At 44.8% G+C, this 72,089-nt stretch overlaps 1 long non-coding RNA gene across 2 annotated transcripts; it reads left to right on the top strand.

The window, feature by feature from the left end:
- The first annotated feature begins 18,022 nt into the window (after positions 1-18,022).
- Positions 18,023-67,935, top strand: LOC310708964. Of its 2 annotated transcripts, XR_014527265.1 has the most exons (3): positions 25,119-25,215; positions 25,413-25,498; positions 67,796-67,935. It is a non-coding gene; the product is annotated as an uncharacterized lncRNA (long non-coding RNA). The 2 variants fall into 2 exon arrangements; XR_014527266.1 differs by lacking the exons at positions 25,119-25,215; positions 67,796-67,935 and adding an exon at positions 18,023-18,133 and having other exon boundaries at positions 25,413-25,576.
- The last annotated feature ends 4,154 nt before the right edge of the window (positions 67,936-72,089 follow it).

The following is a 72,089-nucleotide window of genomic DNA, read 5'->3' as shown; positions in this document are numbered from 1 at the left end:
TGCAGTCCAAAAGCTTCCTCTGCGCTGCTTTTCTCAGCAGGTAAAATGATAAGGCACTTAGCAGACAACTAGGATGGTACCTGGTATTCTTTCTTTCTCCATCTCTATCTTCTTTTTAAGCCTTTAAAAAGATGCATGGCATTTGGTGTGTGTGTGTGTGTGTGTGTGTGTGTGTGTGTGTGTGTGTGTGTAGGGCAAGGAAGAAAGATCTGAATCTTTAATAGAGTTCAAGTAAACTGAAGCCAGTTAGGCTGCAGATTTGGAAACTGGGCAGCTGCCCAACAGCTGCAAGATAGCAGGCATGGGGGCTTTGTAATGGAGAAGGAGTGGGTGGGAGGGGTTGCATGACCCTTCCCCACCTACCCATTTCCCCCTCTTGTTGTTGTTTAGTCATTTAGTTGTGTCCGACTCTTCGTGACCCCCTGGACCAGAGCACGCCAGGCCCTCCTATCTTCCACTGCCTCCCGCAGTTTGGTCAGACTCATGCTGGTAGCTTCGAGAACACTGTCCCACCATCTCATCCTCTGTTGTCCCCTTCTTCTTGTGCCCTCAATCTTTCCCAACATCAGGGTCTTTTCCAGGGAGTCTTCTCTTCTCATGAGGTGGCCAAAGTATTGGAGCCTCAGCTTCAGGATCTGTGAGCACTCAGGGCTGATTTCCTTCAGAATGGAGAGGTTTGATCTTCTTGCAGTCCATGGGACTCTCAAGAGCCTCCTCCAGCACCAGAATTCAAAAGCATCAATTCTACAGCGATCAGCCTTCTTTATGGTCCAGGTCTCACTTCCATACATCACTACTGGGAAAACCATAGCTTTAACTATACGGACCTTTGTTGGCAAGGTGATGTCTCTGCTTTTTAAGATGCTGTCTGGGTTTGTCATTGCTTTTCTCCCAAGAAGCAGGCGTCTTTTAATTTCGTGGCTGCTGTCACCATCTGCAGTGATCATGATGCCCAAGAAAGTAAAATCTCTCACTGCTTCCATTTCTTCCCCTTCTATTTGCCAGGAGGTGATGGGACCAGTGGCCATGATCTTCATTTTTTTGATGTTGAGCTTCAAACCATATTTTGCACTCTTCTCTTTCACCCTCATTAAGAGGTTCCTCCTCACTTTCTGCCATCAATGTTGTGTCATCTGCATATCTGAGGTTGTTGATATTTCTTCCAGCAATCTTAATTCTGGCATGGGATTCATCCAGCCCAGCCTTTCGCATGATGAATTCTGCATATAAGTTATATAAACAGGGAGACAATATACAGCCTTGCCGTACTCCTTTCCCAATTTGGAACCAATCAGTTGTTCCATATCCAGTTCTAACTGTAGCTTCTTGTCCCACATAGAGATTTCTCAGGAGACAGATGAGGTGATCAGGCACTCCCATTTCTTTAAGGACTTGCCATAGTTTGCTGTGGTCGACACAGTCAAGGCTTTTGCATAGTCAGTGAAGCAGAAGTAGATGTCTTTCTGGAACTCTCTAGCTTTCTCCATATGATCCTTCATAATCCCCGGCTAAGGGGATAGTAGCTGGAGTGTAAGGGGCTGCAAGCAGAAATTACAGGGAGAGGGATTAAGGACCCCTCCCTCCTGGTACTTCTCCATTGCCAATTGTTTACTTTCCCTGATATTTCTCAGTCTGTTCAGCAACACCTCCCGAGTTTTTCTTGCCTTCCTGGAAAAGCAATAGAACAGGAAGGTTGTCAAGCACTCGAAAGTCTTGTGGGTTTGTATAAGGCTTGTGGGTTGTTCTCGGATTCAGAGATCTTGCAGGCCTTTTACGTATCTCATAAGTTTCTACAAGGCTAGGGGTTGGGTGTCCACACATCATGGTGCTTTCACCAACTTTTTACCAAAAGCAAAATTCCAAGATGAATTTGGAGTTCCTGGTGCCTCGTTGGGTAAATGTTGAGGAATGCAAAGAGGAGTTTGCACAAGATTAGCAAAATCTCCCGAGTTGGAGGAATGAATTTCCTCTGGAAATCAATTACCACTTGAAGGTAGACAGGTGGTCAGCATCATAAAGTTTAGGCACCTACTGAAGGTATATCTGTACATGAAGGCTTTCTCTGAGATTAAACTCTGCCATTTATGAAATATTATCTGTAGAAAATATTACAATTCTACATAGAATTGGTATTAATTATTTTAATTGTGTGTGTTTTTAGGATTTACATTTTATTTTATGGTTTGTATTGTACATCACTCTGATGGGCACACGCCATGAAGCGGTTTATAAATGTGTAGACTAATGTGAACTATCAGTGTTGCCGATTTGTGGTTCCATAGGGACAGAAGAAGATGGCTTATTCTGAGTCGGATCATCTAGGGCCATATTGCCTGCACTGACTGGCAGAGGATATCCAGGGTTCCAGACTGTGGTCCCTCCCAAAAGTGGCATAGCTAGCTGCTATGGCACCCGGGGCAGCGGAGCAAGCCACTCTCAGGGGCATCACATGGGGGCACCGTGGCAATCCCCACACGAGGACGTCGCAACGATCCACCCAGGGGGGCCGTGAGCTGCCATGGAGTCTGCCTGGCAGATGCAAGCCCCACACTGCCATTTTGGGCAGCGTGGGGCCCCGAGCCACCGCGTTACTCTCCCAGGAGGGACGCGTGGCTTGGGCGTGCTGCAGGCCAGGCCCCGCAGTAAGTGCTGCCCCCCGCAGTGTGCTATTTTGTCACCCCCCTCAAAGATGACACCCAGGACACACCCCACACACCCTTTCCTAAGCCCCTGCCTCCCAACCTCGCCTGGAGAAACTAGGAGTTGAACCAAAGTCCTCCTGCCAGGTTCCCACCACTGACAGTCCCAGCTCTCTGACAAGCTGGGCTTATTGCATCTTTCCTAAAAATATATATTCCTTATTTTCCCTATTTACACAAAGCATGTGGCTGTTTGTTAATTAAACTTGATATTTGCTTAAAAGTTAGTTGTCACTTGTGCCTCCTTGCCGATACATCCTTTCACTGGATTATTTCCTGGAAGAGAACATGAAAGTGGTTCTTCTGCAGCCTCGAGGGATTCAATATTTGGTTTGGATGAACCTTCATTGAACATATTTATGTATTGCAAAGCCAGGGCAGTCACTTATTAAAAATCCAATCATACCCAATACCAAAAATGATGTGATTTTAATATCCTGACCATTGCGGCAAGGTGTAAATTGCTTGGTACCATGAAATGATATTCCCGGAGGCAAACTGTCAGCTACTGGGAAGGGGCGAGGGAGATCATTCGGCAGAGCAGACATTGTCTGAGCAGGAAGAAGTCTGACAAGCTCAATCTTTCTGCCAGGAAACTAAGAATGGGTGGATCTGGCAGTATTGGTTTCTCTTGGTTTCTCATTTTTTCACTTGTAAACTCAGTCCGCTCTATTTCCACATCAATTTGCAAGCTTCACAAATAAAATAGTCAACATGAAAATGTGTGCGTTTATCCTAATATCTTTTCCAAATAGTTTTCCCTAATGTAATGTATTTCTGTATATACTTTTCAGAAACATCCACATTTTCCCAGTTTGCTTTTTTGCTTTCTTGCACACATATTTTGACTGGAGATCTGCATTGCAAAATTCGGAGAAGGGTGGATTTTGGAGGATAGCTGGGTTTTGGTTCATGTGTTAGTTCAGGAACAGCAAAACAGGTAGGCTTGCACTAAATTCAAACTGGACGAACACCTCCTGCTTCTCTACCAGACGCCAAAAATCAAGGTACAGTTGAGTCAAATATGGCTACTGATGGGAAAGGAACAGGAGCCAGATACTTTGACCTTGAGCCACAGCAATAAAGAACTAGGAGTAGATCTGAAATGCTTTCTGTACCCATTTCATTTGGATGACAGGTTCAGCCTTGGACATCCCAGTTACAGCTGGAGGATAAATTCAGTCCACATTTAAAGGTGAACTGACCTAATTCCCATTTTCCAACGCAATATGCGAACCGGAAAAAAAAAATCAGCCCTCCTTTGAAATTTGTAATTCTCTGAAATTTCAAGTGCAGTTCTCCACGTAACATGCATTTCCTAGGGTAAACTGTGCATGTTGAAAAATAATAGACAGAAACACATTATACTGGGGATAATTGCTTTGCAAAAAAATGTCTGCGGTAGCCATACAAAAATGTATGTATTAGGAGAAATTAAAAAGCTGGTGAATTCTCCTGAGGACATTGAAACACACACACACACACACACACACACACACACACACACACACTGATCTGGATAAGTGGAGAACTGAACTTCTGATTAGGGAAAAAATGTGAAACTGAGATAAAACTGAAATTGACCTGTGCACCAATCCTATCACCAGATGATTTCTGCAGACCACATCACCTCCTTTCCTTTGGACCACACCAGTGAGGCTGGGTGGTGGGGGTCTTGATATCTGGGCGGCTCAGGACCTCCATATTACCTCCAGGCTTGTGGAAGGTCAGCCCCAGGAGGTCACCAGTGTTGCTAACACGGTGGTTTGGCTTCACCCCCGGAGGCACAATCCATTGTCTCTCAAGACTGATGGATGCCAACAAGCGCCACTCACAGAAGCCAGCACCGGGACTCCTGCTAATGCAGTTGATTTCCCCCCTGATTCCCCCCCCCCGCACACCCCATCTCACCTTCTCCAAATCCACTCTGGTTGGGAATACCCTCGGAACAGCACAAGGGAGGAAAGAGGGTGGAATTGTTCCATTGGGCAAACAGAAATGTTTCCACTGATGGAACAATCTCCTGAGCGCTACCATCCCAAAACTCGGGGGGGGGGACATATTTGAGCGAGAAGAACCTGTAAAAATAAGCTCTTTGTAAGTGGAATCAGAGAAAGAGTAAACAAAGTTTTGCTCGGTGTCTGCATTACAAAGACCATTTCATATCATCAGAGCAAGATTTTTAACACTGGAGGCTGAGAAACTAAGAGCATACTGAGCAGCCTAGCTCTCCAGACTCGCTTTCATCTCACATCATCATTATCTCCGCACTTCGTCTGTAAACAGCAAGACCTGTATTCTCATGATTGGAAGTGCATCCTAAACAGGTTTGAAAGAATGTTAAGGCTTCTTTTCCTCCCCCCTCCAAAAGGCATGAAACATATCCTAGAGCCAGGGGTTGTTTTCAGTCACCCTAGAGTCTGGCAAAGGTGCTTGCAAGGTTGGAGAATTGAGGATGAAAGAACGTCGAAGGATGAACTTTTACTGCTGTGTTGAAAAGCCGGCGCACTCGTGAAGAGTCTGTTGTGAGGCTACCGGATGCAAAAAAAAAAAACCCCAAAAAAATCCACCTCGGGCTTGTCATGCATGAAATGTGGGAACAAATTTGCCATTTACAGGCAATTACAGACAAAAGAATTCTCATGCTCAGTTATGCACAGTCAGCACTAGGGTATCCTGGTAGGACTGCTGTCAGCACAGAAGCAATTAGAGAGCAGGCTGATGGGCCGAGGTTAGGGAGAGTCAAGCGCCTTTCCTGAATGTTCCCCCCCCCCAACTGCCTACTGAGCTAGATAGCTGAGTTGGTTAGAGCATGGTGCTGATAACACCAAGGTTGCAGGTTCGATCCTTGTATGGGACAGAGATATTCCAGCATTGCAGGGATTGGACTAGATCAGGGGTCAGCAACCTAAGGCCCATGGGCCAGAAGCAGCCCGCAGATGCCATTTGACTAGAGCCACCTGCTCTAGCGCTGTGCTAAACTGGCACAGCGCTGCACAGGGACTCGCTTCCATGGTGCCGAAAATCTCATCCGCACATGCACAGACGCTGAAAATCTCGTCTGTGCAGATGCAGACACCGAAAATCATAGGTGCGCGCGCGCACACACACACACACACACACACAATCCAGCCCACAGAGGGATCTCTGCAGGACCGATCTGGCCCAAGCAAAATAAACCTTGCTGACCCCTGGACTATATCATCCTAGGGGTCCCTTCCAACTCTACAATTCTATGAACATGGCTGCTGCTGTTATTTTTTCTTGTTTCACCATCGTTATCGTCTTCCAAAGCAACTACTCTATTCCAAACTTGAAAATGGAAAGCGTAATTCTGGTGGTCAACAAAAGAGGTTCAAAGACTCTCTCAAGGCAAATCTAAAAAAATGTAGTATAAATGCCAACAATTGGAAAGCACTGGCTTGCAAGCGCTCCAATTGGAGGACAGTCTTTACCAAAGGTGTCATGGGCTTTGAAGACACTCAGACTCAGGACGCAAGGGAGAAACATGCTAACGCTTGGCAAACCCTAACCATGATCAGCTCCAGCCCAAAAACCTCTGTCCCCACTGTGGAAAGACGTGTGGATCCAGAATTGGCCTCCACAGTCACTTATGGACTCCCTGTTAAGACCGTGTTTATGGAAGACAATCTTATTCGGCCACAAGTGATCGCCAAAGAAGAAGAAGAAGGAGAAGAAGGAGATTGGGAGAAACAGTGAGTAAGAAGCAACATGATATAAATTTAAAACATACCCTCCAAGATTTCTCTAATAAAAATAGGGATGTTCTATGATGATGATGATGATGATGATGATTATGATTACTACTACTACTACTACCCTGCCCATCTGACGGGGTTGCCCCAGCCACTCTGAGTGGCTTCCAACATATATAAAAACATAATAAAACATAAAACATTAAAAAACCTCCCTATACAGGGTTGCCTTCAGATGTCTTCTAAAGGTTCCATAGCACCTTATCTCCTTGGTTCAGGGGCCGCATAACTCCGTACCCTCCAACATTTCTCCGATGAAAATAGGGACATCCTAAGGAAAAGCGGAACATTCCAGGACCTAGTCAGAAACCAGGACTGTCTCTGGAAAATAGGGGCACTTGGAGGGTCTGTTGTAAAATTCCGGATGGCAAAGTAGCTCAAGTTTTTCTCCCTCTCTCCTAACTCATGAATGGCTGAACATTGAAAGATTCAGGACATAATTGAGGAAGAATTTCTTTGTGCAGTGGATAGTTGACTATGGAACTCACTGCCACAGGATGACCACAAACCTGAATAGCTTTAAAAGAGGATTAGAAAAATTCATGGGTGGTGAGGATCTCATTGGCTACTAAGCATGATGTCTATGATATGCCTCCACGGTCAGAGGCAGTGATGCTTCTGAAAAAACAGTTGCTGGAAACTGATGAGGGGAAAGTATTCAGGATGAGCCATTGGCTCTTCTTATGATGTTCAGCTCTCTGATTCTCTTCCCATTTCTCACCTCGATTACCGTACTGTAATCTGCCATCAGCTGCCTCTTACCTCCCTGCTCTTCAATCAAATCAGAAAACCGCAGCCAAATTAATTTTCCCCTCTCATCCTTTTGATCAGGCTTCTCTCTCTTTTTTTGAAGTCTTTTCATTGGCTCCTACTTGTTATTCGCACCTCTTTGAAGGCCCTCGTCTTTAAATTTTAATGTGCCATTCTTCCCCCCAACTTTCTCTTCGTTTCCTCTCATTATTTCACCCTGCTTAAGCCAATGATCACTGGTTTGGGTGCAGCGCTTGGCATGCCAGGAAGTCTGGAAGAACTGAGTCTATAAGCTGGAGATTACCAGAACCATTACGCAATGGTGGATGGCGGCCATTTGCAAGGAGGACAGGAGTAAGTAGAGCCACAACCAATTAGCAGGCAGAACCAGTGTGGTGTAGTGTTCAGAGTGTTGGACTAGGACCTGGGAGACCAGGGTTCGAATCCCCATGAAGCTCACAGCCAATCCCTGCCTCTCAGCCTAACCCACCTGTTGTTGTACAGATTAAGTGAGGAAGGGGAGAATCGTGTGTGCCACCTTGAGCTCCTTTGAGGAAGATGTGCAATAAATAAATGCAATAAGGAAATAAATAACAAACCAATTCTAATGTACTTCTCCACCCTGGTGTGTTCTACAAGGGGCAACACCAAAGGGAGGAAAAAGACAGTGCAGTACCACCCCCTGGATGTAAGTAAGAAGGTTGGCAGATTGATGTCACATAGAGGAGGGAGAAAGGTTGTTTTCTGCTGCTCCAGAGAAGTGGACACGGAGCAATGGATCCAAACTACAAGAAAGAAGATTCCACCTAAACATTAGGAAGAACTTCCTGACAGTAAGAGCTGTTTGACAGTGGAATTTGCTGCCAAGGAGTGTGGTGGAGTCTCCCTCTTTTGAGGTCTTTAAGCAGAGGCTTGACAACCATATGTCAGGAGTGCTCTGATGGTGTTTCCTGCTTGGCAGGGGGTTGGACTCAATGGCCCTTGTGGTCTCTTCCAACTCTATGATTCTATGAGGGCTGGTTGAGGGCAGACTGAGGTTGGTGGGGCACACTGCTGGTCTACTGTGAGCTGCTGTGATTTGCCATTCTTTGGGTTTCAAGCTCCTTTCCCCTGGCTCTTCAGAAGCTAGATTTCTGGAGGAAGAGAGGGAACAATCTGCATCATGTCTCCATGGGTGTGTGAACATGGAGCACATAATCTACGGTTTCATACTCACTGTCCAGGGACATGTTGGCTCCTGTGTGGTGTAGTGGTTAAGAGCGGTAGACTTGTACAGTGGTACCTCGGGTTACATACACTTCAGGTTACATATGCCTTCAGGTTACAGACTCCGCTCACCGAGAAATAGCACCTCGGGTTAAGAACTTTGCTTCAGAATGAGAACAGAAATCGTGCTTCGGCAGTGCGGCAGCAGCAGGAGGCCCCATTAGCTAAAGTGGTGCTTCAGGTTAAGAACAGTTTCATGTTAAGAACGGACCTCTGGAACGAATTAAGTACTTAACCCGAGGTACCACTGTAATCTGGTGAACTGGGTTTGCGTCTCCACTCCGCCACATGCAGCTGCTGGGTGACCTTGGGCTAGTCACACTTCTCTGAAGTCTCTCAGCCTCACTCACCTCACAGAGTGTTTGTTGTGGGGGAGGAAGGCAAAGGAGATTGTTAGCCGCTTTGAGACTCCTTAGGGTAGTGATAAAGTGGGATATCAAATCTAAACTCTTCTTCTTCTATTACCGTATTTTTCGCACCATAGGGCACACCCAGTTTTTAGGGGGGGAAATCAAGGGGGAAAAATATTTTTCCGCCCCCAGCCCCAAAGAGCAGTGTACAGGCTGTGCACAACCTCTTCCTGCCGGAGGGGTTGCACGCGGCTATGGCACAAGCCAAGGCAGCGAGCGGATGGATCCCGCTCACTGTTTTGGCTTCCTCTTTAGCCCCGTGCAGCCTCTCCCTGCCGGAGGGGTTGTGCGCAGCTATGGCATAAGCCTGCATTCGCTCCATAGGACGCACACACATTTCCCCTCAATTTTTGGAGGGGAAAAACTGCGTCCAATAGAGTGAAAAATACGGTACTTGTAGGACAATGGTCAAGCTCTTTGTCCTGTGTAAATCTAAATGCAGATTGTTGTAAGATAAATTAAGGCTTTCTACAGCATTCATGTGAAGAAGAACCCTGAGCAATGCCTAATTATGGAGGAAGACCCTAGGCAATGGCCTTCAAAGTGTTGCAAAAGTGTCCTTGTTTCCCCCTCCCCATATGTTAAAGGGGGAGTAGGAACTCTTTCAAGGCAAGCCTGACTTGTCATTGGAAAATGTGGCCTTCAAGGAAGCAGATTTATCCTCGAGCGCAGGACATTTCACCTCTTCGCGAACTGAAGAGCATAAAAAACAAGGAGGACCACCTGTAAGGTACAGCCTCTGGCTCTGCCTATTTCTACAGAAGCAAAAGAGGAGAACGAAACGCCGGGGATCTTTTACATCTTGGCTTTCGCTCCATCAACTGAGCAGGAGCTGCAGCCAGACTGTAAAGACTTATATCTGAAATTAGCACTTAGCCGATTTCTTTCCCCCTCTCCCTTCCCCATCTCCCAGGCCGCAAGTAATATAATCAATATGGCAGCCTGCCGCTTGTTTCCCACTAAGACTACTTGCTTGACAGTTGTTGATTATGGCGGAGCAACAGCCAGGACTCGGAATGAGGTTGTACGCTTAAATCACTGCAGTTTGGCCCAGTAAACCTCACTGCAGAGTCAGCAGTCAGGAATTTCTGGCATGGGGTGGAAGGACTGTAAACAGCAAAGAATAAGAATAAGAATAAAGAAAATGAATGGGCATCTGCGCATGTGCAAAGTGCATTTCAGCCACCTATATCAGGAGTTAGGAGCATAGCTTGTATGCCAGGCATTGTGGCTTCCAGGCAGATATCTCCATTCAGAAACCAGCCACTTGGAAATATTCCAGACTTGAATTTCTGAATGCACCCTTTAAAAGTTGTTGTTGTTGTTCATTTCTCATAAGCCTTGTTTTGAGTATTTCACTGTTGGTAGCTCACATTTTAGCTCTGTTGGTTACAGCATGGAGATGATATCGCCAAGGTTGCAGGTTCAATCCTTGTCTGGGACAGCTACATATTCCTGCATCGCAGGGGGTTGGACTAAATGATCCTTAGGATCTTTACAAACTCTACAATTATATTTCCAGTTACAGATAGGTAGCCGTGTTGGCTTCAGTGTATCTGAAGAAGTGTGCATGCACACGAAAGCTCATACCAAGAACTAACTTAGTTGGTCTTTAAGGTGCTACTGGAAGGATTTTTTTTATTTCTACAATTATATGATTCTTTGATTCTTTGACTTAGACAGGGGGCCATAAAATCTGCTGACTTAATTTTCAAACAACTATGGTTGGAATAGATGTCACTTGGGGTCTCTTTCGACTCGACAGTTCTATGATTCTTTGAAGAGGAATCAGTGGTGACGTAGGACCCAATCCAAAAACAAATGAGAGAATTGGGGGGTCAGGAATAAGAAGCTGAACACACCCACTATTTACCAATTTGTCAGTCAGATACTTCACACCCCTGGAAGCTTATTTGCCTTCTGTTTAGATTCTGAATGGGTCTGCAAAATGACAGAAATAGCAGAAATAGCATTGCGTGCCTGGCACAGGAGGGAGAGGAGGAATGCTTTGAGAAAACAACAATTATTGTTCTCAGACCATTGTTTCCAGGACTGACTCTCCTGAAGGCACCTGTGAGTGGTCTCTGGCTTTCTGCAGGGCTTTGATGGATTGCTTCTGAGTATTTCCAATTATCTCTAATTAGGCTTACAAAGCATCCCGCGTGTGTATACCTTGCTAATTCAAACTTCCAGCTTGTCATCTTCATTTAATTTCCCCCCATGTCCTTTTCCTCAAGGCCCAAATTGCTTTGTGTCAGTCAAAGCAGCCGCCCTCTGCCAGCCGGCAAGAACAATCTCATGGAAGACCAGGGAAAACCAACCGCTGGAGCCAGATGGAAGGAATGTATTGCATCCTCTCAGGATTCATTCAAGCCCCTGAACCCCCAGCCCTCTGCTCTGCTACTTCCTCTGTGGTCTGCTTTTCATGAAGCAGCTGCAATTATTTAGAGCAGAGGTTGTCAAAATGCGGTCTGTGAGCTCCATTCAGTTGGTCTGCAGAAAGGCTGCCAAACAACCACAGATAAATATCCATATTTAAGTTTGCATGCAGTGTTTGCCCTGTTCAAAGCAAACCCGTTAAAATGCAAGGATATGACTAACTTGAACCCATTCATTTCAACATATTTACTGTAGCGGTGCAGCAACAAAACGGCCAGCACATTTCCAAAGCTAAGCAGCACCCGGTATGGTTTCAAACTGGACGAGGGACCATGTGTTGAGATCCCTGCATTGCAGGGGGTTGGACTAGATGGTCCTTGGTACCCACCAAAGCATAACTTTGCTTCTTTGTTCTGAAACCTGATAGAATGGTGATGGCTAGGAAGATTCATGCATTAGGAGCTCTGAATGCAGAAATAGGTGCTGGCAAATGTTTTGATGCATTGTTCTAGAGTAGGGACTCATTGAAATGATGGTGAGTTGAAATTATTATCCAACTCTAGAATGCCATGATTCTACTATGTGTGGGCCTAACAGTGGCTGCCTGTTAGAACTGCTGCTCCGTGATTGCAGTCATGGGATTTTTGTCTATCACATGACGGTGTATGTTTTGACTCCACAGAGTGGGAAGTGACTGAGACAGGATGTTTGTGTTACTGTGTTCCGTGAAGTGGGACTATTGTCCTTTGTTCTTTCTCTTTGCTGTCTGATGCTAGAGAGAGAGGGAGCCATGTTGCAGTGCTCCGTGTGTGTTTATATGTAAATAAAGTAGATTAGCCAAAATGCTGAGTTGCTGAGGTCTGTCATGCAAACTGCGAGGACTGCAGATCCCTAAGTGTGCCGAAGTCTGTTGGTGTCGGTCGCTGTTATGTTCAGGTTGAAGAAAGCTTGTGAAACTCCCGAACGATTGACCAGGAGAGAGGGAACATGCCAGTCGGGCATGTGTCTCTGCCAGGGTCCTACTCGAGTGTAGGACGAGCTCCTGCCACTGCCACCCTTGGCTCTGAACAAAATAGGCTTTAAAAGAGGACTAGAAAAATTCATGGAGGAGAGGACTTATCAATGGCGGCTAGCAATGACGTTTTTGTTCTGCCTCCACAGTCAGAAGCAGTGATGCCTCTGAATACCAGTCACTAGTAACCCCATGAGGACAGAGGGTTCTTGTGCTTGGGTCCTGCTTCCAGGTCTGTGCTGCTCCAACAGTAGCATTATGTTTTGTGTACATCATGTGAGTGTCCAAGAGAGCATGAGACAGGAAGTCTGAGTACAGTGGTACCTCAGGTTAAGTACTTAATTCGTTCCGGAGGTCCGTTCTTAACCTGAAACTGTTCTTAACCTGAAGCACCACTTTACCTAATGGGGCCTCCCGCTGCCACTGCACGATTTCTGTTCTCATCCTGAAGCAAAGTTCTTAACCCGAGGTACTATTTCTGGGTTAGCGGAGTCTGTAACCTGAAGCGTATGTAACCCAAGGTACCACTGTACTGTTGGAGTACTGTTGGAAGTTAGTTCCACTTCTGAAAGTGTTGCTGTTCTGTACTGGTGCTCAGAGAGCACAGACATACTGATGGATTCTCTGTGTATATAGACTGTAAATAAAGTAGTTTTAGAACTACGGTTGACTCTTTCTTCTGCTATGATATGCCAGAGGACGAGCGTGCTCCTCTCAGGAGGGAGGGCTCGCTTATTACCAGTCTCTCTGGACTGAGGGAGATTTACAGCCAGGGAGGACCACCCAAGGGACGCCCCGGAGTCTTGGGAAGTTGGCAGCCTTCCCGGGTGTGTTTCCAACATGTGGCAGCTGTTGCATGTATAGCTGTGGCTAGCAGCTCAAACCAGGTTTCAGACACTGAGGTCTTGAGTGAGGTACAAGGCTTGTCCACAGGAGAGACAAAGCCACACCTGAAGGTTGCAAGAATCAGCACTGTTTCCTCAGACCAAGGTAGAGCAAAAGCTCTAGTGCCATGGAAAAAAGGTAGCCAGGGGTTTGAACTGGTCAAAAATGGAAGTGGTACAATAGGGGTATACTATGTGTATGACAACTGTTTATGTCACTTGATACTGCACTAGCAGAGGCCTTCTCCCTGGGGAACTCTTCCTAGGCCATAAACCTTCCCCCCCAAGCCATATCCCTTGTCCACCCAGTTCCCCAGCATCCTCAGGTGCTTTTTGCCTGGGGTGGGGTGGAGAACACCTTCTTGAACTGCCTGTGATACTGCCTCTTACTCAACAAGGTAGAGGTTGAAAAGTTGCACGTTGAACTGATAGTGCAGAGCAACCACCGATTTAAGTGTGACTGGAATAGAGCCACAGCTGTTGCTCCACCCACTTTTGCCTGTGGCTCCACCCACCAGGCCCTGGAAGGTTGTGGATGTGGCAGTAGCAGTCCAGTAGACGTTACCTGACTCCCCAATGCAGCAATTCGAGTACTGAGTTAGTCTAATTTGAAGGAGTACTGTGAAGATCAAAGGGAAGGAGAACGTCTACGCTGCCTTTAGCTCCTTGGAGAAACTAAGATAAAAAAGATAAAAGATAAAAAATTATGTCAAATCGTTGCACAATGAACTTTCTTTTTAAAAAAAAAATTATTAAGTTTTTCTATTTTGCATTTTAGAATATTCATTTAAACAACCTTAAAATATTGATGACTTCCCTTCTTCTCTTTGCATTGTTCATTTTGCATATCATAAATCCCTGCATATTTTACATAAACTAAACCATTCAGTATTCCATATTACATCCGTCAAAACTTATTTACACTGTTGAATTTATCTTAATGCTGCCAACATTTTCAAGTGTACACAATTCCCCCCCATATATTCATTAAACATTTTCCATTCTTCTCTAAAAGTATGTTTTTCTTGTTCTCTTATTCTATATGTTAAGGCTGCAAGCTGCGCATATTCTGCCAGCTTAAGTTGCCATTCTTCTTTAGCTGGGACCTCACTCGTTTTCCATTTTGGGGCTAACAAAACACAGGCCGCAGTAGTAACATACATAAATAACCTTTTTTGATACCTGGGAATTTCCCTCTGAATTATCCCCAACAAAAATGACTCTGGCATTTTGGGGAAAGTACTTTTAAACGTATTTTTCAATTCATTATAAATTATTTCCCAATACTCTTTTGCCCTTTTACAACATTGCACAATGAACTTTTTTTCCTCCCCATTCCTTTTTCCTTTTATGTCATGTTTATTCCAATGTGAGCCGGCAGACAGTGGCTTTTAATCTGTGTACAGCACTTAGAAAATGTGGGATGCTTTAATGACCAGGTGCAGGAACCAAATGGGAGGAAGTCCCTGTCCAGTCACTTTCTCAGCTGTCCTCTCTGATCCAGCCAGGTTGGATAGCTGCGGATGGGGACAGTTCTGGGAAATGAATTGTCAAACAATACTGGGTAGGTCCCAGCCAGGCCAATGGAGGCAACCTTGCTGTCTCACCTGTCCCTCTGATGCAGACAAACAGGATTTGACAGGTGGAGGCTCTCCTGGGAAGGGAAGAGCAGAAAGGAAGTTGTCGGTCCCAGTTTGGCTTTCCTGGCAAAACTGTGACTTTCCATCTAACAAGAGGCATCAACAGTAGCTGACAGTGTTCCTTTGGAACAAAAGTATGCAATCAGTTAAAAGTCTTAGAGTTGACTAAAAATATTGTAATCAGCAGCATACATATTCATGCACTTCGTTGTTGTTACCGGAAAAAGGGGAGAAAGAGCTATTTATGCCTATTTTGGAAGTTTGGTTGCTTAAAAAAAAAGAAAGAATAGCCTGGAGATATCATAAAAAGGACTGAATCCATCAAAACCAAATCAGCATTTGTTTTCTGGACGATAAAGCATGACAGCTAGCCTAAGAAGCAGATTAAAGTCAGCAAATGTCTTAGGCTGCAATCTCACACACATTCACCTGAGAGTACACTCCATGGGATTACTCCTGAGTAGACACAGATAGGTTTGCACTGTTAATGTAATAAGAAATAGGATGCTCTCATTTCCTGAAAGTTATTTGTGAGGTTATTGTAACCACATTGAAGCCCATATTTTAAGCAATGCAAAATATATTTTTATTTCCTTCTTTCCCAGGGTCTGACTACACACAGCACCAGCGCAGTGCCAAAATCTATTCTACAGTTTCTAAAAAATAAATAAGAAATCTTCCTCTGTGAGAGAAAATTTTGGAACATTTGTAGGAGTATTCAGCTGTGAGTCTCCACTTACGCTCAACCTGTATATTTGTAGATAAATGCAAATATTGCAAAATGCCACAAGCTTCTATTGGCTTCTTTCAAAGGAAACTGAATTCAGGTAAGCACTGGAATCCCTGGAATTACTTGAATAATTGGGGGAGGACTATGGCTCAGTGTCAGAGAATCTACCTTTTATGCAAAATGTCTCTGGTTCAATCTCTGGCATGTCCTATCTGAAACTCCAGGGAGCCATTTGTTAAGCATAGTGATTTAATTCACTGGAAAATAAATGCTTGTATGCATTAAAAAGGTAAAGGTACTCCTGACCATTAGGTCCAGTCGTGGCCAACTCTGGGGTTGCGGCGCTCATCTCGCTTTATTGACCAAGGGAGCCAGCGTACAGCTTCCGGGTCATGTGGCCAACATGACTAAGCCGCTTCTGGCAAACCAGAGCAGCGCACGGAAACGCTGTTTACCTTCCCGCCAGAGCGGTACCTATTTATCTACTTGCACTTTGACGTGCTTTCGAACTGCTCTTCTTCCTGGACTTCAGCTCCCATTCCCCCACCCCACCCCAGCCAGAAAGGCCAGAGGAAGATGAGACCTGGAGCCCCACAACACCTGAACAGGTTATCCACCCCAGTGCAATGGTGTCAACATAGGCATCTGAGCCAGACTTTGATCTTACGCGCTTTCACGAAAAGAAACCAACCTGAGAAATAGCATTTCTCTTTCCTGCTCTGTGCCTCTCACTTTTGGGAGTGAAGCATCAATCATGCATTTGAAACGTATCACAAAACCCAGTCCTTCTTCCCTGAGAAGATTAAACAAATGTGCATTGTTGAATGTGAATTATTAGCATCTGCAGCACAAGGGGACAGGGCTGGCCCAAGACATTTTGGCACCTGAAGGGGACCGCAAAATGTCCCCATCCTGCCAGGGAACAAGGGGTACTGAGTGGAGATCTGCACTGGTGACAGGGAAAGGGGGGGAATCAAACCAATCTTACCCAACAGTTGAGGTGTGAATCAAAGGCCATTGCAGGGGAGAGGCCCACCCTGAATCATGCTGGGTGGGTGCAAAGCCCAGGAGACCCTGGAGGACAGCCCCTGCCATTGCCACCCTAGAGGTGGGAGGAGTTTAGCAGTGCTTCCTATTCGCCAAGAGGCTGCTATAAAGGTGGCGTTGGAGGGGTTGTTCTGACATTGCTGCAGCCATGCACCCAGGGCTGGATTGAGGTTTAATGAGGCCCTAAGCTACTGAAGGTAATGGGGCCCTTTATATGTCCAGCTGTCCTATGTCAACAACAAATTGTCACTGTTTTTTTGTGCTGAATATATGCTATCTGGTAATTTATGGACCTAATAGGTATCTAAAGCCATTTGCACATGTTGCCGTGCAACCAGTCCAAGCAGAATGTAGGCACCCTATATATAGAAATGAGCAAACCAGTGATATTTTAGAAGACATCTGAAGGCAGCCCTGTTTAGGGAAGCTTTTAATGTTTGATGCATTACTGTATTTTAATATTTTGTTGGAAGCTGCCCAGAGTGGCTGGGGAAGCCCAGCCAGATGGGCGGGGTATAAATAATAAATTGTTGTTGTTGTTGTTGTTGTTGTTGTTGTTGTTGTTGTTGTTAGGAGCAGGCTAGCAGGCGGGGCCCATTACTTACATCATAGGAGCCTACACAACACAAAACACTGTTGCTGTATGTAGGGTTTATTTTATTTGTTTTTTATCTTCTATTTTGGAAATGTACATCCAGTTTTTTCCCCTTTAATTTTTTTGGGGGGCCCCAAGAGAGTGGGGCCCTAAGTTATAGCTTGCTTAGCTTATACGTAAATCCAGCACTGCATGCATCCTTGGGTGATGCATGTCTTGGGGGCTAGATCTGCTGCCCCAGTGGATCCTGCCACCAGAGGTGATCTCCTCACCTTGCCTCATGGGTGGGACAGCCTTGCAAGGGGATCTTTACACCCCTCAGGTAACCAGCAACAGGTCAGTCCTTCTTCAATTTGTTCTGCACAGTGAAGCTGAAAACACAATCCATGTCAGAGGAAGCGATCAGAAGACAACCTGCGTGTTCATTTGTATACGGAACGAGATCTGTTCTTTCAGCTCCATCCTTGGGATCTGTGCCTAATTGGCAGGCTTCTCTGATAGCTCTGGACTCTGTTTATCAGAAGGGCTGGCAGGCTATCAGAAAGTTAGTCTTCTCTGACTCCAAGTCATTCTCCATCAAGCACCTGAATCGCAGGTGTGAAGTGGAGATAAATTGGATCTTCGCTTTCTCTCCCTCTCTTTTCTGTTCTGTTTTGTGCCCCAACAACAAAAAAAGTCTTACATGAATTGTGCTGATAAAGCTACAACAGTGCAATAAACACCAGCATAGATTTGGGACGATGCTTAATAAGTCCAGAGGACATTACAAAGGAGCAGCAGGCCTGGTTATTGATAGCTCTTCTGTGATCTTTTTCGTTGATTATGCAGCACTGAAGAACATGTAAATGGCAATGTGGCAGTCAGCCAATGGTCCATCTCCTTCAGCATTCTGTCCACTGCAATGGACCAATCAGATGCCCTGAGAAACTTCACCAACAAGGCAAGGTAGGAAATGCCTCTGAACAAATTGCCTGTCTGGCTCTAATTGCTAATAATGTAGGAAAATAGGAAGAAGCTGCTCCATGCAGACTATTGGTCCATTGAGCTTAGTACTGTCCATGCCAGAGGTAACCAATATGGCACCTCCAGATGCTCTTGGACTCTAGCTCCCATCATTCCCATCCAGCATGGTCAATGGTCAGGGATGATAAGAGTTGTAGTCCAGGAACAGATGGAGGGCACTATGTTTATCTACTTGCACTTTGACGTGCTTTCGAACTGCTAGGTTGGCAGGAGCCGGGACCGAGCAACGGGAGCTCACCCTGTCACAGGGATTCGAACTGCCGACCTTCTGATTGTAGTCCAGGAACAGATGGAGGGCACTATGTTTCCTAAGGTTCTTAAGGTTTTCAAACTGGCAGCATCCCCAATCCAACCTAGATAACCCTAGGCATAGTTACTCGACAATATCTTCTGCTGCTTTCAGCATAAAACATTTCCAAGTAAATGTGCTTAAGATTGCAGCATCTTATCCTCCCAGTTCCGTTCTCTCCTTCTTGTGCAAACCAGCATGAAGTTAACCTTGAAGTGTAGCTTCTGAGAAGGAACAGCAGACTGCCTGAACTCAGATGGCTGAGGTCGAGACCAGACAGTGTCTGATGAGCAGTGATGGCTGGTTCCAGTGGGGCTCATTGTCTTCAGTGTGAAGTTAGCTTCAAGATAGATAGATTGTGTGTGTGTGTGTGTGTGTGTGTGTGTGTTTTGAAGCAATGATTCTTCAACATCAACTTCGTTGGACTGGTCATGTTGTGCAGATGCCTGATGATCGCCTTCCAAACCAACTACTCTATTCCGAACTTAAAAATGGAAAGCGCTATGCTGGTGGTCAACAAAAGAGGTTTAAAGACTGTCTCAAGGCAAACCTAAAAAAATGTAGTATAAACACTGACAAACACTTGGGAAGAACACGTGGGAAACACTTGCCTGTGAGTGCTCCAGTTGGATGACGGCCTTTACCAAAGGTGTCATGGGCTTTGGAGACACACGAACTCAGGACTCAAGGGAGAAAGGTGCTAAGAGGAAGGCATGCTTGGCAAATCCACACTGTGATCTACTCCCACCTGGAAACCAATGTCCCCACTGTGGAAGGACATGTGGATACAGAATTGGCCTCCACAGTCACTTACGGACTCATTGTTAAAACCGTGTTTATGGAAGACAATATTACTCAGATACGAGTGATCACCAAAGAAGAGAAGAAAGAAAAAGAAGAAGTGTGTATACGCGCATAAGAGTAGAGAAAAAGGGTGACCTTTTGCTAGTGAATGCGCCTGCTTGCTGTTGGGACCAAGTCTGGCAACAGAGAGGATAAATAAACCCAATCCAGGATGGGAAAGATTTGTGATCATTGGCAGAGATGTCGCCGAGCTTCATAATTTCTTGGTTGGGAACAAGAACTTGGGCAATTTGTCAAATATGGGGTGAGCGTTACAGCCCTTGAGTCCTATTCTGGCTCAAATCAACAACTACAGCTGCAGCAGCAACTGCGACATAGGTCAGAACAACCCAAGAACTGGAACCTCAGGACGGTTTCTATCACCATCTTTAACATCAGATGTAACCATCACAAATCCAGGGCACAGGTTGCCTCGCCCTGCTCAGTTCTGGTTAAAGGTAAAGGTACCCCTGACCCTTAGGTCCAGTTGTGGACGACTCTGGGGTTGTGTGCTCATCTCGCTCTATAGGCCGAAGGAGCCGGCGTTTGTCCACAGACAGGTTCCAGGTCATGTGGCCAGCATGACTAAGCCGCTCCTGGCGAACCAGAGCAGTGCATGGAAATGCCGTTTACCTTCCCGCTGGAGCGGTACCTATTTATCTACTTGCACTTTGACGTGCTTCCGAACTGCTAGGTTGGCAGGAGCAGGGACAGATCAACAGGAGCTCACCCTGTTGAGGGAATTTGAACCACTGACCTTCTGATCGGCAAGCCCAAGAGGCTCAGTGGTTTAGACCACAGCGCCACCCTTGTCCCTTCAGTGATGGGCAAATCTGTCAATATTGATTTCTCTTGGTTTCTAATTTTTCCAATCTTAAATTCAGTTATCTACATTTCCACATCAGTTTGCTTAAAAAAAAAGATTTAAAGTTCTTGTGAAAATTCATCCTAAAATATCTCCTAATATGTGTGTTTTTGTAGCCAACCTTGTCTAACACACACATTTTTGTAAAGCATATTTTCCCTAACGTAGCACTTTTTGTGTGTGTGTGTTATTTTCAGCAGCATACACCTTTTAATGCACACTTTACCCTAGTATGCACATTTTTTGCACACATTAACTTGCTGGAAAGCTGCATGACTTCATTGGGGGGAGTGTGAATCTTGAAGGATGGCTGTGTTTTGGCTCATGCATTTTTTCAGAAAGTGAGGATTTGGCAGGTTCGGCTCTGGAGAGACTAGGGATGTTTACATGAGATCTCACAGGAGCTTGGATTGTCCCACAAAGTCACATGAGAGCATCACAGAGATGGCATGCTGCGTGGGCCTTGCCTCCCAAGCAAGGCAGAAAGCTCAAAAGTTCTTTTCCTTCCAGGTAACCCAAGCAGACCTAGTGCAAAAATAGCTTTCAAGTTGTCCTCTTTGCTTGGCACTTGACTTGCACAATTTAAGCCATTGCATATGGTTGAGATTGTGCAAGTCAAATGCATGTAAGATGAGAGTTCAGTGAAGTGCATAATGTTGTTGTGCAAAAATGTGAATATCAAGAGAAACACAGACTAAACTGCTGATGAATTTTCGTGACTTTTTTAAAAAAGTTGCAAACTGAATTTAATATTAGGAAAATGAGGAACAAATTGAAATTCACATATTTGTGCATCCCTAAATTGCAATTTATGGAATTGTATGTATTCCATATGTATGTATGGAAGTGAGAGCTGGACCATAAAGACTGCTGGTTGCCGAAGAATTGATGCTTTTGGGGTTTTTTTTAAGGTTTTTTTATTCAAAATTATAACAAGACATATTATCCAAAAACATATCATCCTTGTTCCCCCCCCCTTTTCCTCCCTCCCCATTCCCACACAAAACCCCACCCCCACCCCACCCCGACTTCCCTCAGTTCCAGTCTTTGGTTTCTCTAAGAAGGCTGTTTTCTGCATGTTATAGAATTGATGCTTTTGAATTATGGTGCTTGAGGAGACTCTTGAGAGTCCCATGGACTGCAAGAAGATCAAACCTCTCCATTCTGAAGGAAATCAGCCCCGAATGCTCACTGGAAGGACAGATCCTGAAGCTGAGGCTCCAATACTTTGGCCACCTCATGAGAAGAGAAGACTCCCTGGAAAAGACCCTGATGTTGGGAAAGATGGAGGGCGCAAGGAGAAGGGGACGCCAGAGGACGAGATGGTTGGACAGTGTTCTCGAAGCTACCAGCATGAGTTTGACCAAAGTGCAGCAGGCAGTGGAAGATAGAGGTGCCTGGAATGCTCTGGTCCATGGGGTCACGAAGAGTCAGACACGACTAAACGACTAAACAACAACAACAACAAATTGCAATTCAATTGCTGCAGTACATCCACAGCAAAGGCACCCCTGTGTTTCATCTCTAGAACTTTGACTAGCCAGAGGATTCTTTTCTAGAAGGCTTCTTTAAGGTAAAGGGACCCCTGACCATTAGGTCCAGTCGTGGACGACTCTGGGGTTGCGGCGCTCATCTCACTTTATAGGCCGAGGGAACTGGCGTACAGCTTCCGGGTCATATGGCCAGCATGACTAAGCCACTTCTGGCGAACCAGAGCAGCGCACGGAAACGCTGTTTACCTTCCCGCAGGAGTGGTACCTATTTATCTACTTGCACTTTGACATGCTTTCGAACTGCTAGGTTGGCAGGAGCAGGGACCAAGCAATGGGAGCTCACCCCGTCGCGGGGATTCGAACCACGACCTTCTGATTGGCAAGTCCTAGGCGCTGTGGTTTAACCTACAGCGCCACCCACGTCCCAGAAGGCTTCTTTACACTGACTCAAAACATTGTTCCAGAGCACTCTCTGATCTGGTACCAATTCTTTCCAGGGACTCAGGCAGAGATCCTTTCTCGCTCTTTCCCCCCAAAGGCATGCTGTATGTAAGTAAGTAAGTAAATAAGCAAGCAAGCAAGAAAGAAAGAAAGAAAGAAAGAAAGCACATGTTGCTCAGTTATCAGCCCTGATTGTAGAGGGATGTTGAGACTGGAAGTCTCTCCTTTCTTTGGCCTCTTAGCAGAGGTAATAAAATGCAGAAGCTCCAGCCTTTTCTCCTTGCACTCTGCTCTCTGTCTGCTGCCTATAACTCAAGCCCACTGACCTTCAAGAGGAGAATTACAAGTCATACGGCATAATAAAGGAAGATGGGGGCTGCTGAAGAAGCGTTTTTATTGTGAGTGATTTATGGGCAGATGGGGAACAATTGGTCGGGGGGAGGATTAGTGTTATCTAGTTATTTAGTAATATTACAAAGCTGCTGTTTCTCCTCTGATTTATTGCATTTCGGAGATCTGGAGGCCCCAGGAGGCCTGTGGGGAAGACTCTTCTTCTTCCATAAATCTAAACAAAACAAAATGATCTGCACTAAGTTGAGAGCTGGCCGAGGAGCCATTCGTCCATCTGAAATGGAAAAGGAAGGCCAAGTTATTACATCTGCCCCACAGGTGCCTCCACCTTAAATGGATCACTGACAATGCAGGAGGTCAGGATCTGTCTATACGCCCAGTGATTTCACACACACAAGAGCATGCAAAAAATCAATAGGTAACTGGTGTGCACTTTGCACCATATTTCAGGTGGTGTACCTAGTTAGGTGTAGCAGTCAGGGCAGTAGGTGAGGAAGGTTGCCACAATGCACCTGAGCTCCTGACTGCAGAACTGCTGCTTTAACTGGGAAGAGGGAAGCAGCTGGGAAGTTGGCCCTGCATAGTGCATAGATGGAACCAATCCAGTGTGGGATGTAATCCATTGGTGCAGTCAAATGCAACATTCCTTATTTCCCTAGAGTGGCACAGGAAGGAGGACATCCAGTCAGAGAAACTTCCTGTTCCACTGGTCTGGAGCATCCTCTCTCTGCATGTGACCTGGGAGATGGGCATGGCCCTGGCTGACTCCACAAAAGAGCCGTCATGCAGCCATTTTGTCAGTCTTGCTATTGCCTTGTTGTTGCTCACTGGCTTGCTGATCTTTTGCTGCCATGCTGCTCTCCTGCAGCCATTTTGTTGTCTCATTGTAATTTTGCTGTCTGCTGGCTCTCGGCTAGCAGCACATGAGTTTAGTCTCCATATGAGATGAACCATATTTCTTTGTGTAACTACCAAGTAAAGCCTGCCTTTCAGGAATGATATTGTGAACTGAAATGTGAGTCAACTTTTTGTTACTTTGAAAGACTCTTGTGTCTTTATTCTTTTAAGAGGGATCAAAGGGGGACACCAGGAAATAAAATTAACTAAGAGATTCAAGAAGCTCCCAGCGTGAGTTTGACCAAACTGCAGGAGGCAGTGGAAGACAGGAGTGTCGGAATCAAGCCTTGGTCAGAGGTAACTGGCATGCTCTGGTCCAGGGGGTCACAAAGAGTCGGACACGACTAAACGACTAAACAACAACAAGAGATTCAAACAAATCTGCAAACTAGCTTCCAGCTATATTCAGGGGAATTTGCTCTGCTACATCACTTACTAGCATGAGTGAAGGAAGGATAATATTTATACAAAAATGTCAGAATCTGCGCTCGGCCAAGCTGATAAAGCTTATTTTCCGACAGCCGAGCCTCCGGAATCGCCTCCGACGATAATTAACTACCTGAGCCTTAGATGAGGCCTCAGGCACATTCCCGTTCAGCAGAGTTTCCAGCACAGGGAAGTGATGAGATTTATGGCTACATCGCTATGCTTTATTTCTTACTACGCAGACAGCAAAGAAATATACCTCCTCTCTCTATGAAAGCAGAGAGCAACTGGAACAAAGGAACAAACGAACAGGAAACCAGTAACGTCACATCCGTCTCCTCTCCCATGAGACTTCCAACAGCCTGGACTGTCTCTGGAATGTGTGGAATGTAAACAGAGTCTTGTGACTCCAAAGCACTGCTCAGTGGCAAACAGAAACTAACAAATATATCCTTTCCTACAATCCTTAACATTCCCACATGCAGTGCTCCTGCGGATGCACAAGACTGACCTCCTGGCTGCCTCGCCCCTCAACCTCTTGGCAAGCAGCAGTGATTCTGATGTTGGGAGGCCAGGTGAGTGTCACCAGCCCCTACTCACTGTCCGCTCCTGATTAGAACTTCACTTATCTGCTAGGTCTGGGTGATGTATCTCTCAAAATCGGTTCAAAGTCCACATCGCGGTAATGGTTTTATAATATTTTGCATGGTGATATATCACAAATAACAATGTGTGTGCATGTGTGCGTGCTACGTAAAAAAATTGTGATATGGGGGAAAATGTGAAGCCGGTCACCTCTTCTCTCATGATTCCTGACACTCCTGTTGCTCCGTACTATAAAATAACAGTTGTAACAATATGTTAAAGGTAAGTCAAAAGGTATCCGTTTTAGACCCTGAAGTAGTAACAGTTGCCAGGCGCTTGTGAGTGAGTGGGGACAGGGTGTGGAAGGTGCCCTGTGCCCACCCAGCGGCAGCAGTGGCAAGGGGTTAGCGTGCTCTGTCCCCACTGCCTCAATACAGCGTCATGCTTCTGTCACAAACAACTTCTCTATGTGAACCAGGAAGTGGCCTCTCCAGACAACGGAACGACTCTTCTTTTCTGATCTCTGTGGCTGCGATCTCCTGTGTGACATGGACGCCATTAGGCAGCGGAAGGCGCATGCGTACTCTATTTCCCTCCCTCCCAACCCCCCTTCCACACGGCCCTGGCCACTAGTAACCCACGCTACACCACTCCTGCAATTTCCAGCAACTGGTTCATATTTGAATTACCTGCAGACCTCCCCAAACAGCTGTCTTGGGCATACTGAAAACATTCTTAAAGTTGGTCAAATTCGAGCTGCGTTTGAGTCCTGAAGGTCGTGGAGTCCACCTTCAGGGCATCGGATGATGACAAGGTACGACTTCCCCTCTGTTCCTCATTTAAAATCCCTTACTTTTTACCTTCGCTGCTGTATCAACTGAAAAAATATCTGCCTGGAAACAGGGGGGTGGGGAGGGTGTAATTCTTCTCAAGGTCAATCAGGAAAATGGTTTCTGACACTCTGTTTAGAATGGCAGCTTTTTCCTCTTTGTCTTTCTGTTTAATCAACAGTAACTCGCTGTGGGGTGTGCAGATGATTCTCTCCCACCAATCGATGCCATTGGGAGCTGGTGTTTCACATTCCTGAGAGAATTCAGGTACCAAGGACTTCTTCCCCACTCGTCTATTAGTGCTGAGTTAAATATATCCTCTATAAAGAGTGCCAAAGCTTTTAAGTAAGTTTCTCCTGTGTGGGTGGGAGGGGAGAGGGAGAGAAAAATAGTGACTGTGTATGAATCATACAGTTTTGTATAAAATACATATATTTTTCTTATTACATATTTTTCCCCCTCCTTCCGCTTTAAAATTGCCCTGGGAATTCTTCCGAAATGTTTTCAGCTAAGATGCACTCAGCTTTCAGTCTACAAAGCAATAGGATGGTCTCTTTTGTAAAAGGTAATTAAATTAGCTTACGGATCTCCAGCATTTTACAAATCAGTTTCTTCACCCCAGCTTGTTTATCACAAGTTCAAATATTTACAGTGTGCTCCCTTGACCACTTGGGTGTTTGGTGTGTCCTCTTACAAGCCAGCTCATTTTAGAGCTGTGTCAAATGTTTTTCCAGGCCAAAAACTGGTGATTTCATTGAGATGGGGGTTTCTCCTGAAAAAAATAAAATACTTTAGACTCTCAGAATATCAGTGATTTTGATTCAGTTTGGCACAATTGCTTTTATTCTGGCTGTTTTTCCTTTGTGTCTTTTCCCCCTATTTGCTGTTGCTTTTGCATTCCTAGATTGGTCAAATGTGTGCTCCCACCCAATCAGAGACAGGATGATGTCACAGCATAGCATAGGCAATCTCTAAGTGATGACATCAATGAAGGCCAGTCAGGCCAATGTAAAGGAAGAAGTGAGCGTTTTAACAGAGAATGAAGAAAACTACTGAAAAGAAGATGTGGTTTTCCATCGATGCTATAATTGATTGGAAAAATCGCTAACGCTATTTGACACACAGGATGCCACAGGGGACTATGGGAGAAAAATACAAATACAGTGGTACCTCAGGTTAAGTACTTAATTCGTTCCGGAGGTCTGTTCTTAACCTGAAACTATTCTTAACCTGAGGTTCCACTTCAGCTAATGGGGTCTCCCTCTGCTGCCGTGCGATTTCTGTTCTCATCCTAAAGCAAAGTTCTTAACCCGAGGTACTATTTCTGGGTTAGCAGAGTCTGTAACCTGAAGCGTCTGTAACCCGAGGTACCACTGTATTTGTTTTGAAGGAACTTGTGATCACCCATGATCTGGCTCCGGTTTTTTTGCTAATGATTGTCAAACTCCCCTTAATTTGATTTGGAACTGGCTTTTGCAAGCTTTCTCAGGAACTTCTCATAGAAATCTTTTGGCATTTTTATTATATGATATTATTATTATAATATCAACCAAGATGATGATATTAATAATACCCCGTCCATCTGGCTGGGTTTCCCTAGGCACTCTGGATGGCTTGCAGAATGTACAGAATCAACTGTTTGATTGGCAGATCTGGTTCAGTAGGTGGCAGCAATCAATTTGTTTGATTGGTCTCCAAATGACCTTATTGAGCGTTCCTCCTCATATGCTTGCTGCTTCTGGTATGCCATTTGGGCTAATATACATCTTTTTGCAAAGTTTACTTTGCCCAATATTTATATTTGTATGCTTTTTAAAAAATTTAAAGGTGTTTTTAATTAAAGGTTCTTATTTTATTAACATGCCAAATAAAACAACGGCAACAACTTCAAAACATTGGTGCTGCAGATAGGTATTGTATCGGGCAAACAAACAATTATACAGGCATTAGAAAATTACAATATCTGATCTCCTTTTGTGACGCAGGCAGAGAATCTTGTTTACCTGAGTTAGAAACATAAGATATGAAGTCCCACTGTGTGGCATAAAAGTGTTCTGGGGTTCCCTTGGCTCTGGAAACGCAAAGTTTATGCGCTATCATTTCTACTGTTGCTGATGCATATTTTTATATCGTTTTTATACCAACACTGCAGAGAGCTGAAGATTCTGCGCTGCCTTCCCTTGTTAGGCTATGAAAATCCTGGCTGCTGTCAGCATCTGGCGCTCAGTCTACACTCGAGTAGGACCCTGGTAGAGACACATGCCCGACTGGCATGTTCTCTCCCTCCTGGTCAATCGTTCGGGAGCTTCAAAAGCTTTCTTCAGCCTGAACATCACAGCGACCGATGCCAACAGACATCGGCACACTTAGGGATCCGCAGAGTCTTCGCAACTTGCGTGACAGACCTCAGCAACTCAGCATTTTGGCTAATCTACTTTATTTACATATAAACACACACGGAGCACTGCAACATGGCTCCCTCTCTCTCTAGCATCAGACAGCAAAGAAGGACAATAGTCCCACTTCACGGAACACAGTAACACAAACATCCTGTCTCCGTCACTTCCCACTCTGTGGAGTCAAACATATACCGTCATGTGATAGACAACAATCCTATGACTGCAATCATGGAGCAGGAATTCTAGCAAGTAATTCATAGAATCAGAGAGTTGGAAGGAATTCAAGGGTCCTCTAGAGTCCAGGCCCCTGCAATGCAGGAATCTCAGCTAAATCATCCATGACAGATGGCCATCCAATCTCCGCTTAAAAACCTCCAAGGAAGGAGAACCCACAACCTCCCAAGGGAGATGCTTCCTCTGCCAAACACCTCTGACTGTCACAAAGTTTTTCTGAATGTTTAGTTGGAATCTCCTTTCTTGTAACTTGAAGCCACTGGTTCGAGTCCTACCCCCCCCCCCCCAGAGATGGAAAAAAACCCAAGTATGCTTCCTCTACCATGTGGCAGCTCTTAAGATATTTGAAGATCGCTATGATTATCTCCTCTCTGTCTCCTTTTTTCCAGGCTAAACGTACCCGGCATGGAATAGGTTCATGCTGTCATCCCGTATAATATACGCATTTCTTTTTTCTTTTTCTTCTTCTTATAATTTTTATTGCATTTTCAATTTTATCATAATCACAGTTTCCATAGTTCAATAAACCCAAACATTGTTCTAACAGAGCATCAACCTCCTCCTGCCCCTCTTTCTGACTTCCATACATAGTTACATTATTCTTAGCATTTCTATAACCACTTTTTTTACCTTCTCTCTTATTTTTGTATTTCCCCTCAGTAAATGTAAATTAGTTCCTTATATTCTCATTACAAAACATTTCAGCTCAAACCTACAAACGTTTTCAGATGTTTACAATGTTCTTTCATATATAATATAAATTTGTTTAGGTATGCCACAATGGATGCAAGGATACTTTTGGCTCCGAATGGCAGAGCAAGATGGTGGAATACATAGAGCTAGCAAAGCTGACGGGGAAGATCTGGAATCAATGCGACAAACTGTTTCTAATAAATACATTTCTATGCACTCTTTATGGGACGCGGGTGGCACTGTGGGTTAAACCACTGAGCCTAGGGCTTGCCGATCAGAAGGTCGGTGGTTCAAATCCACATGACTGGGTGAGCTCCCGTTGCTCGCTCCCTGCTCCTGCCCACCTAGCAGTTCGAAAGCATGTCAAAGTGCAAGTAGATAAATAGGTACCGCTCTGGCGGGAAGGTAAACGGCATTTCCGTGCAGTGCTCTGGTTTGCCAGAAGTGGCTTAGTCATGCTGGCCACATGACCCGGAAGCTGTACGCCGGCTCCCTCGGCCAATAAAGCGAGATGAAGGACGCAACCCCAGAGTCGGTTTCCATCATCGTGTCCTGTTGCGCTAGAAGCAGTTTAGTCATGCTAACCACATGACCTGGAAAGCTGTCTGTGGACAAACGCCGGCTCCCTCAGCCAATAAAGCGAGATGAGCGCCGCAACCCCAGAGTGAGCCATGACTGGACCTAATGGTCAGGGGTCTCTTTACCTTTACCTTTATGCACTCTTTACCTTAGTACATTATTCTACAACATTACTCAGACGGTGAACCGCACTGCGAAATTTGGGGAGGGTGGCTGTGCTTCACTTTGCATATTGTTTCAAAAAGGGCATATCATGAACTGAATGAAATTTCTTCCCCATCCATAATTAAGGTGCACAGCAGCAATGGAGAGGTACCCAGAACCAGAGAAGAGTCTTCCTTCTTCTTCTCCCCACCACTCACCCCAACCCCATTTTTTTTTTAAGTGGAAAGAAATAGAAATTTCTCCTCCAGAGGAGCCGTCCGTCCTAAAACGATTGATCTGGAGCAAAGCACCCTGATGCAATGAACAGTTTCCTGACGGGGATTTCCATTTCAGTCACTTTCCCGCGTCATTTGAGATGTGTTTTTAAAAACCTTTGCTGATTTGTTTCACTCCGAGCCATTGCTACAGGAGCTGTCGCCTCCGTGGAATACTAATGAGGCTGGTGCCTTTTCATCTAGGTATCTAGCGAGATTTCTTCTCCTGCCCCTGCGCTCTTCCGCCCCTTTAAGGCTGTCATGTTGTGCTTGGCTCAGCGCTTCCATAGCTGCTCAGTCACAGCCTGGTCTTCTCAGCTAAGGATTCCCTGTAGACTGGACTTTGCACGGCCATGCTAGCTGGGACTGATCAGAGTCGCAGTCCAAAATGTCTGGGGGTGGGAACTGAGCTGGCAAAAGCTGCTGCTGCTGCTGCTGCAGACTTTTGCATTAAGCATCCATACTGAAAAGGGAAATGCAACCCTTTATAGACTCATAAAACTGTAGGGCTGGAAGGGAACCCCAAGGGTCACCTAGCCCAACCCTCTGAAATCCAGGTATCATGGCTAGAGAATCCCTGACAGATGTCCATCCAAACACTGTTTAAAAACCTTCTGAGGAAGGAGAGGCCACCTTGCAAAATGGTCGGTTCTACTGTCAAACAGCTTTTGCCATCATGATTGTGTGTGTGTGTGTGTGTGTCTCAGTGAGACAAATGGGGGGGGGTTATTAGGTTGTTCTTGTTTTTATTTTGATTATGCATTTTGTGTTTTTATAGTGTGATTTTATCGTGTGAACCGCCCTGAGACTTGCAAGCATAGAGCAGTATACAAATTTTTAATATAGTGGTACCTCGGGTTAAGAACTTAATTAGTTCTGGAGGTCCGTTCTTAACCTGAAACTGTTCTTCACCTGAGATACCACTTTAGCTAATGGAGCCCCCCGCTGCCGCACCACCACCACCAGGCAATTTCTGTTCTCATCCTGAAGCAAAGTTCTTAACCCGAGGTACTATTTCTGGGTTAGCGAGTCTGTAACCTGAAGCGTCTGTAACCTGAAGCGTGAGGTACCACTGTACAGTGGTACCTTGGTTTACGAACTTAATCCATTCCAGAAGTCCGTTCTTAAACCAAAACCATTCTTAAACCGAGGCGCGCTTTCCCTAATGAGGCCTCCCGCTGCCAGCGCCCTTCCACAATTTGGATTCTCTTCTTAGACCGAGGTAAAGTCTGCACACCAGGACACTATTTCCAGTTTTGCGGAGTTTGTAAACCGAATCATTCTTAAACCGGACTGTTCTTCAATGGAGGTACCACTGAAATAATAATGATAATAATCAGTTATATGATAGGAGTAAGCATACTGTTTACAAATGAGGAGATTCATTGTAACTTGTTTTGACATTTACTGCTCTGACGCAATGTATTATATATGCAATCCGCTTTTCAGCTAGTCTGCCCAAGTCAATGTTTCCATTTGCTGTCCTGCAATGCATTCATTTAGTAAAATATGCTTCAGTCGAGACTCATTTATTCCAATCTATGAAAGGTGTTGATCTCCCTGATTACCAATGAGAAGCAATGCATATTTTTCCCATTATCAGTGAGCAAGTTACTCAACAGTATTCTTGAAATATTCCCTATTTTGCCATTGTATGGAACATAATAACCCACCATCTAACTTTGTCATGTTCATTAATTTCAGTGGGTCTCTACTGAGTAAAACTTAGCTGAATGCCATCCTCAGTTTCCACAAAACCTCACTAAATATACATGTCCAGAACATGTGACAAAGCTTGGCAGCTGGCAAATGGCATCCCAAATAACTGTCATCAGCTGCAGAAGGTTGTATGCAAGCATTTTAATCTCAGGCGAGTCAAGTATCAACGAAAGCTTTTTAAAAGCTGTTATTTAGAGAGCCCTTTATTTCCTGGTATGGCTCCTGCGTTTTCAACAGCTCTGTGACTGGCAGGTGTTCAACAGGGAAAGCTCATTCTGGCACGGAGATGCTATGATGGTGGAAAGGTTCAGTTTTTGAGTTGCTTGTCACACAGCTGGTGTTTCTACCCTCTGAGGACTGCCGGCTAGATTGGAAGCAGATGAGAGGTGCACAGTGTTTCCAAAGCTGGCACAAGGAGGTAGAAATTAAGGGAAGCTGGTGAGGCTGGACAGAGTCCATCAACCAATAGCTGGAGCTTCTCTGGTCTAGAACAAAGTCCTTCTCTGTGGACTTCTAGGAAGCTATGGCAGATCTCTACCACCTGGGGAGGGATGTGGATGGTGCTGTGGTCTAAACCACTGAGCCTCTTGGGCTTGCCGATCAGAAGGTTGGCGGTTCAAATCCCCATGACAGTGTGATCTCCTGTTTCTCTGTCCCAGCTCCTGCCAACCTAGCAGTTCAAAAGCACACCAGTGCAAGCAGATAAATAGGTACCATTGTGGCGGGAAGGTAAACGACGTTTCCATGCACTGTGGCTTCCATCACGGTGTCCTGTTGTGCCAGAAGCAGTTTAGTCATGCTGATCACATGACCTGGAAAGCTGTCTGTGGACAAAAACCGGCTCCCTCGGCCTGAAAAGTGAGATGAGCACCACAACCCCATAGTCGCTTTTGACTGGACTTAACTGTCCAGGGGTCCTTTACCTTTTTACCTTACCACCTTGAGAATCAGACAGCTCCTTTTCTTTAATGAATTATGAAGGATTGTGTTTGAACTGCATATGTTTGTTTGTTTGTTGAATTTATATCCCACCCTTTCTCCCCAAGGAACCCAGGGCAACAAACTTCTGTTTCCCATTGATCTTGATGGCATGGCATGACATACATCCTTAATCCTTCCATTGAAATCAATCATAGTTAAAACAGATGTACTTTGACTGCATTGACACCATGGTATACAGACCTAGGCATTTAGCTGTCAGCTGTTTAGAAGTAACCTCTGATTTTCGTTATACTAATTGTATATTTCGTTATATCGAAAGGCCCTCTGGCCGGTTTCAAGCTGTGTTTATTCGGCATGAATATGTCCTCTTCCCGCACATAAAATAAATCCCAAAATTGTCATCCCCTGGCATAAGACCACAGACTTTATTTTCCAGCCCCCACCCCATCCTGCTGTTCCACCCGTCAATTAATTTTCTGCCCTCGTTGATACTTAATTTCAAGAGTGAACACACAAGGCTGGCACTGGCATTTCTGAATACCCACCACATACCAGATACCCATAGAGCAACATGGAGTTATATTAAAAAGATATTTCTATGCACGACAAGATAATCCAGTGGAAATGAAGCAAATGAATGGAGCAGAAATGATGATTGTACAAGTCTTGAAATGTTAAAATGGTACATCAGCCCTTAACCAGACTTGAGAGGAGGTGTCTATCTGTCTCATCACAGTGGTTTATGCTTGCATTTTCCCTCTTTGCTGTGACTGGCTTGGTCTCTGGAAATATAGAGATATAGAGATGATAGATAAATAGATGATAGATAGATAGATTGATAGATGATTGATAGATGATTGATAGATGATAGATGATAGATGATAGATGATAGATGATAGATAGATAGATAGATAGATAGATAGATAGATAGATAGATAGATAGATGTTGTTGCTTGTTGTTGTTTAGTCCTTTAGTCGTGTCTGACTCTCCGGAACCCCATGGACCAGAGCACACCAGGCACTTCCACTGCCTCCCGCAGTTGGGTCAAACTCATGTTGGTAGCTTCGAGAACACTGTCCAACCATCTTGTCCTCTGTCGTCCCCTTCTCCTTGTGCCCTCAATCTTTCCCAACATCAGGGTCTTTCCCAGGGAGTCATCTCTTCTCATGAGGTGGCTAAAGTCTTAGAGCCTCAGCTTCTGGATCTGTCCTTCCAGTGAGCACTCAGGGCTGATTTCCTTAAGAATGGATAGGTTTGATCTTCTTGCAGTCCATGGGACTCTCAAGAGTCTCCTCCAGCACCATAATTCAAAAGCATCAATTCTTCAGCGATCAGCCTTCTGACAGATAGAGATAGATAGATAGATAGATAGATAGATAGATAGATAGATAGATATGGTCAAAGACTCATTCAACCTTTCCCCCATTTGCTTTTGAAGTGCATTTTGTTATCTCTTGCACCTTCTGGCATCTTCCCACTGAAGAGTTGGGGAACTTGTAGCCATCCAACTTGCACCCATCATCCTTGACCATTGGCCATGTTGGCTGAGGCTGATGGGATGTGGAGTCCAACAGCAGTTTCAGGGTGGGGGTGACACAGATCATGTATTCATTTCATAAAATTTATATACTGGCAAAAAACCAGCAACCTCAAAGTGGTTTACAGAAAGCATAAAGCAATAAAGTTAAGCAGAATTTACAGCAGAACTTTCAAACATAGAAAAACAGAAAGCCTAAAACAGATCAAAATTACCTCAAGCATATGGGTAGGGTAGGCTAAACAAGAAGGCTTTTAGCAAGAGCCAAACAGGGCAGAGTGAGGACACCTTCTTATATCACTAGGGGTGTAAGAAAGCATCTGCATTCTTCATAGTGCTGTTTCCATTCTTCCGCAGTTCGGTTTCTCCCAAATACTACCTCATTCATTTCACTGTCTGCTACGGCAGCATTTTTCATAATTTCTGTCATGTTTCATTGTTGCTGAAGCAGCTCCACCCCACAGAAATCCTTGCCATCCGTTCTGGTTCATCTGTGCACCTGAATTCTCCGCAAGGAACCCACGCACGCAGCTCAATCCTGCAGGAAGCAGGATTTAACCCCCACTGATCCTGCAGATGGGAGAAGGTTAAATCCAGCTTGGTTGGCTGCACATGTGAGTTCCTCTGCTCAACCCTGCAGAAAGCATTCATTGTAAAGGAAATGTTGGAACCATTTTAAAAACATCATTAACCATGTGTCATTTGTGGGGTTCAAAAGAAAAAAGCAATAACATTTTGAGTCTGGATGTTATTCATATGACTGCTTTCTATTTGTGACCATCAGTGAACATGCAGACTGCAGCAATTTCCACTTCTGGGTCTGTTTGCAGCAGAATTCTTTGAGAACCCTTTTAATTCACTGCTGCCCTGCTAGCATGACTGAAAGGTTAGGCCCATCAGTTGTCCCCAGCCCCACTGCAAGTTTCAACTGTTATTGAATAAGGAAACTAAGAAGCTGTCTTATACTGAGTCAGGCCACTGGTCCATCAAGCTCAATATTCTACACTGAGTGGCAACAGCTCTCCGGGGTTTCAGGCTCCCAAGTCATACCTGAAAATGCTGAGGATTGAACCTGAGAGCCAGTGTGGTGCAGTGGTTAAGAGCGGTGGACTCGTAATCTGGTGAACTAGGTTCGCTTCCCCGCTCCTCCACATGCAGCTGCTGGGTGACCTTGGGCTAGTCACACTTCTCTGAAGTCTCTCAGCCTCACTCACCTCACAGACTGTTTGTTGTGGGGGAGGAAGGGAAAGGAGATGGTTAGCTGCTTTGAGACTCCTTAGTGATAAAGCGGGATATCAAATCCAAACTCTTCTTCTTCTTCTGCAAGGAAGCCAGATGCTCTACCACTGAGCTATGACAGAAGACTACAAGAAGAGCCTACTGGATCAGGACAAGAAGAGCCTACTGGATCAGCCCATCTAGTCCTGTTCTCACAGAGGCCAACCAGATGTCTTTGGGAAACTAGCAAGCAGGATTCAAGCACAAAAGCACTCACCTCTCCTTTCTCTGGCCAGCAAAGGAGAAAGGCTCCCCTGTCATTGCATGAAAGAAAGCCCATACAGTGGTACCTAGGTTTACAAACTTAATCTGTTCCTGAAGCCCGTTCTTAAACCAACTCCATTCTTAAACCGAGGCACGCTTTCCCTAATGAGGCCTCCCACTGCCAGTGCACTTCCACTTTTCAGCTTCTGTTCATAGACCAAGGTAAAGTTCGCAAACCAGAACACTACTTCCGGTTTTGCGGAGTTCGTAAACCGAATACAGTGGCTGCTCGGGTTGTGAGCCTGATCTGTGCAGGATGCACGTTTGTAACCCACAGCGTTTGCAACCCACAGCGGCACATCTGTGCATGCACGGGTTGCAATTCAGTGCTTATGCGCAAAGCGCGATTTAGAGCTGCTGCGCATGCGCGACTGCCGAAACCCGGAAGTAACCCATTCCGGTATTTCTGGGTTTCAGCAGTCCGTAACCCCAAAAAAATGCAACCTGAAGCATCTGTAACCTGAGGTATGACTGTGGTTCGTAAACAGGACTGTTCGTAAATCGAGGTACCACTGTAAAAGTTTCTGGAATACAGAGGAAATAAATTAAGTAGGTTATACTTCAGGGGAGGGAGGTAAATTATTGCATTTGAAGACCGGCACAGGAAGTCTCAGAAAGAGCCTTATATGGTTTTGAGAAGGCGTTCCAAGGCAATTGTGGAAGTCAGGACTGAATACTGGTATTTCCTGCATCTTTTCACGGTGACAGGTTAGGCAGCTGCTGAGTGGCACCTTCAAAGGGGGAAGCATCGAACGGCAGTAGATCCCCTGCCAGCTTCCTTCGCACTCTGGCTCTGTTTTCTTAAGGGGTAATGATTCCTTGTCAGGTCTAATTTTTTAAGTGGCGTAAAAGCCATTTATCAGATGACTGGTGTCACTGGCTGTTGCTCACATCTGCTCTGTGGATCTGTTCTTCTGCGTAGAGAAGGAGTGCAAATTGTGGCACCTGGAAGCAGCGTTGCAGGGAGAGGAGAGAATGCTGAAGTCATGGGACTTTCTGGAATGCATTAGACAAGAGACTGTGATCCGGGAGACAGTTCTTCCTAATGAGAAAAGAGCACAAATAGACGGGACTTTTTAGATGAAGGAGAAAGGCAACTGAGGAAGGGCATGACAGACATTTATGAAATCGTGTGTGGTGCAGTAAGGTGGGGGGACAACAGCTGAATGTAAGATTATGCATGGTGCTGAAGCTAGAACTCATGGACGTTCAGTGAAGCTGAATGTTGGAGGGAGGAAGCAGTAAGGATTATTTTCCACCAGGTCAAGCGGGAGATGTGACCTCACAGAGTGCCCTCTCTAGCCAGCATGGTGTAGTGGTTAAGAGCGGTGAACTTGTTATCTGGTGAACCGGGTTCGCTTCCCCGCTCCTCCACATGCTGCTGCTGGGTGACCTTGGGCCAGTCACACTTCTCTGAAGTCCCTCAGCTCCACTCACCTCACAGAGTGTTTGTTGTGGGGGAGGAAGGTAAAGGAAATTGTTAGCCGCTTTGAGACTCCTTAAAGGGAGTGAAAGGCAGGATATCAAGTCCAAACTCCTCCTCCTCTTCTTCTTTTTTGATTTTACAGGGGAACTCCGTGTGTCTTAACCCTTTGTTTAGCTGCAATATTATTTCTCATGAAAGAGAGTCACTGGCCCAAGGGCAACCAGCAAATGTTTTGGCTGAGCACAGAGTTGAACTCAAGCCTCCCTTGGCAAAGTCTAGGAGTACTGTTCACAGGGTTTCCACTCTCCAGGGTCCTGAGGATGTCTGTAGTTCTTCAGTAACCCTCTTCAGGCAATCTAGCTGCAGGGAGAGTAGGGCCTTGTGCCCTAAGCTCTGCCTCCCTCTCAGCCTCCATGTGTTGAAGGGTGCACTTGCGAAACCAGGAACCTCCTGTCTTTGGGGAGACTTCCTGCATACTTAAGAACCATGACTTTCTAGGACTCAATCTCACAGGGAGCTGCCACAGCTTTCTGCAAATGTTTTGGAGAAAAGCATGACTTGTCGTGACAAAAACCATCCCCCCAAAGTTTGCACAGGCCCCACCAACCGGAACCTCACTTGTTTTACATCCCCCAAATGGACAGGGAAATCATGACTGCTGCTTTGGTGGGGTCTGAATATACTGTAAATCTTCTTGTGTGATAATGGATTCCCCTCTTCCCAACTCATTTTATGCTCAGCTGGCATTGCTTGTCCTTGGAGGATATGATTCATTAGGGCTAAATCCTTCACTGCGAGCCAAATGTCATTAGGCTTCCCTGCCCACATTGGGACACACTGGGAGGGATTAGTGAATAATCACCTTTTGATAGCTCTTCTTGTGTGGCCCCAAGTCCTTTCTAGTCAAAGGGAAATCCCTCTCTGTTAATTGAGGGGGAGATCAGGAGCATTGCTAAGCTCACTGCAAACATACATTCCCTCCTGAATGTATGCCTTTGTAATGCCAATGCTGATGAGTTTTCCCCTCCTTACAGAATAACTGCTTCATGGGTTAACAATGACTCCCCCCACTCCAAGAACAGGGCCAAGGATTAATGAAATAAAGTAATAACACTGTTTTTTTATATATTCAGGAAGCTGCTCAGGGTGGCTGGGGCAACCCAGTCAGATGGGTGGGATACAAATAAATTACTACTACTAATACTACTACCACCTTGCCAACAAAGGTCCGTATAGTTAAAGCTATGGTTTTCCCAGTAGTGATGTATGGAAGTGAGAGCTGGACCATAAAGAAGGCTGATCACCAAAGAATTGATGCTTTTGAATTATGGTGCTGGAGGAGACTCTTGAGAGTCCCATGGACTGCAACCTCTCCATTCTTAAGGAAATCAACCCTGAGTGCTCACTGGAAGTACAGATCCTGAAGCTAAGGCTCCAGTACTTTGGCCACCTCATGAGAAGAGAAGACTCCCTGAAAAAAGCCCTGATGTTGGGAAAGATGGAGGATACAAGGAGAAGGGGACGACAGAGGACAAGATGGTTGGACAGTGTTCTCGAAGCTACCAGCATGAGTTTGACCAAACTGCGGGAGGCAGTGGAAGACAGGAGTGCCTGGCGTGCTCTGGTCCATGGGGTCACGAAGAGTCAGACAAGACTAAACGACTAAACAACACTACTACTACTACTACTACTACTACTACTATTACTACTACAGTGGTACCTCGGGTTACATACGCTTCAGGTTACATATGCTTCAGGTTACAGACTCCACTAACCCAGAAATAGTACCTCGGGTTAAGAAGTTTGCTTCAGGATGAGAACAAAAATTGTGCTCCAGCGGCACAGCGGCAGCAGGAGGCTACATTAGCTAAAGTGGTGCTTCAGGTTAAGAACAGTTTTAGGTTAAGAACAGACCTCCGGAACAAATTAAGTACTTAACACGAGGTACCGCTGTACTGCTTTCTACCCGGCAATATCTCAAGATGAAGCTAGCTTGCTTTCTCCTGCTCTGGAGGGTAGGACCTGAACCAATGGCTTCAAGTTACAAGAAAGCCACTTCCGGCTGTTCCTGTTGAGGACAGGTATCCTGTCTGCCCCTGATATTTCCTTCTAATCCAGCTAAAACATAAAGAAGCAAATGCATGTACATTTTTTTATGGATGTGCATGACACACACCTTGTCCAGAATCCAGAGGTTTGCTTGGTTTTTGGTGCAGGATTTAGAGAGAGGGACACTTATCTCACAGGGTTGTCGTAGAGGTTAGTGGAAGAAGGGGACGACCACATACGCCACCTTGAGTAGCTTGGAGAAAAAGGTGGGATATAAATGCCGTAATTGAAACGAAATGGATATTATGCAATGCGGCTGTTCATCCAATGGCCTTGAGAAGATTTGTTGAGAGTGCCACGATGTGTCATTATAATTGCACAAATCAGTTTGTCACTCTGCTGCAGCCACCTCATTTCTTCCTACATGATTGGTAGGTGCCAACCATATTAGCATCCACCACAGCCCCTCCAGCGACTCTCTCTGTTCTGACCTCAGACGTTACCTGGTATTAATATTCCTTTGAGTAACGGGGTCATCTGTCAGGCTGCTAATTTGTTCTGACAATGTTTGAGGTTCTTCGCCTGTGTGTTTTTCCTCTCCCTTAGTTAGCTGTGCGTTTTAAGTGGCTGGTTTCTACACCTGCCCTTCAAATGTTTAAAATAGTAAAAGGGGGGCGGGCGGGCGCAGAACCAGGGCATGTAGAAAGAACTTCTATTTGTATCCCGTTGTCAAAAGTCACTTCACCTCTGTACAGAAATGCTGCCCTCATAGAATGCACTTGCTACACATCACATTAAAGAACATTTAATGAGAACTATTTATACTTATAGCTGCTAGGGAAAGAACTGTACATCGGATGCTTAGTGCTAAGGTTTAGTCTTATTAGGAGTTAAGTTTATAAATGCTGCAAGTGGATTTTGTATGGACTGAGCCAATCCTGATTGTATTGGATTTGATAACCATTAATGCGCATTTGCCTTCAGCACAAGTATAGCTGTGCTGAATGAATTACTACCACCTCTGGTCTATTTTTTTGGAACTCTGCTGAACTCTGCAACGTGTTTAAGGTTTTCCTCCGTATGTATGACACACATATGACAATATCTGACAGGGTGGCGTGGTGGTTAGCACATTGGACTTTGTTCCTACAGTCTGGGGTTCACATCCCTGATTGGTCATAATCTCCAATCAGCCATTGTGTGACCTTGGACCACTGAGTGTCACAGCTTAGCCTACCTAACAACGAGATCATGTGTTCGACCAGACCAGTCCTTGAGTCACCTCAACATAAAATGTTGCAAATTGCTGCTCCAGCAGATGATCTCATCATTCTTACTGTGGGGGGGATACTGGATCTGCTCCCCCCTGCATTGCTGTTTCACTACCCCATTCAATATGTAAGTGCCAGATGATTCGTCTCCTCAGAGGGCAAGACCAGTGCTTTGAATTCAGTCCAGATACAAAACTTTTCAAATCATGTTCACAGCAAGGCAACATGGTGAGCAAGAAAAGTTCTTTGTCCGCTGGCCATTCAAATGAGAGTTCATGGTCCTTAGTAAAGTTCAGACCACCTAAGGAGGAATGTACACTACTGCTCAGGTTCCTTGTTGTCACTAAGTAATAATTCATGCAGCTAGAGCAGGGGTGCGTGTGTGATGATCTAAAAAGAGCAAGTGCCATAAGGTTTTTTAAAAATAAAAAATCTGCCTTTCGACTGGAAAGAAGAGTCCTGAGCAGGCTGCTACATGTGAGGTCTGATTCACCAGAGCAGCAGAGAATTCAGTGAGAAGTTAAAAGGAACGTCTGTCTGTTGTGCTGGCTGTTTCAAGCTAGGCAATGACATTGGAAGGGATGCTCTCCAAGGTGCTGAAAAGTAAAAATGCAGAATCACAGAGCTTTAGAAGACTCAAAGGCTAATGAGAAGGCAGAATCACACAGAGAGACAGACACACCAGCTATAATTCAGAGCACAGTGAGCCACAAGAAGGGAACAAATGAGATGCCTGCAGAGTCAAAAAGAGGCAAGTCAGCCAAACCACACCGTTTCACAGACAGGTAAAGCTGTACTCTTCCATTGTTGGAAACAGGAGGCGGGGCCTGTGTCAGTGGCTCCCACAACATGACCAGTCACTCTAGAAGTAGATTTCAAGTGGGGCAAAAGTTAGATGCTGGCATGCAGATGCCTTGACACAGACAATAATGTCTCCTCTGATGTGAAGCAGCAGGAGAAAATGATGAGAGTTAGAGGATCAAGAAAAGCAGAGCGGTAGATCCTTCCTGTTAGTTTGAAGGGACCTCTATATAAAGAGAACAGAGCTGGGAGTGGAATACAGTGTGAATGAATGAATCTGTTACAATGATTTTGAACCTGGGGCCCTCCAGATGTTGCTGGACTGCAACTTCCATCAATCCAGACCACTGATCATGTTATCTATGGCTAATGGGAGTTGCAGTCAACCAACATCTTGAGAGACATCACCTTGCCGACCAAGGTCCGTATAGTTAAAGCTATGGTTTTCCCAGTAGTGATGTATGGAAGTGAGAGCTGGACCATAAGGAAGGCTGATCATCAAAGAATTGATGCTTTTGAATTATGGTGCTGGAGGAGACTCTTGAGAGTCCCATGGACTGCAAGAAGATCAAACCTATCCATTCTGAAGGAAATCAGCCTTGAGTGCTCACTGAAAGGACAGATCCTGAAGCTGAGGCTCTAATACTTTGGCTACCTCATGAGAAGAGAAGACTCCCTGGAAAAGATCCTGATGCTGGGAAAGATGGAGGGCACAAGGAGAAGGGGACGACAGAGGACGAGATGGTTGGACAGTGTTCTCGAAGCTACCAGCATGAGTTTGACCAAACTGCGGGAGGCAGTGGAAAACAGGAATGCCTGGCGTGCTCTGGTCCATGGGGTCACGAAGAGTCAGACACGACTAAACGACTAAACAACAACAACATCTTGAGGGGGTCAGAGGTTCACTCTACCTGCAAGTGAGAGCGGAGTGACCTAATACCCTCATACTTCTCAGGGCAAGCTACATATTGCAACAAACATGCTCTTTAATAAGTGTGCCTAAACTAGTAGCTTTTATTTAGAAGAATAAATGGAGAATGTTTTGAAGGGTTCTACGGGCTCAGGGATCTCTTGGAAGGAGGTCAGCCGATTATGGAAAATAAGTTAAGGAAGCAAGGTTACAGAACAAGGCAAGGTTACAGAAATAAGGATGTTTGTGAGGAAAATAGCCAGCATGGAGGAGGGAGTGCAGCCTCTGATTGTATACAAATACGCCTTTGCAGAAAGAAAGGGAAATTAACGGAGCCATATATAAGTTATGCAATCTACTGATCTGAGAACTGTATGGGGACTCTGCCTGCTTTTCCACATTAGTTTGCTTTTTTCCTTTCCCTCATGAAACTTCATCAGAATTTTAGTGCACGTTTCTCTTATTACACACCTTTTGGCATTCAATTTCCCCTAATATGCACATTTTTGCCCACAATTTCCCTAACACAATGCATTTTTGTATGTTATTTTCACAAATCAGTGTATTTTTATGGACACTTCCCCCTAAACTATGCATTTTTGTACACATTTTTTTTGTTGTTGTTGTAAAACTTTATTTCAAATTCCAGAGGAGTGCACATTTTGAAGGACAGCTGTGTTTGGGCTTGTGTATTGTTTCGGGAAGCGTGAATTGGGTAGGTTTGCATCACAATGAGAACATCCCTAGTGAGAGAGCAAGCCTGGGCACACAGCCGCAGCCCAGGTTCAGGAAACTAGGCTATTTTCTCCGCCTTTAAGGCCGCAATGACTGTGTTCCACTTCCATGGTCACAGGCAGTAATTCTTCTGAATACCAATTGGTGGAAACTTCATGAGGGAAGAGTGCTCTTGTACCTAGTTGGCCTCTGGGAGAATATGATGCTGAGCTAAATGGGCCTGATCCAATGGCCTGATCCACTACAGCTCTGCTTATGTCAACAGCACTCCTGACCAATTTGAGCCTCACAATAACTTAGAGTGTGAAGAAAGTGATGTCTGTGATAGCAAAACTTGCTGGCAAACCATGGAGGCATGGTTCCAGTTTTGACTATGGCAGACCAACACGGCTACCTATCTGTATTAAAACCATGGAGAGACCTGGTCTGAACAAAGACACTGGATTCTTATCTCATTATACATGACTAAGCCATTTTTCACCTTCTCACCCCTTGCCTTTTCCTGTAAGACCTATTGCAGTTGTTAAGAGTCGTCAACAGGCTCATCTCAGCTATCTGCCAATCTCCCATTCCAACCACCCTTCTGAGTAATACCCCTCCCCACCTTCTCACTATATAGAAGGATCTGGCAACTTCTGTTTCAGTGTATCTGAAGAAGTGTGCATGCACACGAAAGCTCATACCAAGAACTAACTTAGTTGGTCTTTAAGGTGCTACTGGAAGGAATTTTTTTATTTTGACATGGAGGCATGGAACACTCTGTGCTTTACTGCCTTCTTGCGGATATCTAGTTGCTGGCCAGGGATTTATATCCTGACATTTCTCCCTCCCTGCCCTGCTTTTAGCAACTTTCTGAACCTCTTCCTTACTCCCATCTCCATTTTTTTAAAAAAAGTCATTTGCTGATGTCTGAGTGTTTGTTCTCCTCTTTCCCTCATCTCTGCTGAGAATCTCTTCTGCTCCTTGTCGTGTTTTGAATCATGTCTATACAAATCCTGTGTCTAAAGAGACATTAAAAATGCCCCTCCTAAAGCAGTTTCTGCAGTGCAGTCCATCCTTTATGACAAATGAATGAGTCAGTACAGCCAAGGGAGGCTGAATAGATTTGTTTGGAGATGGGTACTCAGCAGGAATCATGGGGTGGGGAGAGAAAGGGATCCCCAAGCAGAATTGGCTTTCTTGCAGCAATTAGCAGAGCCTAGTAAAACAAGGAAAAGACTCAAATTCCCCAAGAAAATATGCTTTCCCAACATCTGAGGTGAGAAAGCATAAACTTTCTGTTTCCCAAAATGAGAATTGTAGGACATAATAACATAAGAGACATAACAACATAAGAGACATCACAATAAAAGCAAAGACATCACCTTGCCGACAAAGGTCCGTATAGTTAAAGCTATGGTTTTCCCAGTAGTGATGTATGGAAGGGAGAGCTGGACCATAAAGAAGGCTGACCGCCGAACAATTGATGCTTTTGAATTATGGTGCTGGAGAAGACTCTTGAGAGTCCCATGGACTGCAAGAAGATCAAACCTCTCCATTCTGAAGGAAATCAGCCCTGAGTGCTCACTGGAAGGACAGATCCTGAAGCTGAGGCTCCAATACTTTGGCCACCGCATGAGAAGAGAAGACTCCCTGGAAAAGACCTTGATGTTTGGAAAAATTGAGGGCACAAAGAGAAGGGGGCAACAGAGGACGATATGGTGGGACAGTGTTCTTGAAGCTACCAGCATGAGTTTGACCCAACTGCGGGAGGCAGTGGAAGACAGGAGTGCTTGGTGTGCTCTGGTCCAGGGGGTCACGAAGAGGCGGACACAACTAAACAACTAAACAACAACAACAACAACAACATAAGAAGAGCCTGCTGGGCCAAGCCAATGCTTCATCTAGTCCAGCATCCAGTTTTCACAGTAGCCACTCAGATGCCTGTAGGAAACCCACAAGCACAACCCTCTCCTGAAGTTTCCAGCGAGTGTTATTCAAAAGCATTACTGTGTCCAGTGCTGGATTTACGTATAAGCTAAACAAGCTATAGCTTAGGACCCCACTCTCTTGGGGGCCCCCAAAAAAATTAAATGAAAAACTGGATGTACATATCCAAAATATAAGATAAAAAACAAATAAAATAAAACCTGCATACAGCAACAGTGTTTTGTGTTGTGTATGGACCTATTAGGTCCATAAAGTACCATATAGCATATATTCAACACAAAAAACAGCAACAATTTGTTGTTGACAAAGGACAACTGGACCGCTAAAGGGCCCCATTACCTTCAGTAGCTTAGAGCCTCGTCAAACCTAAATGCGGCCCTGACTATGTCTGACCATGGAGGCAGAACGTAGCCACTGTGGCAAAACAACGAAGCACGGGACTGAGCGAGGGAGAAATTTCTGGAACAATGAGATATCAGCTCTGCTCAAGGCATGACGGAAAACAGCAACAACCAGGGGGAAATAGACATAACATTTTACAAGGACAGGAAGAAACACCACGGACAGAATAAATGTCACACACAGGAAGAACAAAGGATATAGTTTGAGATCCTCACCTGTAGTTTTATAAATCATTTAATGTGTCCACACAAATAGAAGTTATAAATATTGCAGCTGTTTTATAAGGGATTATTATTATGACTGGAATGTAATTGAAATCAATAAGATTTTGGAAAGCACAAAATCACCAAATCATCAATTCTAGCAAGTGGGGGGGTGGGGCACTTTATCTAAATTATATAATTTGTTATCTGAATGAGTGCTATTATTGATTGTATTATGAATTGGCGTTGTTATAATGAGGGTATTGTTGAATTATAATTGAAAATTAATAGGACTTCCGGGGTGGCGCCATCGGCAATGGCGGACTCCCATAGAATTGGAGGGACTAGCTCTGTGTGAAACGGGTCTTTTCCGCTACGGCGAAGCAGGGACCCTGCTAAAAATCACAGGCAGATGAAGCCTGTGACCATGGGACTTGGCGGGCACCCTTAGCGCCCCCCCAACCCGCAAAGGAACCCACAAACGGGCTCCGAAGTGAAGAGGGGGAAGTGATGCGGTGCTGTGAGTCAACTGCTATTTCCGTGGAGCGAAGCCGTACAGCCGTTGCCGGAGAGCGCTGCCTTTTTCCTGGGACAATTTGGCTTCTAAAATAAGCACCCGTGAGTACTTAAACTTTGAACAATTGGACTTTAAATAAGGACTTGCGAGAAGAAAGGAATTGGACTTAAAAATTTATTTTAATTTGTTACTGAAACGGGAAGGTCTAAACAGGAAGTCAGCCTTCCGTTTCTTTGTAGACAGAATAAAGCAAAGACAACGTAAACTAGAGCTCAGAAAATCGCTTCTGTTGAACCCCCCCTTCGGTAGCAGGAGAAGAAGGGGGATCTCTTTTGGACTGTTTAAACCTGCAGAAGTGAGTTTAAAGCAAAGTAACTTTCCACCGTCCTGATCCTGGAGCGGGGTGTCAGGACTGACGTTTTGAAGCTCATTGACCAGAGTCAAACGTTTTTGACAGATAGTTAAAGGAAGAGAAACATAGTGATTCCATTGTTTCCTTTCGCACTTTAAAGGAACAAATATTGACAAAATATCTCAAAAAGGATGTTTTGTTGCAAGAACAAATAGAAGTTCTCCCCCTAGAGGGAGACTGTGAAACTGTAACTAATTCCAGGGAGCTTGCAGCTGTCTCAGATTACAATCATGGGAAAGGACTTGTGACCTTGTGAGACAATGTATCCAGAGGCTCTGCTGTGTGCTCTCTGTAAAACAAGTGCCCTACTGGAACAGTTAAGTGAGAAGATGGATTTGATGACTAATGCGGCCAGAATTTTTGAACAGGCAGTGGGAAACTATGTGGAGCCCACCCAGGAATTAGATCAGGAGTGTGTCCTGACAGAGAGGATGAGAGAAGAGGATGTTGCTGAATCTTGGGCGTCAGAGATGGAGGGAGCTGCGGCCTTGCAGGAACAAGAGCTTTTGGATTTGACAAATGAACTTGGAAAAAGCCAGATTTGGAAAGATAAAGTTTGGATTGGTTTGGAAATGGAGGGTTGGATAGACCCCCCCCCCCATGGAAGGATGTTTGGACTTTCCGAGTCTGGCAATGGGCCGTGAGATGTTTGGAGCTGTGGGGGCTCTCAATTTTGGAGGGATTCTGAAACATCTTCCTAAATACCACATGGAGTTGAGTCTGGACTATGGAAAAGGGGCTGATTTGTTGAAAAGGGTCAAAAACATCATCAAGCTGGAGTTCCCACGAGTGAAAGGAGAATATGAAGAAGAGCTGCGGAAGGGACCTGGAAGAGATTTAAGGGCCTTGGATATAAGGTTGCCAGGTTAATGCTCTAGATCGATGGGATAAAAAGGACTGACAAAACCCGGGACCAGGAGGAAGGGACGCTGGATGACGATTGGATTGTTTTTATTTCTCTTTTTATTATCAGGATTGTTTTATAAAATTGATGAATGTTAGAAAAATGTTGGAACGAAATTATTTGGCTCTAGCAAAAATGTTTAAAGAATTAGACAAGAATATTATGGTTGTGAGAAGCCGGTAAAAATAAGATTTAAGTTTTAAGTTTTTAAGGTTTCTATAAGATAAGATGAAAATAGATTAAGGTAACGTAATGATAGAATACTATGAAATATGGAAAGGATTTGCTGCATAATTAATAACCAGGATACAAAAAAAGGGAGGAGGAGGAGGTCTAAGAAAGAAGGTGATGAGACTTGGGGATTTGAGAATGATGGACTTATTTTTGTTTGTCTGCGGTGTATTTTTGTTTTTTGAATGTGGTTTGTTTTTCTTTGTTTTTTCTATTTTCTTTTTCTGCTTTGTTTTTTCTTTGTAATTTCAAAATTTTTCAATAAATATCATATTAAAATATATATATATAATTGAAAATTAATAAAAATTATTATATTTTTAAAAATTAGCCACTGTGGCTTAGTGGACATTGCTACCCTTATCCTCCATGAATTTGTACAGCTTATTTATTGATTAAATGGATCTACCACCCTTCATCTGAGGATCACAGTCCTCTTTTAAAGTCATCCAAATTGTTCGTTTAGAAAGGTTGACTCTTGACTGCTTCTGGCCTGCAACTGTCTGTTGCTGTTGTATTCATGTTAGATGTTGAGATGTATGCAGAGCAGCATTAAGTCGTGACACCCACACAATCACACCCCACACATGCACACTTGCAGCCTGAAGTGGTGCAGCCTGGACCCAGGTTTACTAAGGGCCTTCTGGGTAGTGGCACCCACTCTGTGGAATGTCTTCCCATCAGTTGTTAAATAGATGAGTAATTATATAACATGTAGGAAACATCTGAAGGCTGCCCTTTATGGGGAGGCATTTGCCTATCTCCTGGTTAGTTTTCCAACCCTGACTTCTGGCACTGCTCCCAACCCATCCCAGGAAATGCAGCTGGTGGGAATTGGTAGGAAGAGCCCCATGCCAGTCTGTTTAATGCATGGCTTTCTGAAGATTTATTAAAAAGCAAGAAAAGGAACCTTAATGGTGTGAACCTCCGCCTGCATATTTGTTGTTGTTGTTTAGTCGTTTAGTTGTTTCCGACTCTTCATGACCCCATGGACCAGAGCATGCCAGGCCCTCCTGTCTTCCACTGCCTCCCGCAGTTTGGTCAAACTCATGCTGGTAGCTTCGAGAACACTGTCCAACCATCTCGTCCTCTGTCACCCCCTTCTCCTTGTGCCCTCCATCTTTCCCAACATCAGGGTCTTTTCCAGGGAGTCTTCTCTTCTCATGAGGTGGCCAAAGTATTGGAGCCTCAGCTTCAGGATCTGTCCTTCCAGTGAGCACTCAGGGCTGATTTCCTTCAGAATGGATCGGTTTGATCGTCTTGCAGTCCATGGGACTCTCAAGAGTCTCCTCCAGCACCATAATTCAAAAGCATCAATTCTTCGGCAATGAGCCTTCTTTATGGTCTCCTTCATCCTTGTTGTGGTGAGGGGGCTTGAATAACTCAGAGAATCTATGAGCTATGCCATGCAGGGCCACCCAAGTCAGACAGGTCATAGTGGAGAGTTTTGACTAAACGCGATCCACCTGGAGCAGGAACCGGCAAGCCACTCTAGTATCCCTGCCAAGAAAACTCCATGGACAAAGACAACAGACATATTTGTACTGAAACACAAATATTACAGAACCCCTTAAGTCTCTGGTGACCTCAGTCAAAGGAAACCCAAACTCTGGATGAATGGTATCACTCCTTCATTAATTTCACAGCAGGAATCTTGCCCATCAGTGGTCCAGTTGGTTAATTCCATCACTTGCAAACAACACCCCCATACACCAGGCATACTGCTGTGTTGCTTCCTTCAGCCATTTAGGTCTTGCCTTCTCCTCCGTCGATACAATGTAGCAATTAAACTCCCTCCAACTTCCCAGGGAAGGATTTCAGTCATTCAAGAGCATCCTCTGGCAGAGAAGCAACGGCATAGCTCGCCCCAGCTCCATGCAATGCCAGGGAAGCAGGCCTTGAAATGAGTTTTGCCCAGCATTAGCCATCCCTGGTTGCCGTGTAGCTCCCAGCAATGTTTCAGACGGGGGCAAAATTAGGGCAACAGCATCACTCCTAGACATCTTTTGCCTTGGCCCCCACCCCACCACCACCACCACCACCCCCCGGCGCCGCTTGCCTGATCTCATTCCAGACTCTGAATGGAACTTGTCTATTATATTCTCAAACGTACATAAACAAAGGACTGAAAAGCCAAACCTCCCACTCCCTTCTATGCTTGCTGAGACGGCTGCACTATGTACATTGCCTGGAGGAGTTTTCCCTATGAAAGAAGAAAAGGATATGGTAATAGGCAGTCAAGCAGGTATCCTAGTTGAAAAATGCCCCCGCAGGTCTTCAGAATATGGGCAAATATCATTATTTCTAGAGGGATTTTTTTTTAAAAAAAAGAAAACCTCTTTAGATAGCCTGTTAATTGTGTGCCTGAAACACAGTATTAAACACTTAGTAATCCGTAATCAGTTTCTCTGCATCTTGGCTAGGGCAAAGAGAGTGGGGAAATGGCATGAAATATTTGCTCATTACTTGGGAGATTCCTTTTTCTCCCTTCTCACTCCACGGAGCTAATGAAACTTCTCATTTCTTAAGCCACCAAATTGTTCTTTTCAGTTTTACTCATGGAGAGAGAGAGAGACGGGGAGAGAGAGCAGTTTTAATGAGTTAGAGTTTCCAAGTTATTGATATGAGTGTATCAATTCTCGCCCACCACACTCCCAAAATCTTTTTAAAATATTTTCTTTTATAATGGGGAGGAGCTTTAGCTCCAGGGCAGAGCTAGCAATGGAGGAGATTTGGTTCCATTTGCATTTAAAGGTGACTTTACCCGATTCACAATTCCCATAACAATAAACGAACTGAAACACAGCTATCCTTCCAAACATCTCCAAATCTTGCAATGCTATTCTGAACCAATGGGTACAGAAATGCATATACTAGGGTAAAGCATTTATACAAATGCAGTTTGTTTATTTTATTTAACAAAATTTATATGCCACTGGATTGTAATAAAACCTCTCAAAGCAGTTTACCGCCCCCTCCAAAAAAAGGTTATCTGTAAAAGACAGTGAGAAACAGGTACTTTAAAAAATTTAAAAACTAAAACCAACAGTAAAAATATCAGTAAAAATAAATTAAAATACTTGTAACTTTCCACATGTCTGCATGTTGTTGTTGTTTAGTCATTTAATCATGTCTGACTCTTTGTGACCCCCCTGGACCAGAGCACGCCAGGCACTTCTGTCTTCCACTGCCTCCCGCAGTTTGGTCTAACTCATGCTGGTAGCTTCGAGAACACTGTCCCACCATCTCGTCCTCTGCCATCCCCTTCTCCTTGTGCCCTCCATCTTTCCTAACATCAGGGTCTTTTCCAGGGAATCTTCTCTTCTCATGAGGTGGCCAAAGTATTGGAGCCTCAGATTCATCGTCTGTCCTTCCAGTGAGCACTCAGGGCTGATTTCCTTCAGAATGGAGAGGTTTGATCTTCTTGCAGTCCATGGGACTCTCAAGAGTCTCCTCCAGCACCATAATTCAAAAGCATCAATTCTTTGGCGATCAGCCTTTTTTATGGTCCAGCTCTCACTTCCATACATCACTAGTGGGAAAACCATAGCTTTAACTATACAGACCTTTGTCGGCAAGGTGATGTCTCTGCTTTTTAAGATGCTGTCCATGTTTGTCATTGCTTTTCTCCCAAGAAGCAGGCGTCTTTTAATTTTGTGACTGCTGTCACCATCTGCAGTGATCATGAACCCAAGAAAGTAAAATCTCTCACTGCCTCCATTTCTTCCCCTTCTATTTGCCAGGAGGTGATAGAACCAGTGGCCATGACCTTCATTTTTTTGATGTTGAGCTTCAGAACATATTTTGCACTCTCCTCTTTCACCCTCAATAAAAGGTTCTTTAATTCCTCCTCACTTTCTACCAACATGGTTTTCACTAGTGGGAAAACCATAGCTTTAACTATACAGACATGTCTGCATAGGCTTACCTAAACAAAAATGTTTTATGCAGGTATTGCAAAGGTTATTCTTATTCTTATTTATTCTTATTTATTCTTATTTATTACATTTATATCTCACTTTTTCTCTGAAGAGCTCAAGGTAGCATACATTGTCCTCCTCATACACACTATCCTCCCAACAACCCTTTGAGGTAGGTTAAGCTGACATTATAACAGGGACCCCTCCTTGACCCGCTGCCTTTCCACACAACGGAACCTGCCTTGGGGCTGGCAGAGGGAACATCCAGCAGCAGTCAGAAAGCATCCATCCAGGCTTGCAGATTGCAGGATGCTATATCAGAGGGTGATTATCGTTCTCCCTCTTTCGGCTCGTTTCCCACCTGCTTTCAGTCTGTCTCCGGCTCCAACAGGATGCCCTGGCTGCCACCCCATGCGACTGTTTTTTTTAAATAAAAAGTATAATGGATAAGCTGCCTCTCTCCCCTACAGATAACACACAGAATGTGGGGGGGACAAACCATTACCTCTGCCTAGACAAGGCTAGATGTTGGAGGTGGAGGTCAGCTCTGGAGCAGATTCAGGAGAAACCCCGCTGACTCGATAATCCACCTTTTACCGGGATGTTTTTCCCCTCCCCTAAGTGTTTCTGAACATAATAGGAGAAGTTCAGAGAAGCCATCGCTTTCAATTGCCGTGTTTCACCAGCTTATCTCAATCTTCCTGACCTTTCATTTTAATATGCTTGTGTGTGTGTGGCGAGGAGTGGGGGGTGGGGGTTTTTTTGTATTTAATGTATAGCCTGGGACACGGCTCTGGAAACAGATAATCTCTACTTACGGTATTTTTATCCAGTCCACCACCACCACCACCACACCCAAAAGGATTAGGATAATTCTGCCCCTTCGCTATATCAGAGGGTGATTATCGTTCTCCCTCTTTCGTCTCATTCCCCACCCGCTTTCAATCTGTCTCCTGCTCCAGTAAGATGTCCCTGGTAGGAAAAAAGAAAAGAACAAGGCTTGGCTGTTCAAAGCAATACACATATGACACCATAGCATTGCAATGTCAGGTATGCATGGGGACAGACCTTAGACTCCAGGTGGCTGTTTTGCTTTAAGGTTTTTGTCTCGCTCGTTCTTTCCCAAGCAATTCAAAACTTCACAAGGCAACTTGGAAGACTTACCGTATTTTTCGCTCTATAAGACGCACCTAGTTTTTGGAGGGGGAAAACAAGGAAAAAAATATTCTGAATCCCAGAAGCCAGAACAGCAAGAGGGATCATGAAAGCAGCGATCCCTCTTGCTGTTCTGGCTTCTGGGTTAGCTGCGCAGCCTGCATTCGCTCCATAAGACGCACACACATTTCCCCTTTTTAGGAGGGAAAAAGTGAGTCTTATAGAGCGAAAAATATGGTCGTTCCCATTTGAGGTTGGAGCTAGATTGATCCACGGAACAACAAAGACATTTTTGTCTTTCCTAATCCAGTCCAAAGGTTGGAAGGTGAGGCGAGTGCGACTGCACATAGATCAGATCAGATTGTAAACCACACTATCACCCTCAGAGGTAGTGTGGGTATCGAAATTAAATAATACAAATAAGCAGTGTGGGGTTTTTTTCTAATTTTTTCTAAAAAATTTAGGGGTACTCTCATTTTGACTCAAGAAAATCACCATTTTATAGTTCAAATCAGGGAAAATAAATACAGCAAATGGACAAAAGTACAAAGATTCACAAAATGTTTAGGGGCTTGCGTACCTCCAGAAAAAAGCTCTATAAGTAATAATAATGCATATTTGTTTATATTATTCATTTATTTGAAAATATATGTGCAACTAATTCATAAAGAAATATCGAGACAGTTCACAACAACTATACATAAAGCAATACAATAAAAAACCATATTTAAAAAGTTAATATCAGAAATCAGTTAACTATTGTGGAAATATGCATTCCTATGCACTCTGTGGCCTGCATAAGACTGACAGAATGGAGAAGTTTTCAGCAAGTGTTTAAAAGTTGGCACAGAAGGTGCCCGCTAAATCTCTCCTGGCAGACTATTCCACAGGACTGTGCCAATGACACTCTAGGCTTGGTTTCTGTTGTTGCCAGTGAGCTTCACCAACTCAGGGAACAGCCAGTTACGCTCTTGCAGATGAGCTCAGCGATCGAGCTGAGATATAAGGATTTTGGCCATCCCTGAGGTACTGTCAGGAGTCCAGATTCCCAGCTTGATAACACAGTAAGCGTAGGTAATTAAAAAGGAGGATTTATTGCAAAAACAAACAGATAGCTCCGGACAGCTCTAACAAAGCCTCCGGCATCATTACTCAAGATGACCCTTCTGAAGACTTCTTCCGGCGTTGACAGAAGATATTGAACTTTTGCACCCTATGTCTCTTGCTTTGCTTCTGGTCTAGCAACCCTCCCATTCGCGGACTGTGTGGACTTATTGGCTCGCTCCCACCTCTTCCGTTTCAGAGAGGCTGTCTCTGAGTTTTGTGCTTCCGGCGAGCTTTGGCTGTGTTCTAGCCTGCTTTCATCTACTGCCTTATCAGCTTGCCCATCAAGGTCAGAAAGAGCCGAATTCTGCAGCTGCCGGCTCTCCCCTGCATGACTAACATCTAAGCCTCTCTGATCCTGGCTGCTTTCTTCGCTTGGAGCTGGCTCATTCCTGACAGGTACCCTAGACCCAAGATGTTCAAGGGTTTGTCTGGGGGTCAGAAAGGTTTTGTGGCTTGGACCAGTTCATGATGCTGCAGATGCCATGGTGGGCCAGAATGTGTGCACACCCACGCATGCATGCACAAATGCTATTTCTGGTGCTCCTTCTGGCACGGAGGAGGCGTGCGCAGCTTCCCATTCGCTGCATGAGCTTCCTGCAGCCAATGGGAAGCTGGCCAGCATTGCAGAAGGCGGTCCCTGCTCTGCTCTGCACCAGTTTAGCGCGGCATACGGGAGCCAACTGAGCAGGCGACAGGGGTCCCCGAATGGGCAGCGGGGGTCCATGGGTGGGTTAAACGACCCCCATGGGCCATTTGTGGCCCATGGGCCTTAGTGTGCTGGTCCCGGGGGGTTACCGTGTGGCGTGGTCCATGTCCAGTCTGAGGCTGAAGCGGGGTCCAAGGCAGGGAGTTGGGCGTGGTCAGGAACTCTGGCAGAAAGCAGGACAGGGTGTCGGCAGGAACAGGTAACCAATGATGTTGCTCCCGCAACCTGAGACTGGGCGGGCTGGCCTTTATCTCCTCTGAGGCATAGGGCAGCCCGGTCCACAGGTGACTCGTCTCTCCTGGCCTGGAGGCGAGCATTCCTCCTGCGAGAACTTAGTTCCCTCCGCCTCTCTGCCCTGAGCCTCTGCAGCTCAGGAGAGGCTGGAGGGTTACTGGACCCAGAGGCAGCCTCACCTTCCCCTGAAAGGGCTGGGAGGGGAGAACCTGCAGACAATGGGTCCTCAATCACCTCTGGAGCCAGAGTGGATTCAGCTGGTGTCTGCTCCTGAGGATCCAGCACAGGTGAGGGCCCTTCAGGTTCAAGCCCCTGCCCTGGCTCAGCCGGCCCTGAAGGTGAGGACTCCTGTGCAGCTGGGATTCCTCGGGTTCAGCCTCTGAATCAGATTCCCATGCCATCACATTTAGGTTGCTGACCCCTGGCTTTGTCAATTAATGCAAGGATCTTGAACCTGTCTTTACAGCAGCTGGGGAGCCAGTGGGGATGTTTTAACAATGGTTTTGCATGTCCTCCACCGGGTGACTTCATCAGCAACCTGGCTGCAGCATTCTGCACTAGTTGGAACTTCTGAACCAGGTCCAAGGGCAGCCAACATATGAACTACGGTGGTCAGGCTTGGGTGTAATCACATATCCTGGCAAAATCCAGACACGAAGCAAGAGCCCCTAGTTGTCCCAGGTTCCTTTCCCCTCATTTCTGGTCCACTTCTACCTCTAACCGTGCAAAGAAATGTCAGAATGAAGGTTAAATTATTGGCTACTATCTTGGAGCAGTGTTGCTTTGGTCAAGGTGACCAACTGAGCTCCCGTCTTTTGCATGAAATCATGTTAAACATTTTAAATAATCCTTTAGAAATGTGTTTAAAAAGTAAGTCCGGAAAAGTTTGTAATCCCATAAGAGCAAAGCTGAGTGATAACACTTAAAGAATAAATAAATCAGCCACTGCTGCGGAATGCTGGGCAATGGGAGGAAACAATTTTTGGCTGTCTGTTCAGTAGTAAATTCCCATCTAATTCTTGTTTGAAATGTTCCTGTCCCCCCACCTCGCCCCCACTTTCGTCTTCAGATTACATTTGAAGGTAATTTGCATGTTTCGTGGTATATGGTGTCTGCTCTGTGATTTAAAAAAATAACAATAATTGTAATTTTTAGAAAGGTCTTGGCTTCTCTCAGGTTAGCAGAACAGGTTTGCAGTTCACTGAGATTACACTCTAAGCTTAATTAGGAGTGGATGGGAGCTGAGGAGCTTTTAGCCGGAATTAGGTACCCTGATCTGCCTCTTTTTCTTTTCATCCTGGAAGAATAACATTTTCAAATACTTCCAGATTGCTTTGCCTAATAGGATTGACCGGAGGTGCTGTCAGTCTGTCTGGGGAGGATAAGAATACGTGTCATCATTGGCATTGGCTTGTCGGATGAATCGACTGAGCTGGAAGAGGAGAGGGATAGCAGAAAGGGACTGTGTGTTTGACGTGTGTGTGTGTGTGTGTGCGCGCGCGCGTGCAAATTGTGCGTGTTAAGAAGCCTATGTGTGAGATAGCGTTTGTGCATTCTGCAGCTCAGAGATGAAAACTTTCTGTTAACTCTGACTCATGGAGAACCCAGATATTATGGGCGTTAAGTGTGTTCAAAGGGACAGAGCTGGGGGCTAAAACAGAGCTGGGGGCTACTGAATTCAGCCTCTCTCTCACACATGTACTGGAGATAGTTATAGGGAATACAAAGCCACCTGCCCCTCTATAGACCTGTAAGATCCCTTCGATTCCCTTAGGGCAAAATCCTTGGTTCTGTACCCTACAGAATGGCATAGGGCAATGCCCCCAAAACTGATGTCTTGCAAAAAGACTTATCTTTTTTGCCAAGGCCCTTAAGATCACACCCTGTTTTGTCTATATGAATTCTCTGAATTCCTGTTTTTGTTTTTATATACTTTGATATTCCTGTTTTACTGATTTTATGGGATAGATAGATGATAGATAGATAGATAGATAGCTGATAGATAGCTGATAGATAGATAGATAGATAGATAGATAGATAGATAGATTAATAGATAGATAGATAGATAGATAGATAGATAGATAGATAGATAATAGATAGATAGATAGATAGATAGATAGATAGATAGATAGATAGATGATAGATAGATAGTTCACTGGTCTTTTTATGGTGCACACTGTTTAGTGTTTTTTAAAAAAATATTAAGCCATTTATAAATGATTTAAATAAATCATATACATTTGATCAGCTTAGAACTGATTTTTGCATCCCCCACTTCCTCACTTGGGAATGCCATTGGAGTTTAAGTCTCTACTTGTCCATCTGCACTCTCAGGCCTCTTGTCTACAATCTCCCCATATTTGTCTCCAAGATATTTGGACCCTAAGAAGCTTCAGTCTGGAGCCTCTATCTGGAAACAAAGCCGGTGGACTCCGGTTTCTAAACCGCCCACCATTCTTTTGCACCAGAAGCCACAGCATCCAGAGAGTCGGCTGCAGGAAGAGTTTTGCGCATTCTTCAGACTGACATCTGACGGAGTGATTTGTCAGGTAAACAGCCCTCGCTCTGTTCCTAAGTCACTAGCCGTGGCATTTCAGTTTGAGTTTAACTCATTTGATGGAAACTTACTGGCTGGTGTCCTTCCTCCTTGTTGTTCACGTTTCACGCTTCACTGCTTTAGTCATTTCGATGTCCTCCTCTCTGGAGTGGGCCTCGCCGTCGGCAGTAATGCATTATTAACTTTCCCTTTCTGGGCACAAGCAATCAAAAATTAATAAACGCATACAAAGTATTTCCAGTTCAGCTGCCTCTCTCTCTCCCTCCCTCCCTCCCTCCCTCCCTCCCTCTCTCTCTCTCTCTCTCTCTCTCTCTCTCTCTCTCTTTCCCTCCACCAGCACCCCTCACTTTTGTTAACAAACATCGCTGATGTGATGCACTCCTGCAGCTGTCACAACCCACTTGCTCCGAAAATGGCATTTTACCCGAATGAGTGGATGGAATTTGCTGCCCGACATCTTAATCCAATTCCCGGCTCATGGATGAAAAGTCTTTGTTTCATCAGGGCCTTGGCAAACCCTGACCTCCTTAACTCCTTCTTTTATTATTATTGGAGGTTTAATGGATCACATCTTTAAGGGAGGGGAGGGAGAACGGAAAGGGGGGGTGAGTTCCTGGTGGTCTTGTTCGGCTTTTCTGTAGATGGAAGCAAACTGGACAGCTTCTTTTGTTAAAAGTCAAATTGATGCTTGGATGCTTGGCATTAGATGAACATGTCCATTTTGGTTTCTCCCAGTTTCTAATTTTTCTACAATTAATTTTGCCCCATTTCTTCATCAGTTTGCTAATTCCCCATTCAAAACTGTCACCAAGCAGTTTTGTGTCTATTACTTTAAATATATGCATTTCTACAAGCAATCCCCCCCCCCAATATGACATAGGTCGCACATAGCTGTTAACACCCTCCCCCAAAAATTTCATTTTCATGCACACTTTTTGGCTGAAGAATTTTATTGTGAAATTCAGAGATGTGTAAATTTTGAAGGCTGGATGTATTTCAAACATATGCAAACCTATTGAGACCAGCCTTAGCACTTGCTTTCCAATCCTTACCAAAAAGGGGGGGGGGGGAATTCTGACACATTGTCTACCAGGCTTTAAACAATTGGTGAAATATTTTCAACAGTGTACCCCCCAGCACCGGATTTAGGTTTGATGAGGCCCTCAGTTACTGAAGGTAATGGGGCCCTTTATGTTTCCAGCTGTCCATTGTCAACAACAAATTGTTGCTGGTTTTTGTGTTGAATATATGCTATATGGTAATTTACAGACCTAATAGGTATCTAAAGCCAATTGCATATAACAAATAGGAGCCTACACAACACAAAACACTGTTGCTTTATGTAGGGTTTATTTTATTTGTTTTTTATCTTATATTTTGGAAGTTACAGATAGGTAGCCGTGTTGGTCTGCCATAGTCAAAATAAAAAAATTCCTTCCAGTAGCACCTTAAAGACCAACTAAATTAGTTCTTGGTATGAGCTTTCGTGTGCATGCACACTTGTTATCTGAAGAAAGTGTGCTCTGAAAGTGGTATCTGAAAGTGGTATCTGAAGATACCACTTTCAGAAAGTGGTATCTGAAGAAGTGTGCATGCACACGAAAGCTCATACCAAGAACTAATTTAGTTGGTCTTTAAGGTGCTACTGGAAGGAATTTTTTTATTTTGGAAGTGTACATCCAGTTGTTTTCCTTTAAATTTTTGGGAGGCCCCCAAGAGAGTGGGGCCCTAAGCTATAGCTTGTTTAGCTTATACGTAAATCTGACACTGCCCCCCGCCAAAAAAAGATTACATAAAGGTGTCTTTAAATATATATGCTGCCCTGGACCACAATGGTTTCATGCATGGAGCAGCATTTTGCAAATTTACCTCATTTACAACCCGGCCAAGAGCCCCTTTTTGGAAACCAGTTGCGTATGAATGAATGTGCTTTGAATGGAGATGTCCACTGCAAAAGGGTCTTTTCTCGCACAAGTATCAGCCAGAGCCCATGTTGCAGCATGTCAGAGTGCCATCATGGTCAGGGGAACATGTAAGAGGGGAGAGGCACTTAACCCTTTCCCCACCTGTCATTTCATTACTTCAAACTGTCCTCTCCAAAAAAACATGCCATTTTCTCAGTCAGGATTTTAGATGCCTGTTTCTCCTCATTTTAAAACCACACAAGAGCAGTGTCAGATTTACGTATAAGCCAAACAAGCTGTAGCTTAGGGCCCCGCTCTCTTGGGGGGGGGGCAAAAAAATTAAAGGAAAAAACAACTGGATGTACATTTCCAAAATAGAAGATAAAAAAAACAAATAAAATAAAACTTCCATACAGCAACAGTGTTTTGTGTTGTGTAGGCTCCTATGATGTAAGTCATGGGCCCCGCCTGCTAGCCTGCTCCCCAAAATATCACTGGTTTGCTCATTTCTATATATAGGGTGCCTACATTCTGCATGGAATGGTTGCACAGCAACATGTGCAAATGGCTTTAGATACCTATTAGGTCCATAAACTACAATACAGTGGTACCTCAGGTTAAGTACTTAATTCGTTCTGGAGGTCCGTACTTAACCTGAAACTGTTCTTAACCTGAAGCACCACTTTAGCTAATGGGGCCTCCTGCTGCTGCCGTGCCGCCAGAGCACGATTTCTGTTCTCATCCTGAAGCAAAGTTCTTAACCTGAAGCACTATTTCTGGGTTAGCGGAGTCTGTAACCTGAAGCGTATGTAACCTGAGGTACCACTGTATAGCATATATTCAACACAAAAAAACAGTGGCAATTTGTTGTTGACAAAGGACAGCTGGTCATATAAAGGGCCCTATTACCTTCAGTAGCTCATCAAAGCTAAGTCCAGCCCTGCACAAGAGTTAAAGCCACTTGGAAGACAGTTTGACATGGAGAAATAGCAGTTCGTTGGGGAAAGGGTTAAGCACCACCCCCTTCTCCTCTTGACCCCTATCCAGTTCCATCTCTTCTCCAGATACAGCTTTTTCCTTTCCAAATGGACTAGCTGGCTCCCCATGCACTCAAATTTATTTATCATTCTCCACATTAATATTCATTGAACTTATTAGTTGCAAGTAGTCTCCAAGCAGCTTACAATAATTTCATGAGCATAAGCATAAATAAGAAAATATATTATCATAAAATATATCATAAAAGATCCCCCTTTTTTAAAAAAAAATCCACAGTCACAATAAAGCAGCAGCAAGAGCTTTGACGGCAACAAATTGTCGGTGACAAATAACAACCATTATTATAGTCCATAAAATGCCCAGGAAATGAGGCAACGTGCCGAAAAGATGTTAGTGAATTGCCTTTCATGCTGGGCTGGTCCACCCAGTGGCACCTCCATGGGCACCCTATCTGCCCTGCTACCTCTGCCAGTAATGGAGAAGGAGTGCCAGCTTTGGTGCCAATTTCCAGCAAGATATTGCCCAAATGGCCCAAAGTAAATTGCTGCATCTCACCTCATGGTTGCGTGGCAAGTCCCCTCCCCCATGTGAAATGAAGACACTGGACACAGTATTTAAGGTTAATGGGCATAAAAGGCCACAACTTTATTGATTACAGAATTGGAAGGTATTGGCCTTAGGCATTGGCTCCTATCGACTACCCGGCATGGGAACCGGGAAGGGTTGTCCACAAGCCGTGGGAGTCCTGTTGAAGTACGCCAACTAGGATCCCAACGGGTGTCACCGCACTGGGGCGTGCCGGAGGCCCTTACCTCCCTAGGTTTCGGACAAGGCAACGCCCCCCGGAGTCCTCTACCGGACTACCCTTTTCTTTTGGGGAAGGTGATGGCGTTTCCTTCCCCCCTTCATTTGCATAACAATTGACCCCTGCCAATGCCTAACCGCCAATACCGAATAAGTTGTGACGTTTGCTACGAGGTAGGCGAAAAAACCAAAAGGCTCGAAGTGTGCCAACTTGGAAAAATTCCTACCAGGCCCCTTGCGGTGACCAACCGGAGTCCATAGCAAGGTCAAAGCTACCTAAAACCTAATGGGTGGGTGGGACGGGGAAAAAACCGCTCAGCTGGAACGGGGCAAAGAGGGCGGTCCCCGGGCGTGCCTAGCCTTAAATAGGCTATGCCACGCCTCCCCGGTCCGCCGATTGGCGGGCCGGGTCGCCGACACGCCCGGGGATTCCCTAATCACGCGGGGGCAATGGCCAGCCCCGCGTGCGGGATGTGGGAGGGATTTCTGCCCGCAACCCCCTCTCCTCCCAGGTCGGAAATGGCTAAATGCCAGCCTTGCATTTCCCCTGACGCAAGGACTTTCAGCTGAACAATGGGAATTTCCCACTAGTGGAAGAGTTTCTTTGGATGCTACCCATGACATGGAACCTTGGATCAGACTGTGACCCAGCAGGGAGCTGCAAGCCACCTACTGAAGAACCAGGGGCAGGCAATGTCATGCGTTGCTGATGGACTCCAACGCCCACCATCCCTGGTTGCTTGTAAGGCTTGACTACCATAATGACCTCAGGATTCTAGATGCCTCCAAGGGCTGGGAACCTGGAGGTGTTTTCATTAAAGGAACTATACTTAAGCTGAACCCTCTGGCAGATGCCATGGCATCATTTCTGCCGATGTCTACAATGTGGCAGCATATGAATAAAATATACTGCAAATACATTTCTGCAACAGCTCAAGCCAACCCTGATGACATCTTCTTTGGCATTCTGAAGTCACTAAAGCACTGTCTGCAGATAGAATTGCATTGGCCGTTCCAAGGTCTTTGGTGAAGAAACCTGATGTGCACCTTCAGCTGTATCCTGAAGGAGTGTCTCCAACCCCATCGTCCCCTACTGAGGTCCAGCTCCAAAGGCCTTCTGGCAGATCCCTCACTGTGAGAAGTGAAGTTACAGGCAACCGGGCAGGGGGCCTTCCCTGTGGAATGTCCTCCCGTCAGATGTCCAAGAGATAAACAACTATTTGACTTTTAGAATATATCTGAAGGCAGCCCTGTATCGGGAGGTTTTTAATGTTTGATGGTTTATTATGTTTTTATTTGTACTGGAAGCCTCCCAAAGTGGCTGGGAAAACCTAGCCAGGTGGGTGGTGTATAAAAATTATTATTATTATTATTATTATTATTATTATTATTATTATTATTTCCTCCTTGGACTGTGCTACAAACGGGGATGTGCCTTTCTTCTTCATATGCTTGTCTAGGTTTAAAAGAAGAAAGAAACCTTCACCAATTATTAAACATGGGGACATCAGTAAGAGAAGTTGGTACCGAGCAATCTGGCTAGTTTGCAGTGGAGAGAGGGTTGACTCTTACAGTGGAAGTAGAACTTGTCATCATGAGTAGCAGCCATCAATAGCCTTACCCTCCACGAATTTCTCTTTCAAGGCCAAACAAGTTGGTGACTATCGCTGCTTCTTGTGAGAGACAATTGTATAGTTTAACTACGAGCTGTGTCCCAAGTTTACCCGGAATGGTGAACTCGGTTCTAGGCTCAATTAATCCGTGAGTATCATTTTGAATTTGTAATATGCGCCTCTGAAAAATTGAAAGCTCTATCAGGTTTGTTTCTTTGTTTTGAGACTGACAGCTGCAGCTAAAATAGTAAACAGACCTACAGGCATGTAAATGGCAAGGGGATCATTAGCAAATAAGGCTGTTTACCCTTCGAGGGCTGTTGAACCAGGTTGAGGTTTATCTACCAGTATTTGACAGGATGGCATATACCGTGGTGTCAGGCTGGTGGGAGTGATCAAAGCTGCAACAGCTGGAAGAGTTTTCAGCAAAAAGGGCTTATTGCACTTAAATCAAGAGAGGATAGAATCACAGAATAATAGACTCAGAGTTGGGTCCAGAGTTGGCAAAACCTATTTGGTGTTTCGCAACTTTTTGACTAGTTGCAGGACCTTAGCCAGACCTAGCAGAGTAAACGCAGAATCCACGGAAGCAATTGGCGACTTGGCTGCAGCCAGGATAGATGAAGCAGGAACCAGGAACTTGTAGCTAGGTGTTTATTATATACAGTGGACTATTTACAGGAACAGAACATGGATCTTTTGCTAGCTCTCTCTGACACAACTCATAACTCCTACACTGACACAGAACTCTGAACCACGAACTCTGAACTAACGCATTCCAGTTAGTAGACCATTAATTATCACTCCTTTGAGAGAGCTTGACCAATCAGGGAGCAGTCTCCATGTCTCTGTTATCTCCAGACAGACTTACTCCTTCAGATTGCCTTCTGGCTGTCTGCCAAACCTTAATTAACTCTGTGTGAGTAGCTGCACGTACACAGTTTCCCAACATCTCAACTAAAGCATCCATGACAGACAGCTATCCAACCTCTGCTTAAAAACCTCCAAGGAAGGAGAGCCCATAACCTCCCAAGGAAGTCCATTCCATTGCCAAACAGCTCTACCTGATGTTTAATCAGAATCTCCCTTCTTGTAACTTGAAGCCATTGGTTCGAGCCCTACCCTCCAGAGAAGAAGAAAACAAGCTTGCTCCATCTTCCATGTGACAGCCATTGAGATCTTTGAAGATGGCTATCATATTTCCTCTCAGTCTCCTCTTTTCCCAGCTACGTTATTCCTTATCCCTTGAAACTGGGAAAAATATGAGGGTTGGGAGAGAAGCTACTTTGCTTTGACTCAAAATCCTAATGGTAAGTAGATCGGTATACACAATTTTCCATGTTGTATTCAGTACCTAGGGTAGCTTCAAGAACTACTAGAAATGGAATTAAATTGCTCTCCCCAGATCTCCTCTATGGTGGTGTAGTCAACGTAGTGCCCTCTAGGTACTGCTTGACTCCAATTCCCATCATCCCCAGTCAGCAAGGGCCAGGGATGACAAGACTTGCAGCTCCATTTTTCACAGCACCCTCTGCTGGATGGAGGACTTATTTCTTTGTATGTTTCTGAATGGCCGCACACTCAAACATAAAATCAAGGGTTAGAATGTTAGATGTACTATCTCAGGCATAGGCAAACTCCAGCCCTCCAGATGTTTGAGACTACAGTTCCCATCATCCCTGACCACTGGTTCTGTTAGCTAGGGATGATGGGAATTGTAGTCCCAAACATCTGGAGGGCCGGAGTTTGCCTATGCCTGTACTATCTTATGAGAAGAATAGTTGACTGTGTAAGCATGCAGATCTCAAATATTTCAAACAATTACGCTGGCTGATCACCTTGAAGGTAAGGGTTCCTATGAACCAAATGCATGAACCCACCTTAGAAAAATTCCTGTTAAGATCAAAGCATTCTGCCAGCTTTTGAGAGCTCATCAGTTTACACCATCATTCCCTTGATCTCTCTTCTCAATCTGCTGCCTTAATTGGTGTTATTCTAATAGGATTGCTTTCCTGCATGTTTTAATTAATGGGTATTTGTATTTTAATCTTTGTTTTATTCTTTTTTTAAACTGCTTCAAAACTTAATTTGGAATTAAGTGGCAAATTATTTAATAAACAACCACCATCATATAAAACCTCTCAAGGCCAACATGTTGGCTGTCCCTGCTCAATAGATTCTGATGTCAAATATTTCGTTTCACTCCTCGACCAAAGTTTTGGGCAGGTTGAGATGGAGAAGTTCTACTGTAGCTCAGATTTTCCTTTGAAGTCAACATTGCAAGCCACTGAGATTCACATCTCTGAGCTGGGAAATGCAAAATTCAGCACCATTACCGTTGATTATTCACAAAATGTTTGATACTACTCTTTGGCTCTTAGTGATATTTGGACCCAGTGTTGGATATTAGGCAGTTGATATCAGATAGCAATTTCCAGAGAGGTCTTCGTCTGTTTCTGTGAAAGCAGCAATGGATATCATAACAGATTGATAGTGGCATAAGCTTTCATAAACTGGATAGAATCAAGTTCCTTAGAGGCTCAAAGTATCCTCAGCTGGGGGGGGCATGTATATTTGGGAGGTGGAGGATTGTAAACCTTGGGATCAAATGGCAATCAAATTGGGAGGGAAACATACGTTTCATGCACAGCGGCAATTCTACGTACAGCGTTAGTTAAACTTAGTGACCTGTGACAACAGCAGTAATTGACAGTGATTTAACACCACCGTTCTAACAATGCTAAGTTAGGCACCAGGTCTCTCCCCAGAGTACACCCTCTTATCTGTGGCAGAGGCTTGCTCATTTATCCAGTCTGTATCGCCGAATAGCTCTTGTCTCTCAGTGGGGAGCGGGGAGCACTTTATACATGATCAGAAGATCATTTCCCTATTGCTTCATGTAATCTCAGGCTGCATCATAGCGCTAAATCAGGTTGTGGAGCAAAGCTTTGCCTTTGCACTTTGTGGTCTGTTAAGCACCAACCTATCCTATCTCTTTGTTATTCTCTTGGAACATAAATTGAGTTCTTGTCTAGGCAAGAAACCCAGTCTGATATCTTTGCACCCCAGTGAGGTCTGACTGGATTGCGGGAGGCTATTAAATCACACAGTGGCCCATGTCTTGCAAGATGCCTGAATTGCCAGAACGAAAAACAAAGTGGCGGTTGAGAGATGGAGTGAACAAAATGGAAGGGGTGTAGAGCACCTACTTTAAATACACAAGGTCCAACACTCAGTCCCCAGCATCTCCAGGTCCCTTGCCTGAATCCCTGGAGAGCAACTGTGAGTTAGCATACCCTCCAAATTATTATAATCACAATTCAGGGCATTGCCTGCCACCATGCGCACCCCCCACTGCCCCCCACCACCACTGCCATCTTTGTTGTTGTTGTTTAGTCGTTTAGTCATGTCCGACTCTTCGGGACCCCATGGACCAGAGCATGCCAGGCACTCCTGTCTTCCACTGCCTCCGGCAGTTTGGTAAAACTCATCCTGGTAGCTTTGAGAACACTGTCCAACCATCTCGTCCTCTGTCGTCCCCTTCTCCTTGTGCCCTCCATCTTTCCCAACATCAGGGTCTTTTCCAGGGAGTCTTCTCTTCTCATGAGGTGGCCAAAGTATTGGAGCCTCAGCTTCAGGATCTGTCCTCCCAGTGAGCACTCAGGGCTGATTTCCTTCAGAATGGAGGGGTTTGATCTTCTTGCAGTCCATGGGACTCTCAAGAGTCTCCTCCAGCACCATAATTCAAAAGCATCAATTCTTTGGCAGTCAGCCTTTTTTATGGTCCAGCTCTCACTTCCATACATCACTACTGGGAAAACCAGAGCTTTAACTATACAGACCTTTGTTGACAAGGTGATGTCTCTGCTTTTTAAGATGCTGTCTAGGTTTGTCATCGCTTTTCTCCCAAGAATCTCCCACTGCCTCCATTTCTTCTCCTTCTATTTTCCAGGAGGTGATGGGACACCCTTGCTCTTTATCTGCCAGCACATCCTCCCCCTCTGGCGCAGCTTGACCAGTGCAGTCAGACCTTCTCCCTTGGTGCACACCATATGATCAGGCCTTCTTGGTGCCCTTGGCCGATGCAGAGCGGGCCTGGCTCCTAGTTTCCTCATCTCTGTGCTTCACCACCATTGCTCTGCTACCAGCCCATCACGACAGTGTTTTTTTCTGCTCCCCGATGTCCACTCTGATTAGAGGAGAGTGAGGCTTCTCCCAACAGCCACTGCTAAAATTATTAAGACACTGGGAAGAGAGAAAGTCATGCTCCTCAGTAGCAGCTGCCCAGGAGAGGATGCATGGATCCCGGGACATTCTGGGATTCAATAAGAAGCCAAGGGGTCTTCTGGAAATTTGTGATGTCCTGATAAAAATGGGACACTTGGGCTGTATGAGTCTGTATAGACCATATTGACTCAGCTGCCTAAGTTTCTATGATTAACCAAACAAACCCCTGTGTTGCAAAGAGAATGTCAGCACTGTCTAGACAACACAATGACCATGGACATATGCAATAGATAATCTTTAGTCTCAAAGTCTCTGAAAATTTTTAAATAAAGCAAGGTACCAGACTTTGTACGATGAAAGACAAGCTGTGAAGCTTTGTGTATTCAGCAAATATGATGTCCAACACTGAACAGTGATTCCAGATATTGACTACTGTTTTGTAGAATTCTTCGTCAGTGTGGTGGGAGGATATAGAATTGCTTCATAAACCAAAAATAAAATTTTACAGACGATGACCTGCATGACATATCACTTTACAAAAATTATAAACTATAATACAAACAGTAATGAACAAGAGTACATACCCCATCTTATTTTGAATGATTGCATGTAAATGAAAATATCAGATGCTGTGGAACAGTGCTTATGTAATAGTGTAGTCACTGCTGCTAACAATATTTTTTGAAAAACATATAAAGCCAACTCCAGGTGGTGCTAATAACAAGGAGGTTGAGTTTAAAGGTACAGTGCAAAGTAACAATACAAATACAAGGAGTTTGGGATTAAAGGAGCAGTACAAAGTTACAGCTTGTCTTTCACCGTACAAAGTCTGGTACCTCGCATCATTTAAAGATTTTCAGAAACTTTGAGACTAAAGATTTCATTTTGTGCTTGTCATGGTTTGAAGGAATTCTATAAAGATTGTCTATTGCGTATATACATGGTCATCGTGTTGCCTAAGTAAGGTAAAGGTACCCCTGCCCGGACAGGCTAGTCGTGACCGACTCTAGGGTTGCGCGCTCATCTCGCTCAAGAGGCCGGGAGCCGGTGCCATCCGAAGACACTTCCGGGTCACGTGGCCAGCATGACGAAGCTGCAACTGTCAAGCCAGCACCAGTGCCGCACACAGAAACGCCGTTTACCTTCCCGCTATAAAACGGTACCTATTTATCTACTTGCACTTAGGGGTGCTTTCGAACTGCTAGGTGGGCAGGAGCTGGGACCGAATGATGGGAGCTCATCCCGCTGCGGGGATTCGAACCGCCGACCTTATGATCAGCAAGTCCTAGGCACTGAGGTTTTACCCACAGCGCCACCCGCGTCCCCCATTGTGTTGCCTAGACATTGCTAAATTCCTATGATGGCATTAGGGCTGCCATTTTGGATTCTTCTACAGCAATGCACAGCAAGCACCAAGATGGCGGTGCTTCTGTAGAAAAGAGCCTCTGTAGAAAACAGTCTTGTTTTTTAACATGCCCAGCAGGAGACAACCAACGCAGAGCCAACAATCCAATCCAAGATGGCTGTCCTCCTATTTGCATATTCATTAGAAGAGAATGGCTGAGGCAGGGATGTGGAGTTCAACACAGCTGCCTGCTATAATTTCTGCATTGTTCGTAGCAAATGACGTCAAACCAGGAAGTCACGCTCTGCCAAGATTAAATCACCGCAGCCAAGAATTTAAAGAAACAGTGGAGACTGCCGGGTAATTTATGCTATGCTAATTTATCACCACTAGTTGGTTACTGAGTCGCTCTAAATTTATCTTGCATATATAGAAATGTGGCAAATGTTATGCATTTCAGGGCCTAAAATGATTTACACTCCCCCCCCCGCTCTTTCTTTCCTGAATTCATGTCTGTGTGTGCACAGCGGCATGCGTTGGTCCTTCAAATTTCAACCATGCCCTGTGCAAATGTCAGAATTTGCCCCATGACTCTCACCTTCCATTCTGTGTGTGCACTACATCATAGCTACAACAACGCCCTCTTGGCTCAGCACCCAGTGCAGGGGAACTGGCCTAAATCTGCCCTAAATCCACCTCTGCTATGTGTATCCATTTGCTCCCCACAATGGGAGCACTAGGACCCAAACACTAGGCCACTCCCAGTCACCAGTCTAGCTACCGCATTCTGGATTAATTGCAGTTTCCAGGTCACCTTCAAAGGTAACCCCACATAGAGCACGTTGCAGTAGTCCAAGCGGGAGATAACAAGAACATGTACTACTCTGGCGAGACAGTCCACGTGCAGGTAGGGTCTCAGCCTGCGTACCAGATGGAGCTGATAAACAGCCGCCCTGGACACAGAATTAACCTGCACCTCCATGGACAGCTGCAAGTCCAAAATGACCCCCAGGCTGCGCACCTGGTCCTTCAGGGGCACAGTTACCCCATTCAGGACCAGGGAGTCCTCCACACCCGCCCACCCACTGTCCCCCCGAAACAGTACTTCTGTCTTGTCAGGATTCAACCTCAATCTTTCTACAATTTCTTTCTACAAGAAAGAAGATTCCACCTAAACATTAGGAAGAACTTCCTGACAGTAAGAGCTGTTCGACAGTGGAATTTGCTGCCAAGGAGTGTGGTGGAGTCTCCTTCTTTGGAGGTCTTTAAGCAGAGGCTTGACAACCATATGTCAGGAGTTCTCTGATGGTGTTTCCTGCTTGGCAGGGGGTTGGACTCGATGGCCCTTGTGGTCTCTTCCAACTCTATGATTCTATGATTCAATCTGTTAGCCACCATCCATCCTCCAACCGCCTCCAGGCACTCACACAGGACCTTCACTGCCTTCACTGGTTCTGATTTAAAAGAGAGGTAGAATGTTTATGAAATTGTCCCCTGAACAACTTCTTCCCAGATTTTGAGGTTCTCTTCCTGCAATCCTATGCGCCACAGAACTCGACGGAATTTTGGAACAGGGCAGTTGTAGGGTTGTGCTATGTTTTATTTGCAGAGCTACTCTTACTTGCAAGTAAATAATAAATAAAAATCAGAAATTTTATATGGACCATTGTGCATATTTACCGGTAGTTGCTTCTCACAGCTTCCAATTCCTTCTCTTGCTTCGTATTTTGTTTTTGCATGCCATTTGCTAGAACACAGCACAAAACAGAATATGATTGTGTACATGAATCCTTATTAATGTTCCTTTTTTGTGCTGTGTTACCATCAGTGAGCACATGCTGTCACGGAAAACTGCCACAAACTCTGCGTGCACCAGATCTGGAAGCAACATTAGAAATTCACCATGTTAAATCAGCACGATGGCGGAACAAACACAGAGAATGGCAACAGAATAATAGAACAGGAGATTTGGGCTTGTCTGTCCTGGAAACTCACACTTCGCAAAAAGCTTCCCTTAAACAGGAATCAACAAATACCCACCTGGCCAGCTGGACCAAGTGTGCAGTTCAGTTTGTATCTACCTAATTCAAACTTCTGAAACATTATATTGTTTGTGGAAGGGCGGTTATTGTTTTGTTTTTGTTCTAACTATTTATTTGTGCTTTTACTTTGTATTTTTATCTTGCAAACAGCCCTGAGATCTGTAGATGAAAGGCAAAAGAAGAAGAAGAAGCTTTAAAATGTATACTTATTTGAATTTTGCAATGCTGTTTTTTTAAGTGTTCCAAAAATTATGGAAAGTGGGCATATCACTGCATGTTTCATGAAAATAACATTCAGAAATGAAATATTAGGGAACATTGCTTTCAAAAACTGTGCATAGCCACAACTGTGTACAAAAATGTGCATTTTAAAAAAATAAATGTGCTTTTCAAAATGCTGGTGAATGTTCACAAGGATTTAAGGTTGCCATATTTTGAAGAGCAAAAAAGACTTCTACTTTTAACTCTGGATCACTATGACGACTCATCTTACATACCCATGAAAATGAGGGTGTGCCCTGGAAAAGGAGGACATATGGCAACTCTACAAAAAGAAAAAGCAAATAGACATGGAATGAACTGAAGACTGGGAGGGGGGGATGAGAAACTGAATTTGACAGACCTGCCAGTCCGTTCAGGAAACTATGTCAAGTGTTAGAATTCAAGCGGCGCCAGATATTTTGTGGGGAAACTAAATGAGTTTACCTCAGGGAGCACTCAATTTTTCCAGGCTATCTGAGAATATTCTGGGGATGGGGGCAGGGAGAGCTCAGGTTTTATCCAGAACTTTGCAAAGTTTGAGAAAATTAAATGCAGTGGGATCATCCCCATTATTCCTGGCAAAACAGAGGTTCTGTGAGTAAGTGGTTCATGGGCTGAACTCTTTTTGAAAGAGTAGGTGCATAGTTTGTGTGGGATGTGAAACACAAGAGCAGTCAAGTACAATATTCCTAGAGTGAACATGGGGAGGAACGTTTGTCCAGCTAGCAGGTAAACTTCCTGTTTCCTTCTGGGCTGGGACAGACTTCCTCTGCATGTGACTAGAGGTGGGCATAGCCTCACCTGTGTAGGTAAGGACAAAAGCACAGGGCAGGACAGCCATCTCTCTCTCTTTGACTACATGCATCGAGGAAGCAACATCTGCTTAGCCAAAGATGCTTCCAGCCAAGAGAGGACAAAGGGACTGTCCCCTGATGAGATAGTTTCCAGGTGTATGTTACTTTTCTAAGCTAAGTCTGCCTTCTGGGATCCGATTGTGAACAGAATGTGAGTAAACTCTTTTTATACTTTTATAGAAGACTGTGTCGTGTCTTATCTTTTATGAGGGAATAAGGGGGAAATACCAGAACAGTTATTATGGAGGCTTTAGCGAGCCTGAGCAAACGCATCCGCTGAGTTTAAAAAGGGGGATGTTACTCTGCTAAATTGTGAACTTGTTAACACAAGTTGGAAAGGCTGTAATCAAACAATATATCCTCTCCTGCATCCCTGAACATTCCCACAGTTTGGGGGTGTTCCTGGTTCTACCAGTGAGCTTCATGGCCAATTGGGGATTCGAATCCACGTCTGCCAGGCCCTAAGCCAACACTCTAAGCACCTCACCAGGGGTGCAAGTATAGGGGGCAAAATGGGTTTCAGCCCCTTCTGACTATTTCTGGGCAGGGGCTCAGACTCCCAATATTGAGGGGTCCACCCCCCCACCCCCCCAGGCAAGCACTGGCCCACCAGGTGGGGGCAAGGGGTTCCCTGCCACTGATGGGCAAGAGCTGGCCCAGCCAGGGGGGCAGAATGGGTCATGTGACACTGCGACCCCTCAATGTGGTAGGGGGCTAGTCGGCACCTCTGCACCTTACTGCACTGGCTGTCTTGAACTGGTTCCTGATTTTTCACCCAGTGAGGCTCCGATTCCTCTTTGCCTTGCTGCGACTGAACACTCTATGAATCACCCCCAGAATGTGTGAATTTCAGGATGACTCAGGCAACAGGGAAATGTTATTCATAGTAGGGAGGAAACAACACAATTCCTTTGAGAAGCAAAATGAAATGATGCAGACGAATGTAATCTTTTCAAGGACTTTTCTTCACTATGCTTCTCACCTTCAATGGCAAAAAGTTGTTTTCCAACAGTGACAAAGGCATGACTGGAAATTATAGTTGCAGAAACACACACACACAGGCCAACATTTTGTTATAAGAATGAAGCATATCAGTTTTGTTGGCCAGTGTCCCAATTAAGGGGCTTTGGTGATTAACTGCATCCTTCCAGAACAAATTTGTCTAAAGTGGTTTTTTGATGCTTTAAAGATAAATCAATAAATAATAATAATAATAATAATAATAATAATAATAATAATAATAATACCCCACCCATCTGGCTACATGCAAGCAAT

The sequence above is a fragment of the Podarcis liolepis genome, assembly GCF_965112155.1.
Source record: "Podarcis liolepis genome assembly, chromosome: 6".
Classification (NCBI taxonomy): domain Eukaryota; kingdom Metazoa; phylum Chordata; class Lepidosauria; order Squamata; family Lacertidae; genus Podarcis; species Podarcis liolepis.
The sequence above is the reverse complement of the archived record's forward strand: the minus strand, read 5'-3'. Positions and strand labels throughout refer to the sequence as shown.